At 37.9% G+C, this 58,696-nt stretch overlaps 3 protein-coding genes and 1 long non-coding RNA gene across 5 annotated transcripts; 3 read left to right on the top strand and 1 right to left on the bottom strand.

Annotated features, from left to right (window-relative positions):
• The first annotated feature begins 849 nt into the window (after nucleotides 1–849).
• On the top strand, nucleotides 850–22,241 carry vtg3 (vitellogenin 3, phosvitinless). Of its 2 annotated transcripts, XM_073915492.1 has the most exons (29): nucleotides 850–988; nucleotides 1,175–1,294; nucleotides 3,461–3,481; nucleotides 4,305–4,456; nucleotides 4,586–4,837; nucleotides 7,136–7,297; nucleotides 7,386–7,534; nucleotides 7,614–7,764; nucleotides 7,854–8,011; nucleotides 8,094–8,259; nucleotides 8,336–8,461; nucleotides 8,599–8,817; nucleotides 11,431–11,648; nucleotides 11,731–11,828; nucleotides 11,919–12,040; nucleotides 12,117–12,218; nucleotides 12,300–12,419; nucleotides 12,523–12,712; nucleotides 14,878–14,965; nucleotides 15,207–15,392; nucleotides 16,297–16,429; nucleotides 16,507–16,666; nucleotides 16,753–16,859; nucleotides 19,038–19,103; nucleotides 19,191–19,400; nucleotides 20,089–20,234; nucleotides 20,331–20,469; nucleotides 21,895–21,978; nucleotides 22,061–22,240. In XM_073915492.1, exons 2-28 carry the CDS (start codon nucleotides 1,219–1,221, stop codon nucleotides 21,973–21,975), a joined length of 3,798 nt encoding a protein of 1,265 aa, XP_073771593.1. In that variant the 5' UTR covers nucleotides 850–988; nucleotides 1,175–1,218; the 3' UTR covers nucleotides 21,976–21,978; nucleotides 22,061–22,240.
• A 3,868-nt stretch (nucleotides 22,242–26,109) lies between these two features.
• On the top strand, nucleotides 26,110–31,160 carry ifi30b (IFI30 lysosomal thiol reductase b). The gene is made up of 7 exons (XM_688852.9): nucleotides 26,110–26,294; nucleotides 28,833–29,021; nucleotides 29,122–29,190; nucleotides 30,049–30,138; nucleotides 30,222–30,374; nucleotides 30,882–30,950; nucleotides 31,057–31,160. The coding sequence occupies exons 1-7, from the start codon at nucleotides 26,154–26,156 to the stop codon at nucleotides 31,114–31,116; spliced, it is 771 nt and encodes a 256-aa protein (XP_693944.3). The 5' UTR covers nucleotides 26,110–26,153; the 3' UTR covers nucleotides 31,117–31,160.
• Nucleotides 31,161–32,714: 1,554 nt separating this feature from the next.
• LOC141376532 (uncharacterized) lies at nucleotides 32,715–36,963 on the top strand. Its single transcript, XR_012386981.1, has 3 exons — nucleotides 32,715–32,767; nucleotides 34,994–35,170; nucleotides 35,462–36,963. It is a non-coding gene; the product is annotated as an uncharacterized lncRNA (long non-coding RNA).
• Nucleotides 36,964–40,566: 3,603 nt separating this feature from the next.
• Nucleotides 40,567–57,083, bottom strand: diras1a (DIRAS family, GTP-binding RAS-like 1a). Its single transcript, NM_199831.1, is given in 2 exon segments — nucleotides 40,567–42,539; nucleotides 56,933–57,083. A coding segment is annotated over 1 exon segment (588 nt). The 5' UTR covers nucleotides 42,481–42,539; nucleotides 56,933–57,083; the 3' UTR covers nucleotides 40,567–41,892.
• Nucleotides 57,084–58,696: the final 1,613 nt, after the last annotated feature.

The raw sequence follows: 58,696 nt of genomic DNA, 5'->3' as shown, positions 1-58,696 counted from the left end.
CTCCTGGCTTCCTGAGCGAAAAGTCAAGGATCAAAATCCCAAGTAATGCTGACTTCGATTGAAACATTAAAATATGCTGCGAAATAATAAAAAAATAAATATAGTTGAGAATTGTTAATTTTAAAGATATAGATAGTGTGCTTAAAACAATGACAAAATTTGCTTGTAGATGATCTAAAACTAATATAAACATCCAAAGCTTGCAGTTTGTCATGGAATAATGATTCTTTTCACATCACCTACTTGAATTTCTCATCAAATCCTGACCAATCAAATGCCCTCTAATATCTAACCCACCCCCGTCAAGACGCTTCTCATTTGCTTTTCATTTCCTTTGATGCACTTGAGCTCAACCATTCTCACTGGCAGAGCTGTGATACAACAAGACGCCATTGGAGGAGCTACACTGACTCACACTCTCCATGTTTTTGTTGAGATCACATCAAACATTGAATAAAAGTTAGACATTTCAAAGCACTTCATGGGACCAATAATAACATCTAAACCTCTGTTAATTCAATGTTATAAATTATGTAGACAGTCAAACATTAGTAGTAACAAGTGAATGCCAATTTTGTATGTGGAATCATAAGATCTTGAGAGATTTAAATAATTGTATTTCAACTGATTTCATCATATCAATCAAATAATTGTATTAAAAATGCTTTTAAATTTATTATAGCCTTATACTTTTATGTTGTTGCCCATATTTGACCCAACACTGGGTAATGACAACTCAGCATTTTTTATTTATTTTTTATTTTTTGAATGTTTTATTTATGTTTGAATAAAAAATTAAATCAATTGTTCTTGATAGTTTAATCCTGCTATTTGTTTAGCAGGTCACCTGCACTCCTTTGAGGTTGCGATGACACTGATCACATTGACCTGTCTCACACCTTTGTCCCCTAGTTTTATTTACTCAAACTGTTCATACGACACATCATGTGCTTCATTCTCCTAGCATTTCAGAATAATTGTCCTGCAGGTAATATTCTCCTGTATGCTCTGCTAATGTGATGAAGAATGTCTTCTGTTGTATATTTCGATATTGTCATCAACACAAAAACAAATGTGTTGTCCATATTATGCAGCAGCTAACTATAGACACTGAATAAAGAATACAAAACAAATATGGTGCCACGGGGTCACTTTACCTCATTAACTGCCTTAGATAAGGGAGTAGGCGGGAAATTCACTTTCCAGTTATAAAACATCATGTCCAAGTTGTTGATACCACCTCTGGACCTCATCATGTGGCGGCTGTGTCTCTGTCTCCTGGTAGCCCTGGCTGGTAAGTACATGAAAACCATATCTGAAGTCAGTTCAGTGCTGGGTGTAATTAGTAACAAAGTAATTTGTTACAGTAATTAAGTGAACTTTCCTCTGAAAAAGTTAAATAAGTGATTACTTTTTAAGTTTAGGTCATTTATTTACAGGTAATTACCTTAAAACTGTTTACAAATGTAACAGTTCTATATAAAACAATCAACATGTTGTAGATTTTGCAGAACATTTATCAAGACAACTGCATATGCTTAATAAAAACTCTATTAAGAATTTAGTTTATGACAATATACCGTGTAAATTCCGCAATGGAGAATAATTTTTGTGTTTGTTTATTTATATATATATATATATATATATATATATATATATATATATATATATATATATATAATATATATATATATATATATATATATATATATATATATATATATATATATTTTTTTTTTTTTTTATTGGGATATTTTTTTTATATATATATATATTTATATATATATTTTAGGGGTGTAAACCTACACTGGTCTCGATCGTGGTTCGTTTGGTTTCCGTTTATCACAACCCAGGCTCATTGATTGTGGAAACATAGCCCCACGGCTACGAACGCCTCTCGGTAGCGCGCGCCGTTCTCTCACGAAAAGCCACCGGAGGCCACTGTCGCGCAACCGTCTGTCCCAAGCGACGATTTACAAAAGCTGTCCAGAAATTTTAAAAAAAAGCAAAAGCCCTCGTCCAATTTTGACCGCGTTTTCGGGTTTCGCCGCATTCTCGACCCTTCACGAACTTGTTCGCTTTTATTTTTTGATTCTGTTTTTCATCTTACCTAATTTCGGAACCGCTCTTTCCCGTACTCGAACCCGTGTCGTCGTTGCAGCGGCCGGCTCCTCGTCCTTCGGGCCTCCGTTCCGCCCACGTAACACTACGAGCTAAGCGGACAAACTGGCTGCGGCAGGAAACCCCTCCACACGGAGGTGAGCTGTCAGCCGGCGAGCGCGAAGAAGAGGAGTGTCGTCACACCGCCCTGCAGCGTTTGCTCGAAAAAAACGAAATGCGCCCATATGTACCTCCGGCCACGTAAAACGCAGTCTCCAGAAACGTCCACGGGGCTATGTTTTCTGAATGAGCCTGGGTTGGTTTATCATGCCATCAATTCAGTTCAATTAAATATCTCAGTGCATTCCCAGGTAGCAAAGAATTCTGGCCCAGATTTGGCATAAAGCTGGCACAGGAGGCATTCATTCGGCACTGGCATACAGCATGTGGCCCAAACATGGCTTGGGTTTAGAAGAGGTGGCACTGTTTTTAAGGCACACAAGATTTGGGCCAGATGTAGAACGTAGTATTTGGCCCAAGTGTTAATAATTGTTATGTGGGTCATGTGAGTTTGGCCAGTCTTGACCCACATTTAAAATACATTAAAATTAGAATTGAGTAAAGAAAAAATGTCAATCAGGTTGCTTTGAGAAAAAGAATGCCCATAGTGTGCCTAAAAACACAATGCTTCATGGCTTACCAATCTCATTGCAATCATGACACACCATCGTATCTGGCCCAATTATGAGTTATTAACTTGGCTGAGACTTGACCCAGATTTGGTCCATGTTTGGCCCTTTTCTGGAAGCCAGACTTGGTCCAGTCATGTACCGTAATTCACTGTGGCATGTGGGCCAAGCAAAACCTGATTGTGTGGGCCAGAGCTGGGATGGAGAAATTTTGCCATGTGGGTATTTACACAGCAGAGGTACAGCACATGCATGTAAAGTTGTGACTGGAAGTGTAGCTTTCTGGTGAAGTGGAGCCGATCAACAAATCACAGCACATTATGTTAGCTGACCAATCAGAGCCTCTTGAGGGTTGGCCTTTAGAGGAACTAGGAAATATGTCAGCCGTTTTCATGTTAACAGAGTAGCTGTATATAATCAAAGTAAAATATTTATAAAAAATCATGTGATTGTTTACAAATGAAGTATGAACACACATTGCTTTGCATTTTATTAACACAAACAAGCCTTAATAAGACACTTTGGACCACCCCTTTTAATTGTATTCTATGCATTGAGATTTTTGTGTGTTTTTATTATTTAGTCAAGTAATTCAATTACTTATTGTTTACCCAAATATGCTTGTTTACATGAAATAAGAACAGTAATGTTTTTTCTTTTTCTCCCATTAGCCAGCGAGATGGCGAATTATGGTATGTAAATGCAATATATATCACTCTCATTACTTATTACTTACCTGTGCTTTCACACTAGTACTTTTGGTCCACACCTGGGTTCGTTTGACGTCAGAGTATGGTACGTTTAGCTAGTGTGAATGCTGCCTTCTGAACTCGGGTGCGCACCTAAGTCTGCCTGAAAGAGGTGGTCTGGAGTACGGTTCGCTCGAACTCTGGTGCAGTTCACATCTGGTATGAATGCAATCGTACCAAATAACGAAAGTGATCCGCTAACAGTACAACAAACTTTAGTTTTCATAACGTTCATTCATGCGGGTGTGTCTGTGTATCATCTACCTTGGTGACAAGCGGGACTGACCCAGTGCAAACAGTAATAATGTCTGCTTGTCTCCACCAGAAAAAAACTTCTGCAGACTTAATGTTCTGATTTTTTAATATTTTTTGCTGCAGATAGATGCAAGTTGCTCCCTATATTTTGCTTTTGATAACAAAGGCAACATTTTCTGTAAAAGCAGAACGACCATGATATGTGTACATTTGTTTTTGAGGCTGTCACCAAGCAACAGCTGTACACAAAACAGCAAGCGTACCGAAGTTCAGAATGAAAAAATACAATGTGAACATAAATGAACCAAGGGGGGACTATCGAACTTGGGTTCGGACCAGGACTTTGGACCAAGTGTGAAAAGCATCTCATTCTAAAATTGACTTTATTGTTTTGTTTATTATTGTATTTGATAATAACAAAGACAAATTACTAATATCCATGCACATATTTTATAACACTGATTGAAAATGTTATTTAAATTCTCAAATGTCTGAATGGCCAACCTTTTAGAGCCTTTTCTGAACTCGAAAAAAACATACGAGTATAAATATGAAGGATTGGTACAAGTAGGACGGGAACTGCCACACCTGGTTGAATCAGCGCTGAAACTGAGGTGCACTTTTAAAATCATTGGAGAGTCACCACACACCTTTGTCCTTCAGGTACCAACAATGTTGCTTCATTTCTATCATCTGAAACATAAAACATGGTGTTTTTACGTCGGACTTATAAGATATTAAGAATAATGTGTATAAACATGGTATCATTTATTTATTGTTTTTTCTTTGAAGGTCTCAAATGTAGACTTTGAAGATTTTAATGGCATACCTGGGAAAAGTGTCTTCAGCCCTTCCAAAAACATCACTAAGCATCTGTCTGCCGAAATCAGCCAGCCAATCATTTTTGAATTCTCTAAAGGACAAATTACTGACATTCGCACAGCACCTGGAGTCTCAAACACAGTTGTGAATATTGTGAGGGGGATCCTTGGATTTTTACAAGTCACGGTCAAAACCACACAAAGTTTTTACGAACTAATCGAGGTACAAAATCTGAACACCGGCTCATTGGAAATATGTGCCCAGAGCTACTTTTTTGTGAAATCTTGAAAACATGCTTTAAGATACATTACCCTACAGTTTGTAGGTAAAACAAATGCTATGGGGCAGGATGATGCTGACAAATTTTATTTCTTTTCACACTGAGTTACTAATACTTCATTTATTTCCCTTCAGCTTAGTCCCTTATTTATCAGGGGTCACACAAGCAGAATGAACCACCAACTATTCCTGCATATATTTTACACATCGGATGTACATCCAGCTGCAACCCAGTAGTGTGAAACACATATACACTCTCGCATTCACACACACTCATACACTACAGCCAATTTAGTTTATCCAATTCACCTAAAGCGCATGTGTTTGGACTATGGGGGAGACCAGACCACCCAGAGGAAACCCATATGAACACAGGGAGAACATGCAAACTCCACACAGAAATGCCAACTGGCCCAGCCAGATCTTGACCCAGTGATCTTCTTGCTGAGGCGACAGTGCTAACCACTGAGCTACCGTGCCACCCTTTATTGATATTTACGAGGACATATTATTGACAAATAAAGGATTATCTTTGGGCGGTTCTTTGCATGGTAATGAATGACTGAGTAATGAATGATGAGATTATTTTTTTGATGTGGTCAGTTAGCTCAGTAGCTCACCTTGTACAGTGTTGTACTTGGGATGCAGGTTTGAGTCAGGTGGTTCCACACTACAAACAAAAGTGATGTTAATTGTGACAAAACTTCATAGCTATGATGTGATTTTATAAGTTTTATAAGTTTTTAAGTTTGCTTTTGAAAACACTATCAGTTGGGTAGAGGGAAGAGTTTAGTTTAGCCGATTGGAAGGTGATATGTGCATGACAAGCCTTGGCTTCTCATGGACATGTGCAAGATGGATGTTTAAATGGCACATATCGGAAAATCAACCCAAGCTCATTCTGATTATGTATCCCTACAACCCCCTATTTCCTGGAGAGAGCAAAATTCATCCCAGGAGCTACGTTTTTTTTTTTTTTTTTTTTGCAAATCCGCCAGAGGCCGCTGTAAACACTTTTTGAGATCTCAAATTTCTTGTGAGTGCCATTCACATCTGCTGTTCCCACATAAATCTACCAGAAGCCGTTGTCGACTGACAGACTGACCGATCAACTGGCCTACACTCTTCCTTTCCTAAACCCAACTAATAGTGTTTAAAAAGCACCGATTAACCGGTGACCACCAACTTCCCTAAACTCAACCGCTCTGTTTTTAAAGGCAATCCAGAAAAAGAAATGCCCTTGTAGCAACCTGATTTTTACCACTTTATCAGATTGTACCACACTCTCAACCTGTTTTTTACTTGTTTATGTTTTTTTTTTTTTTTTTACCAGCTTTCTGGAACCGTTCCTCACCGGAGTCAAACCCCGTCATCGCGGTCAACCAGTCAAATAGTCAAGTGTATAAAGTGCCCTTCCAAAACTAACAGAAGTGTCCCCGCGATATCCCCCCACCCCCGCTCTTAACTTTGCAATTGCAGCCCCCACCCCCGATCTTCAGTTCGCGATTGCCCCCCAGACACTTTTCGGTTTTAACAGTATATATATTCCCCCCAACCCCCACCCCTACCACTTTTCACTTGGCGACATGCCCCACACTTTGGTTTTGCACATGCCCCCTGGAAAGACTCTGCACGGTACTGCTGTCAACTCTGCCCAGCGTCTCAAGTCCACTGACTTACATGGCGAGCTACAAACAGAAAAGCCATCTAAAGCAGGGGTGTCAAAGTCAATTCCTGAAGGGCCAGAGACCTGCAGAGTTTCGTTCCATAGTTAGCTCTGTTTTACCATACCTATCTGTAAGCATCAAACAAGCATAAAGCACTCAATCAGGTGTGTTTAATTTGGGTTGGAACTAAACTCTGCAGAGCTGTGGCCCTCCAGAAACTGGCTTTGACACCTGTGGTCTTCAGGGGGTAAGCGGTCAGCTGGTAAGCAACAAAAAGAATGGCCTCAAATTGTTCGTTTTAAAGAGGAAATGCAGCCATTTGTTCCTCTGGCTACATAATGCATGATCTCCAGAAAAGTATATAGGGATTTTTGTAGACAATGTAGACACTAGCCTCTAGTGTAATTCTCATTGCAAGCCTCAAGGAAATGTCACCAGAGCAATGTTTTTCACATTGTGCAAAAAATGTAGCACTGGGCACATCTTTTCATATTAAGAATAGAGACTACTTATAAAAATATGGCTCTATACGAGAAAAAAACAACGTGAACATGTGATTTTTGTTTGTCCTTAGTTGGGAATTCATGGTTTGTGTCAGAGCAGTTACACTGTTGATGAAGACTCTAACGCAAAAGAGTTGATAGTAACACGAATTGTTGATATCACCAACTGTCAACAGCCAGCATCTTTGTACAGAGGTATGGCTCTTGCACCTGAAGACAAACTTAGCAAACAGGTGTGTGTTTCATTCGATTTCAATTACACACTTAATCATGTAAAGTTTGCAAGTTTCAAATTGATCTGAATGCTGTTTGAAATTACAGAGAGGCGAAAGCGTTGTTTCCACTGTGAAACACACCTACACAGTGAAGTCCACAGCAGACGGTGGTCAGATTACTAAAGCATTTGCTCAGGAGCGCCAATATTTCTCTCCGTTCAATGTAAAGGGAGGAAACTTCCGAATGTTGGCATTGTAAGTGCTTCTAACTGTTATCAACTTTCAAGTGGTTGCACTCCTGATTAATCAATGATGTTGTGCTTCCTTTTAACAGGCGGGACATTGAACTTCTTAAAGTTTCAGACACAACTGACAAAGTAGTGACTGGACAGGTGCAGAGCAGAGGCAACCTGATGTATAAGACAAATAAGGACCTCAAACCAATACCTGTTGTGATGCTTAACCTGAACGACCCAGTGCCCAAGGCAAACTTGAAAGATTATATAAACATTTAAGCATATATTGACATGTGGATTAACTCATTAATCGTTTTAATCATACTTTACTCCAACAGATTTTAGATTTAATCAAGCGCCTCGCACAGGCTAATATATATCATGTGGACAGTGAAACCAGCACAGAAATTCTGGACCTAATTCAGTTGATGCGGGTAACAACACTTGATAATCTAGAGCATTTATGGAAGCAGGTCTCAGGAAATGATGAGCACAGGTATGTTCACCCTTCTCTAAATACTATACAATCTAACATTCAAGATGATCAATTTCCCCTGTTGACTTTCTTTTTTGGTCAGGCGGTGGTTCCTGGACTTGGTTGTGGAGGTAACAGATGAAAGAATTCTCAAATTCCTTGAGGCCAGATACAAAGCAGGAGACATCACAGCGAATGAGGCAGGACAAGCACTGGTAGTGGCATTTAACCACTTGTCCGCTGAGCCTGTGTCGGTGGCATTAGCTCAGGTGAGACAGTGACCAAGTTAAATGTATGTTAGAATCCTTTTTTATCTGCCGTCTGATACGCTCTTCCGCTCTCCAGGAGTTCCTGACCATTCCTTTCAGTAAATCCCATCCTCTCCTGTGGAACACTGTAGTTTTGGCATATGGATCTCTTGTACACAGATACTGTGTGTATACTGACCCCTGCCCTATCACTGTGGTACAGGTATCTGAGATGTCCTACACCTCTATGTTGATTGATTCCTACACCTATCATAGTAATATTTTGCTAGTTTTATGTCAAACTTAGTTCTTTGATATTTACAGCACATCTCCCTACTTTTTGTACATTCTATTGTTTAGCCATTGCTGAATATGGCTGCAAGTAGCCTAAGTAAAAACTCTGAGGATGAAATGGTCCTTGCGCTGAAGTCCTTGGGAAACGCAGCTCATCTTTCCAGCATCAAGACTCTCCTCAAGTTCCTTCCTGGATACTCCAATGGAGCTGAAAAACTTTCCACCAGAGTGCAGGGAGCTGCAGTCCAGGCATTTAGGCTGCTTGCAAGCAGAGCCCCCCACAGTGTAAGTACTGCATTATATAATGAATTCACTCTTCTAAAAACAGCTTAACTATCGCTCTGCAGCTTTCATCTGGTTGCGCAATAAAACTAAAGGCTGATTTATACTTCTGGGTCGAGTGATTGGCATAACCCATAGCACTTGCCTTGCAAGACTTCACACTTAGCTGATGATTAATTCTAAAAGCTTGTTTGGCATGCTGTCCCGGGAGAAAGCCCTGAGCTCATGAGATTCTTGAGCCCAGGGCTCCCTCCCGTTGCAAGGCGGGAGGGGAGTTTGAGCTTAGGTAGATCTCGAGAACTCCCCTGCTGTAGTAACCAATGAACAGTAAGTGATTGCTCTTGAAGATAACTACGTACTAGAAGCATATCTATGGTGCCAATTTGGATTATTCAATTAACTTAATTGCATGTTTTAGGCAGTGGGAGGAAACCGGGGAACCCGGGGGAAACCCACGTGAGCACGGGAAAAAGTGCAAACTCCACACAGAATTGTCTGCTGGTTTGGTAAAGCCTGGAACCAGAGACATTCTTGCTGTGAGGCGACAGTGCTACGCACTGGGCCACCGTGTCACCCATCTAAGAAGGAGGAGTAGGGGAGGAAGGGGGGACTCTTCAAAACGAAGATAGCAGTGGAATGAAACCCATGGTATTTATAGTAGTTTAGGAGTCATCTGATTGGAGCGTAGTGAATTGGATAATGCGTATCCAGCTGCTAGCAATCATAAGCACGTGATCCTCTCGAAATTTGTTTATACATAAACTTCACTTATACTTCAGCGTGCTGTTTGTGTTGCTCTACAACAACACATTCAAAACACTAGCTGGCAGTAAGTTTTTATGTTTCTCTCTGTCAAGTTATTTCATAAGTATTTTGTTTTTACTGAACGCTACAAGTAGCTAAAACTCGCTCATTCTTAGGCAGGAACTGGCAGACATGCAACAACTTTAGTCATAAAGTAAACACAAAACAAAGTTTCCATTTGGAATTCTTTCACAGGACTCGACACGTAGTGCAAGCTCTGCAATCACTCCATCAGGCTTGCGGCTCTCAGCTCCACCCCATGCTCATCACCGGTACCAGGCCAAGCAATCATAGAGCTTGCACTACGTGTTGTTGTGACGTGTAGTTGCATTTTTTGAGAGTTTTGCGTCAACATCAGCCACAGCAAGGGCTATGCAACCGCGTGAAGGCTACGCTGGGCCATACGTGTGAGCATGAGCCAGAAGTATAAATTAGCCTTAAGCAGCATTAAGCATGGTCAGTACCCGGATCAGTCTTCCTGATAAAAGTAGGTTGTGGTCTGAGTGGATTCTATTGGCACATATGGTGATGGGGACACTATGTTATCAAGAAGCATTTTCTTGTGAACGAGATGTTAGATTGAAGTCTCAGGATGTCCTTCAAAACGAGTAGGTGCCTTTATGGCCCGTTTCCACTGAGTGGTACAGTCTGTAAGGTTTTCTTTATGAGGCTTGCGTTTCCACTGCCATAAGGGTACCAATGGTTTTTTAATGCTTTAGTTTTTCATATTTAACGATATGAGTGTTCTACTGAGCCTCCCTGTTTGTGTGATAAGCAATGTGTATGTGCATTTTGGACCCACATTTGGCTACATTATTGCTCTTTAACAAAAATTGTGCCATTGACTTTAGACCAGTTTTTAGTTAGTTAATGCAGAAGTATATTTCAGTTGTCTCAAAATTGTAATGCTCTAACAATGATCCTTAACAAAACTCATTTTCAGAGGGGGAAATGGATGCAAATACATTTGCTATTTACGCAACTTGATGGAGAATGTGAAATGTATACCTGGCCAAGCTGAAACAATCTTTAGTGGCACCTGGTGCCACATTTCCCTAGGTCGTTGTTAAGGCCCATCTTACACTCAAGTGCCATCATTCAAAATCAGTTAAACAGATAATTTTGGCTTTGTAGTTACTGGCCATCAAATGCATCATGATAAGCAGTGATGGTTGAGACATACACCTTCAAGCATGACAATGATTGGGCATATCCAGGGTCTTCTTGGGCAAGAAGAGCACCACTTAATGAATAGGTCCCCACTGCAAGAAATAAGCTCCTTCTGTAGAGGAAACCTCAGAAGCACAATTGTGTTAAGACACACATCAAAAAAGCAATTGGAAGCAGTTAAGGTTTACAAAATCCCACCAGCTTCAATACTTTTGGAAGAAAATCTCTTCAAGAGCACCCAGAGCTCCAAAATTGGCCACTAGCTGTGGATAAAGTTCACCAACAGGACAATAATCCAACCTCACTAAGCAAAAATGTACCTTAAAGGTGCAAATTAGTTCAAATGTGTTCCTTGTAGAACATTGTTGACCAATGTGGACCTGTTACTGTAGGTACTTTTTGAAAAGTTGCTTCCTGCGGGCTTTGTAACTTAATTTCTGAGAGTGTAATCATGGTTGGTTAATATGATAAAATTGCCATTTACATTTGGAACATTTCCACAAATTTTCACCATGACTGTTGCTAACAGGAGTAATTTAAGGATCAAGAAGCTACTTTTCCACTAGCAAAGACCTCTTTCTTCAGACGCTGACCATAACTCTATATCTACTCTAACTCTGTATCTATCTTTTATATTTGCAGGTACAGGATATTGTCTTAAACCTCTTCGTACAGAAACATTTACCAGCTGAAATCCGCATGCTGGCCTGCATAGTTCTTCTAGAGACCAAGCCGTCCACAGCTCTGATTTCAGTAGTAAGTGAGGTCCTTCTAGAAGAGGCTGATCTGCAGGTTGCCAGTTTCTCCTACTCTCTGCTCAAAGGCTTTGCCAAGTCCCGTACCCCTGATAATCAACATCTGTAAGCATGGTGCAAACTACAATGTGTTCTTCTCCTCTCTGTATATGAATTGCACTGATTTCTCTTTCCTTCTCCTAAATAGATCTATTGCCTGTAATATTGCCATGAAGATTCTAACCCGTAAACTTGGCCACTTGAGTTACCGCTACAGCAAGAACCTGCACTTTGACTGGTTCCATGGTGGGTTCTTGTTAAAAAGACAATGCTAGCTATGTTATAAAGCCTTTAAGTAAACCGGGAATGGTCTGATGTTGCTTCTTATTTCTTCAGATGACTTTTTATTTGGGACATCTGCTGATGTTTATATGCTTCAGAATGAAAGTCCCATCCCCACAAAACTTATGCTAAAGGGAAAATTTCATTTCATTGGGAGAATACTGCAATTTCTTGAGGTAAACAAATCAAAGCAGAATTTACTGTAATTTTATGTATACCCTGTTTTATAAATAATGTCATTTATATTTCCAGTTTGGTATCCGTGCAGATGGACTCAAAGATCTGTTTGCTGGAAAAATCCCAGAACTCACGAAAGATTTAGGAATCAGCGATTTGGCTTCCATATTGAAAATTGTGAGCATCTCTGTTTCAGATTTTATTTATGTTTCTTGTCAATCATTATTTTAATTTCTGATCTATGCCAATCTTTTAAAGCTCTCTAACTGGCAGAGCCTACCAAAAGACAAGCCTCTTTTGACAGCTTATGCAAGAGTTTTTGGACAGGAAGCCTTTTTAATGGATGTAAGCAGAGACTCAGTTCAAAGCATCATAAAGGTATTTCATTGTGTTATTTTAACAAGATAAAAAAAAATATTGGATTGATTTTTTTGTTTTTGTAGATTAAAATAAACCTTTTCCATTGTTTTCTGCTGTTTAGTCTTTCAGTCCTTCTGCAGGAAAGGAGAGTAAAGTTTGGGAAAGGATTCAAGATGTTCAGAAAGGGACTTCATGGCACTGGACTAAGCCGCATCTTGTGTATGAGGCTCGGTTCATACAGCCGACATGTCTGGGTCTCCCAGTTGAAATCAGCAAATATTATTCCGTAGTAAATGCTGTTACAATGAAAGGTGATGAGTTCTTTTTCAGAATTTGTATCGGCTTCCTATTATAATTTAGTTAGAGCCCCTCTTTTGCATTATAAATGGTCATGCAAGATCAAAAAACACTTTCATTGTCTAATATTATGCATTTATTTTTACCTAATTATCCCAATGAGTTCCATATGATTTACTCAGCGGATTAGTCGACTGGGTTCAGCTTGAGACAGAGAAATGGTCACCATGGCTATGAGGTAGCAGAGAGTATGTTAGAGCCCAATGCAGGAATGCATTAAAGCAATACAATTAAAGACCAGCATATTCCTCTTCTCTTAACCAGGGCTTAATTTGTGCCAGAACACGCCAGATCCGGACCCGGCACCTTGACCGACCCGCCCTCCTCCCTTGTCCGCTGTTCACTTTCACTTTGTTCCATGACTCCCCAACTCTCTTAACTTTCGTCCGAGACAACCAACCCCCGCCCTGGCTCGTAACTTACATCCGCGACACCCCTCTGCTATCCAACGCCCCGCTAACCCCCAACCCCCTACCCCTTCTATCTCCACTTTGTGCACGACACCTCTACATCCTCGGGTAGCATGCCGGATCCTTTACCTCCATCTGTTCCGGAACTTTGCAATTCACAAATTAAGCACTGCTCTTAACCCTAACCCCAAGTAATAACAACAACATACATTCAGTATTAATCCACACAGTGGCAAAAGTTGAACTATTTTGAAAATGGACCACACCGCGTGTGTGAGGAACAGCCTATAATTAGCCATAACAATGACAAACGGCAGATGATTGCGAGTTCAGAAACGCAATTAATTAAGTTTTTAAGAGTTCACATTTAGCTGATAATCAATAAAGCATAATTGGCATGCTGTTCCGGGAGAGAGCCCTGAGCTCGTAATATCCTTGAGCCTGGGGTTCCCTCCCATTAGAAGGGCAAGAGGGGAGTTTGAGCTCATGTAGGTCATGTATGTTTTTGGACAGTGGGAGGAAACCAGGGAACCAGGGGGAAACCCACGCAAACACTGGAAGAACATGAAAACAGGAACACCAACCAGCCCGATAAGAGGTTGGACCAGCGGTATTCTTGCTGTGAGGCAACAGTGCTAGCCACTGGGCCACCGTGTCGCCCTATCGGAAAACGGGGAGGAAGTAGGAGTGGAAGGGGGGGAAGCTTGAAGACGAAGATAACTGGAGTGAAAAACTCTGGTTATTTATAATGCTTCCGTAATCATCTAATAGGGCAGATAACGGAGCTATTGAGGAGCCAGCCGTGTTGATCATAACCACATGATCCTCTCAAAATTAGTTCATAAATAAACCACACAAAGGAAAAGGCACATTTTCAACGTGGTTTTGGACACAATATGTGAATAGAATAAAGTTTTAACCTGAGAGATACAGTACAAGCACTGATCTATAATAGATAAGTGATTACAAGTCGCACGGTGATTACAATTTACAACACACAATTAAACACATATTTTGCAAACTACAAAAAACGCTGCAACAATTTTAATTACACTTACATGTTATGATCCGTAGGAAGAAGAAACTGGTCCATGTAATAGTTACTGACAAAGTCCTTGTCAAAGTCTGACAAAGTCCCATACATAAAAGTCTCTGGTGCTCCTTCCTTTAATAGAAAATGGCTGGTGAATCCTGGGTTGCATCATAGGTTATTGTATCAAAAATCAGAAAAATGACAGGAACAAACACAGCACACGGTTGGCTATACTGTGGTATTGTTGTGAAAATGAACTTTAACCCTTCATTCCTCACTGCCAAATCTCCATCTGTCAGTGATCGACATTATCGTGTTATGATCAGTCGCGTGATCCCCCGCGCTTCGCTAGTGTGTGGAGAGAAAGTGCGTTCACATTTTACCAGATCTGGCACAACATATTTGGTAATGTATGATCTCGAAGTTGACACGTTTAGGCTAAAGATCCAAATATACAAAATGAATCATTTATTCGACTCTGAGTCGACTATTTCATTAAAGAATCAATAGTTTTAAACACGGTGAACTTTCAGATTTACACCTCAGCTGGATGTTTTCAGTAACTTAGTGCTGTGTTACACACTGCATGGAAGGTCATTTTCAAAAACCCATAATAGGGGCGTTTTAATATTATAAAAGATAAATGCAAAAATTAACATATATTCTATGTCTACAGCAAAAGCTGAAATAAATCCTCCTCCAAAGGAACATCTGGGTGAACTGCTAAGCTCAGACATTTCCATGCAGACAGATGGCTTTATCGGGTAATAAAACAATGCTATCAGCTATGATTTATTATTGGTGCACTCAGTAGCTGTTTTGGCAACCCCTTCACTCAAAAAATAAATAAAAAATACATTGTTTGTATGGCTTTCTATGTTATTGAATCTTTCAGCTACTTTGAGTAATAGCCTCTTCTTACTTTGTGTATTGGGAAATTGAATCAGAACTGTTTAATGGTTTCATTGTTTCTCTGCTGAAAGTTTATTTTTATCCTGTTTACAGCGTAACAAAGGATCATTTTCTCTTCCATGGAATCAACACTGATCTTTTTCAGTGTGGAACTGAGCTGAAAAGTAAGGTTTCAATGGGCCTGCCGTGGGCATTTGACCTGAAAATAAATCCGAAAGAGCAAAAGTATGAAATGAACTTGACTCCAAGCAAATCGGTCACCGAATTATTTTCAGTCAGGTATGTTTCCATCTATTTTGTAAATTATTCTGCACCAAGGCAGCTTTACAGAGCTAATCAGGCAAAATAGCTGAATAAAATGTTAGTCTAAGGGTGCTTTCACACCTGTGAATTGATTCAGTTGTTCCGAAACAGACATTACAAGTGTTACATTGTTGCTCTTTGCTCTTGGAGCGGTTCGCTTGCACATTGCAAAGTTTCTAATCGGACCGAAAGAGCTAAAACAAGTCACGTGCAAGTAAACTCTCCTCACAGTTGGTCAGAGTGTCACGCTAAGCTGTCAGGGAGATGGTGGTTTGATAGTGATTGACAGGGTGCGCGCGCGCGATGTGTCTGAGGAGAGATGCGGTGGGGAGAGGTGAGAAGGGTGCGCGACGTAGCCTATTTGAGGACCGGGAGGGAGACGCGAGATTACCGGGAGATCATCACTCGTTTGCGGGCATCCGGAGACTCGCGAAACTTCCCGCCATACTCATAATTCTCCCTTCATATAGCCGTATGCCTATTACATATCCATAAAACATTGTGATATAACCGCGCTCGGATCGGATCGCTTTCTCACTGTAATCGAACAGCTCCAGAGTTCGTTTCAATCGAGCCGAGACCACCTCATTCAAGCGATCTCGGAGCGATTACTTTGGCCCGGAACAGAGCGCGATTGCCCTGTTCACATATGCCAAACGAACCGCGCTAACTGGGCAAACGAGATACGTTCCGAAACAAAAGTGTAGGTGTGAAAGCACCCTTAAAGCTTGATACATCATTAAGAAATTCAATGTTGATTGAGTTCAGTTTATATGTCCATGTTAAAGAATGTGACTGAACTGTAAGGCAGCCTTTCAATTGTGATATGCAATAAAATGCAACCAAAAATCCTGATGATTTTTCACTCTTCGTCAAACAGTTCTAATGTGTATGCTGTTTCGAGAAACATTGAAGACCCAACCTCATCTAAAATAACACCCATGATGCCTGAGACAGGGGAGTCCTGGCAGGGTGTGCCTCTGAGAATGTTACCCCCTTTAAGGGATGAACAGGTAAAACGAAACACTTGAAAACAAATAGTTATGTTTGGCATGTCCTGCATACTAAACAGATTTGTTTTCTGTGGCAGACCAAAAAATCTGGAATGAAATTCAGGCAATGTGCTGAAGCCAAAATTTATGGAACTGCACTCTGCATTGAGGCAGAAGCCAAACGTGCACACTATCTTCACGAATATCCTCTGTATTACTTACTGGGTGATACTCACTTTTCATACAGTTTAGAACCAGGTACCAGAAACTTGAATTCATTATTGACTTCATCCAAAAAATGATACTTAAGGATTTCTGACGAAAATGTGTTGCTTTTTCCAAAGCAAAGGATGCAAAACCCATTGAAAAAATTCAGATTCAGGTCTCTGCCAGCAGACAACATCCTTCAGTAATGAGTGGAATGGTGAATCTCAACCAAAGGGTATTTAAGGTACATTGACTCATTCTCTGTGGTGAACTTGGAATAAATGTGAATACATTTTGTATTAACGCTTTACAACAACAGTACATGAATAATGATGTGTTAATATGTAAACTAAACATCTCTTTATTATGAACTAATTATGAGTTAATGTATGCGCTAATCATGGACAAACTTTAACAACAACTTTAGCTACCTTAATTGCTTGTTAGTTCATGCTTGTTTGTTAATTAATGTATTAATAACCACATTGGCTGTATCTCTGTCTCTCCACTCCACCAATACCTGGTGTGTGGTGAGCGCACTGGCACCGTTGTCCTGTCGCTGCTATCGCATCAACCAAGTGGATGGTGGTGGTGGTGTCGAGTGACCCCCTTTCATGATTGTGAAGCGCTTTGGGTGTATGGCCATACATAAATATAAATACACATTACTTACTTACATTAGTATATGCTTAATGTAATCATCATGGACTCATGACCAGGTCAACATACACTTTTATATGCAACAAAATTGGACTCACCAACACCTCCCCAGGTCAACGAGAGGTAGCTTTTAGAATGAGGAAATAAGATTCTAAAATTTGCGGGGGAAAAAAATAACTCTCACATTGTCCTTGAATTAGGGCAGTGTGAGATCAGGGGAAAAAGCCCCAACAACCAAGCACATAAATACATAGACATAACATGGGAACAAAGGATGTGGATATAGTCCGATGAGGGTAGCAGCCATCTGGTCCTGCCACTAGAGAGCGCTGGTCACAGACCCACTACCAACACCAGTGGGTGAAAGCACACGAAAGACTCATAGCCCTCGCCATGGCCGTCGGCGTCGCTGACACGGACCTCTCACTATGACGTGTAGTACAAGCTCTATGATTGGTCAGCTTAGTATCGCTGACGAGTGTGGGCTGAACCGAGAGCCGTGCAGGTCCGTTAGAGCAAGTGTTTACAAGTGTCGAGTTCTGTGAAGGAGCTCCAGATGGAAAGTTTTGATTTGTGCTTACCTCATGATTAAAGTTGTTGCTCGTCCGTCGGTTCCAGCCACAAAATGAGTGAGTTTGAGCCACTTGTACATTAAGGTAGCGTTCAGAAAAACAAAACACCAGCGAAGAAACTCTACACAAAGGAACTTGTTTGGGAAGTTGTTTGTCTCCAGCTGAGGCTGTCTGGCAGGAGAGTCACAGAGAAGCTGAAAGAGAAGAAAAGTTTTTTCAAATTTAGGCTAATATCTGACAATTTCGCAGATATTTAATGTCCGTCAAAGGTTTCAGATCTGACCAAATCTAAGCAAAGCCACTAGTTTTACCCCAGTGTTTTCCAATTTGCGGTCCAAGGCCACAGTCTGTTTTTTAAAGAGCCTGCTCACCACCGTTTCAATCCAGCCGGCTAGCTTGGTGGGGTTTTGAGCCACACTTTTATCAATCATCGATACCACAGGGCCCTGCATAAGCCCACAGAAACCCTGTTATCAAAGTTCTGAATAGATAGATATCTTTAATATCCTCACACGACATGCCACTTCTCCCACACGTCCATTATGTATCCAGCTGCAAACTCCCCCACAGGACAGGTGGGTTCCCCCGAACCCAAACTTCGCTTTAAGAAGATGGTGTCAATTGCTTTCAGAAACCAGTTGATCCAATCCCTAATTCCTTATTTGTCTGGAGAGCAGGGCAAGGAGAGCCTCAGGTAGAATAAGACCAGAGGAGCCAGCCAGGAGAGATATGGGAGAGAGAGGGGGAAAAAGTGCAACCGCCTTCGCCGAGAGCCAAGGAAGAAAATCTTCAAACAATTCTTAACTACTCATGTCCTCTTTATGCATGTCCTTCTAGTGCGTCTACAATGAATGACAATAGAAAAGTGTCAAAATCAACAGTTTACACACAGGAGTTTATGAGTAGTTAATGATGATGTGCCGCTCCAAGTAAAGTCACGATATAATTGTACATTAACAGCTCATGTGTTTATGTTGGTTACATTTAGCTTAAACTTAGTTGTTAATTAATACATTATTTAATAACACAACATGTTTTAACAAGTCATTAAGGTAGCCAATCATACATGAACTCTTGTGACTCATGTTGTAGTCAAAGTTAATTAATGATTAGCGCATCATTATTCATGTACTGTGATTGTAAAGTGTTACCCATTTTGTTATATGTTTTATGTCTCCTTCTTTGTATAGGAGAAAAGAGATGAGAACACCTCCTGTGAGGAACGCAAAACATCCAGTTCACTCCCAGTAACTCAGGTGACACTCAAATATTTGAAATTGAAATCTAAAGTATATATTTTTTATTATTTAAGGTATAAACTTTTCAATCTCTCTGTGATGTAGGATCTAGATGTCACTCCAGACCCGGTAGTCACAGTAAAAGCACTTAGTTTAAGTCCACAAGCAAAACCCCTTGGCTATGAAGGCGTAGCCTTTTATCTGCCAACTGCCCAAAAAGACGACATTGAAATGATCGTCTCTGAAGTTGGTGAAGAAGCAAACTGGAAAATGTGTGCCAATGCACATTTTGATAAGACTCATACATCAGCAAAGGTAAATGTTTTAAAGTTTTCTTATTCTCATAAATTTCCATATTGCCCCATTGATTTTTGTTTTATTAGTCTCTACATATTAAACTTTAGTGTGAGCCAAAGTCTAGGTGGTAGGCCGGATTGAACGTTAGGCCACTGGGAAATTTCCTAGTGCTCCTTATGGCCAGTCCACAAGAGCATCCCAAACTTGCCCATTGACTTACAATGGTGAAGAAACTCATAGACATTATAAAGTTTCTAGATTGATATCTTTTTCCTGCACTGTCGAAGAGACATTATAGGGTTGATTTCTATCATTCATATCGGCAAGATGCTTTAATGAATCATCACTCTAAGCTGTCAATCAACTCTATACAACAAAACTTACCTAGCAACCATTTAACAACAGCGATTTCTCAGCATTAGAACATTGTAGGGACCTGTGGATGGGCTCATTTGACTCATGCTAGCAAACGCACTTCCTGTATGCTACACATGCAAGCAGAGATTGTTTACATGATAATATTAATTAGCTAAGTGCTATAACATACTAGAAAAAGTATTAAGATTCGGTCTAACACATAAATGAGGGCTAACAACTGCCAGGCAACCACCTAACAACGCCTTAGCACTAACACTGTTGGCTTTCTTAAGCCAGTACCAAAGTTTGTCAATGAACTTTAGCTTCTAGTTGATTTTTGTCTTTTCAGGCTCATCTCAGATGGGGTGCAGAGTGTCAAACATATGATGTTTCTATGAGAGTGTCCGCAGCGTGCCAACCAGAGTCCAAACCATCTATAAGCACAAAGATTAACTGGGGGACTCTGCCCTCAGTATTCACAACAGTTGGTCAAATGTAAATTCATTATCAATTTGAATTTTTTGAAATATCAAAGTACAGCTAGGAATATTATTCATTATACCGACTTTCTACTGAATCCTTTTTTCTCAGAGTTCAAGAGTATGTACCTGGCGTGTCTTACATTATGGGTTTCTACCAGAAAAAGGAGGAAAACCCAGAACGGCAGGCATCTGTCATCGTTGTAGCATCCTCACCAGAGACCTTTGACCTGAAAGTGAAAATTCCAGAGGTTATTGTCAAATTATCACATGCTGTTATATATTTTTCAATTTTAATCTTCTAAAAGGAAAATTCTTCCTTTTTTAAAAATATTGGCTCATATTACAACTTTCCTAGAGTTAAACAGTTCAGTGTTTTATTTTTGAAGCCATTAAGCTGATCTTAAGGTCTGACGGGAGCATGTTTAACTTAGTTTAGCATAAATTATTGAAATGGATTAGACCATTAGCATCTCACACAAATAATCAAAACAGTGTTTTGAGTATTTTCTTATTTAAAGCTTGACCTTTTAGTATTTATTATTTGTACTAAGACAGAAACCCATCTAGATTCCAGAATACCTGTCAATATTTTTCTAAATGTTTCGAATTTCGCAATTTCGAATTTCAGGAAGACTGGGGTTGGGAACCAGAGGTGGGGGGCTGGGAGTAGTAGGGGTGTATGTGATGTTAATAACAATATCTTGGTCCGTTTTTCTGGCAGTGGTGGCGATCGGATGCTATGCGAAACTTGATGACCTGTTAAAGGTGTTGGAGACTACCAAAAATATGAGGACTTTTTTTGTGGGGAGGTGGGTGGGGGTTAACTTACTTGAGTATTGGAAGAAATAACTAAACGTGAGGGTGGCGGGAGATGAGTGTGAAATACAGAAGACTCACAAAAAAAAAAAACAGGAGTGTTGGCACTGCATAATATCAATGTGCCCCTTGCAGCCATGGTAGGGCATCAAAGTTCCTTGATCATAATGCTGGATCAAGAGTAGTTTCTAGCCATATCAATCTAGAAAATAGCATTTTGTCATAATCTGTCAGTCTTAATACATGGTGTAACTACTGAAAGGTAAAGCTTTAAAAAGAAAATTATCAAAACTTGTCTTTTTGAGCAAGATGCTACTTTAACCCACACCGGTCCTACGCCACCCAACCCGCTCCAAGGAGGCTAAAGACCATGGCCTAGAGCTTCTGTCGCTAGAGTATCTTTTTCTGGGTTCAGAGGAGTGAGGCTTACCTGCACAGCACTTTACTAGCTGGCCTCTAATAACCTCACCCCTCTAAACCTCACTTCCATTTGGGCCGCGGCACCAATGTAATCTCTTACACCACCCAACCCGCTCCGAGCTGGGATTGAACTGGAGACTCTCCGCATGCAAGTCAGTTGCTCTAACAAGGAGGCTAAAGACCAAGGCCTCTAGCTTCTGTCGCTAGAGAAATTGTTTAGGGTTCAGAAGAGTGAGGATTACCAGCACTGGACTTTACTTTCTGGCATCTGTTACACTTTTGGTCCAATCTGATTCAGTGATTTATGTTAAGCTAAGCTAAAAGTGTTCTTTCCAGACCCAGAGACTGGCTGAATGAATTAAAAAATGGTCAATCCAATAATGAGTTCCTGAATATGTTAGCTGAAACATTAACATTACTTTATACGTCCTTTCTAGCGAACTATCTACAAAAAGAAAATTCCCTCACCAATTGAACTTTTGGGGATCGAAGCTGCAAATCTCACCATGTCAACTTAACAGGTTAATTTATGAACTATGGGTTACAAAACTGGTTGTTCCTGTGTACCGACATAAATTCAATGTTACTCTTTGTCCCTTACAGGCTGATGTCATAGAACATTTCTGGAGGACTAAACTGACAACGTGAAATGAATGAATCATCAAATGTTGTGAATTGTTTGTACATTCCGGACATTTGATTAATTATTGATTTGGATACTAAATATGTGCTTAAAAGCAACATATGTTAAGTACTCCAACAAATAAAACATGCATGAAGAGATCATCTGTGGGATTAATTTATTTTATGATAGTTCATCATAATCCAGCCTAGATAGATTTACTTGTAGAGTCTCAACAACATTAATCTTTATGTTCAGAATGTTAATGAGATGGCACAGACTAGCAACACCTGAAAAACAAATTATGAGTGTACAGCCTAGCTTCATGGGCTGCTTCCAGTGGAACCAATTGGAAATAAATATCTTTAGTTTTGTGAAATGTTGCTATGAAAGTTATTCAAAACTCTTTTATTGTATAGACCACAATAATCTATTGTACAGAAAACTTTTTGCATGACTGATAGCAGGGCTATTTTTGGTCAACACTGCTGACTGATATTTTGGTTGTTAAGTATTCATTTGATCTCATGTGGCCTAACGGGGCCTGAAATATCATCACATTATAACTATGTTAATGTTGCACTAGAATGAAGTGCAACCATCTTAAATGCCAGTCTGAACAACAGCTCGGTGACCTACTTGGACCTGCAACTTCTCCACAATGGACACTCTAACGGAAATCCAGGCTAGCTCTGCCTGGAATGTTTGACCAGAAGATAACTGATCTCCATTTCTGTCTGTTTGTAGAGTTTTGGTTCCTTACCACTGCCACTGGGGCTTGTGTGGACCTGCTCTTCAGTGGATTGGCCTTCAACAGTGACATTAGTATCAAACTGACACACACAGCCTTCTCAAATCAGTTCATCCAGAAATTTTAATCTGATCCCCTTGTTTGAAGAACCAAATTAGCCAGAAATGAGATATCAAGATTAAAAGATCCAGGATCTGCCAAATCATCTAAGATCATTTGAGATGGGTACGAAGAACAGACTCCTATTCTCTCATACCCAAACAACATCATTCCAGCAAAATCCTAGCACCTCCTGCCATGATGTACAAACCCATCACCCTTACCATATGACACCTACCCCAACTACCCAATGACCTGCAACATATAAGCAGGGACCAGGACCCCTCCTGTTTTAAAAGTTTTTAGTTGTGCATTACACTTACTGGTTAAATGATCATTACTAACAAGTTGGAAATGCTTAAATATTTGTTGATTTTAATTATGACAATAAGTTATCATTTTGTTGTTTATTTACAGTATAGAACTTTTGCTTCATTTCTGCATGGAGGGCACATACTGTAGCAATTCCGGTAGGATACTATGAACTTCCATTTCAAATTGTCATGATCTAGAACATAATTTCTCAACTGGTTGGTCGTGATCCAAAGCGGATGGCAGTACTGTTTTAAAAGAATTATAGTGTGTTTTGTGTGTGTGTGTGTGTGTGTGTGTGTGTGTGTGTGTGTGTGTGTGTGTGTGTGTGTGTGTGTGTGTGTGTGTGTGTGTGTGATTTGAATTTGATTTTGAAATGCGTGTGTGAAAGCTGTTTTCTGACATTTAGGCGAGGCCCAAATGCATGCGAAAAATGTTCTCCTTAGTCAGTGTCTGCCATCAGATGTTGAAAAACAATGTTATTATTTTAAAGTCATTTTTCTCACTTGGTACAAAATAAAATATCTCACGCCTAAGGATAAAGTAACTTTTCCGACCTGTCAGCAGTTAAACGGTGCTCACAGCATGCTCTTCAAATGCACACAGAAAAACAAGGAATGAGGCTCACTGTGGCTTCTCCTACTGCAGTAATTTCCATTATTCTTTTAGTAATCCGGCATCAGTTTATCAGGAAGTGACCATTTTTGTTCACTTTGACTCCTTGGATGGAAACATGCTACTGTTTTAGAGTGAAGTTTGGAGACTTATGCCTGGTTTGTACTTTTGTGTCAAGTGATCGGCGTGACCCACAGTGCATGCAATGCGTGTAGCTGTACATTCATACTGTTTCTGTTTTTCTGCAATAACACTTCCGAAATGCTAGTTGGCAGTAGGTATTTATGTTCCTCTGTGTCGATTTTCTTCGCTGGGGTTTTGTTTTTTTCTGAACACTTTCTTAAAGTACAAGTGGTTCAAACTCACTCATTTTGAGGCAGGAAATGGCAAAAGTGAAATTCTTAGAACCATTCTTTGCCGGAATCGAACCCCGTCATTGTGGTCAGGTCCTCTCTGCAACTTAAGTCCACTGACATACATGGCGAGCTAACTGGACAAACTGGTAACAGCGTCCATGTGAAGGTAATGCCGAGTTCAGACTGCATGATTTTCAAAGTAGTCATGTCACAGATGTTTTCACACTGCATGACTATTTCGCTGCTTTGTTTACACTACAAGATGGATGGGCGACAGGGGCTTTCACATTGCATGACTTTACAATAGGAAGAGTCGCTGACAACTTCATCCAAACTAGGTCTCACTGCCAAAAACACATAGAATATCTTTTGTTCTTAACTACATAACAAGAATGAAGCCTTTAATGGGGTAGAAAATGTACATCTTTGCTCACCTGGTTTTAAAGGAAATTAGATATTTCTCCTCAACATCTTTTTTAACTTTCTGTATGAAACGTTAAACAGACACGGGTCCTCCTGTCAGACCTCCACTAGTTTTTCCTCCATTACTTGGGTCTAAATAAACAGAAAATGAGCGATTTTAACTTCACCCTCAACCTCCCGCTGCTCTCTCATTGTCTGTAGGCGATCGCCGATGTTATTTTCAGTCAAAACTCATTTCACACGGCATGATTTGTATCGCCGCCAGCTCTAGATATTTAGCATGCCAAATATCCCACAGGCATCGGCGACTCATCGGCGAATCTCTCAGATCGTGTCTTTGATCCCTGCTGAAACATCGAGCTTAAACCAGCCTAGGCTGGTTTTAGCTGGTTGACCAGCCTGGTTTAGGAGGGGTTTTGGCCATTTCCAGGCTGGTTTCCAGCCATTTCTGGTCTTAGCTGGTCAGGCTGGTAAATAACCAGCTAAATCCAGCTAAAACTAGCTTGACCAGCCTGGTTTAAGCTGGACATAGCTGGATTTGGCTGGGCTCCCAGCCTGGCTAGGCTGGTCAAGCTGGTTTTAGCTAGTCATCTTTCAGCCTGACCAGCTAAGACCAGGCTGGAAATGGCTAAAACCCCTCTAAAGCCAGCCTGGACTACCAGCCTAGATAGTAGGCTGGTTTAAGCTGGATTTTTTAGTAGGGATAGTTCATACGATGTGATTGTTGCTCACATGCGCAAGCACCGATTTGCCTTTGATTTTAGGCATTTGTCTGTGATTTCTCAAAACCTGTCGGCAAGTCAAAATCGGGGCTAAAATCATGCAGTCTGAACTCGGCATAAGCGGTCAGCTGGTAAGCGCAAAAAGGAATGACATCATACCACCACAAAGCATTCGCTAATAGCTACATAATTCGCAATCTTCAGAAATGTATGTAAGGCTATGTTTTTAGACTATGCCTATGTTGTTTTACCTACAATACACTCTGACTTTAAATGTACATATGCCATGTAATCCTATTAAACCATTTCTGAGAATCCTAAAGAACAAATGCAATGGGCAGCAAGCAACAATGGAGAAAGCAACATTCATTCACTTCACTTGTGTAGTTAATGTTGATAATTATTTTTAAGGAATGTGATGCTATATTTATATTTTATAAGCAAATAAAATGAACACTATTATTTTATACTTATTGTTTAAGAGTAAATAAAAAGCACGACAAGTAGGTGTTTTTGTTCTCTTGCCTTTAAAATTAATGTGATACAATACTTTATATACTGTACACAATACTTGTAAAGCCAAACAGAAAACGGAGATGGTACAACTGTCATGGGCTATACTAAACAGGGATTAGTGAATGAGTGAGTGGTTTTGAACACAGCTAGTGGGTGATGTTTCTGTTCAGCTGCAGCTCCTCACATCTGATTGGAGCCCTAAGGTTATTATAATAAGACGAGAGCGCATGCAAGCCATACTGCGCATAGAAGGATCAGAGACTCTCGCAATACCCACATCATGAACACTCTAGTGCTTTTTGTGTTTCATGTATTATTTCTTGGAGTTCATAAAATACAGTGTAAATCTCACCCAAAGCCTTCATGTGGATACCCTCCATCCCAATGGTGCAGGTCTCTGGAAATTGCCATAGAATGTGAGGTAAGTCTGTTTAATGGGTTGATTTTTATTGTTGTAATTGTTATTATCATTATAAAATTGTTATTATTATAATTAACTAACTATACATAAGCTATATTTTTGCAGATCTATATCATGCTTGTAATGTTTTTTGGCGAGTTAATATTAGCTGAAATTTTAAAGATGCTTTTAGAGGTATGGCAGATTATGTTTAAAACATTTTAGGTTATTTAAAATACAGAATTATTAACATATTGTCACTTAAATTATGCATTAATATGGCTAGTTTGCAGGATTTTACTGACCATTTAGAATATACATTTATGAAATGGTGAACATGATACACCGGTCTTCTAACGAACCTATATTAAGCATCTTTTTTCAAAGGCTTCTTTGTGCTGGCAAATTGGTGTCATGCTTTAGAACACAAACAACTTCCAATTAGATTTTAGGCCACGAGATATCCCAGGCTTTGCATCATGGGTTTGATGAGGCTCCTCATGTTGACAGCCGAATGTCCATAGCATGCTCTGTGCAAATGGTTCAAAAGTTAATCCTAAATAATTGGCTAAAAATGTGGGGGTTTAATATTTGCCATTTATAGCAGATCCTTGTTATTTTTGCCTGAATGTGACTGCTCCTAATGAGCTACTATTCAAGATGTGACCCAAATTTGTGGGTACAATTAATTAAGGCTAATCCCCCACCCACCCTTCTGTTCATCACAATTTTTTAAAAGTAATTCTTAAACTAATAGTTAACCTAAAAAATACAATTAACCTATAATTTACTCACCCTTTAGTTCATCCTGGCTCTTTCGTGTTGGAAAATGGTGTTGGATTGTGGCTTTTATTTTGAAGCTTCTAAAAGCACATACAGTTGAAGTCAGAATTATTAGCCCCCCTGTTTATTTTTTTCTCCAATTTCTGTTTAACGGAGAGATTTTTTTCAACACATTTATAAACATAATAGTTTTAATAACTGTTTTATTTTATCTTTACCATGATGACTGTAAATAATGTTTGACTAGATTATTTTCATGACTCTTCTATACAGCTTAAAGTGACATTCAAAGGCTTAACTAGGTTGATTAGGTTAACTAGGCAGGTTATTAGGGTAATTAGGCAAGTTATTGTATAACAATGGTTTGTTCTGTAGACTATCAAAAAAAATTGCCTAAAGGGGCTAATAATTTTGTCCTTGAAATGGTGTTTAAAAAATGTTAAACTTTTTTTAATCTAGTCGAAATAAAACAAATAGTTTTTTTTCCAGTAGAAAAAATATTATCAGACATACTGTGAAAATTTGTTATATATCATTGGGGAAATATTTAAAAAAGAAAAAAAATTCAAAGGGGGGCTTATAATTTTCACTTCAACTCTAAATACATCTTCAAACTAACTCAAACAGCGCCAAGGGGTTAGTCTTAGGCCATGTCCACACGTATACGAGTATTTTTATTAACAGTTTTCCCTGCTTTTGTTTAAATATATATATATATATATATATATATATATATATATATATATATATATATATATATATATATATATATATATATATATATATATACCTGTCCACATGAAAACGCACTGTGAAGCATGTTAAGGGCACACCAAACCAACAGGCGGAGATAATTACACTTTTATGCTGGGTACATACCAAATGGGCATTTAAGTATTTTTGCGAGTAAATTGCACACAAATCAATGCAAATGTGGGAACAGAGGCAGATTACAACCACAATGTTGAGCAATCCGTAATGTGTCCGCGAACATTTTAAAATTTGCCTTATTTACATCTTCTGCATTTGGTGTGAACCCAGCGGTGTTGGCCGATCAGAAAGGAGAAAACATCAATCACGCTAATATCATGAGGCGAAAACTCTGATTGTAGTGTCCACATAACCACACTGCACCCTGTGTCTCACCTTGGAGTTTTTAGAAAGTTGCGGTATCAGTAACCCAATAATCCGTTTTGGTGTGGACAAAAAGCGAAACCACATAGAAAAAAGTGAAGGTTTGAAAATGCCAGTGTTCGTGTGTATGGAGCCTTATGAAGATGTTTGATCCATTCATTCATTCATTTTCTTGTCGGCTTAGTCCCTTTATTAATCCGGGGTCACCACAGTGGAATGAACTGCCAACTTATCCAGCAAGTTTTTAAGCAGCAGCTGCCCTTCCAGCCGCAACCCATCTCTGGGAAACATCCACACACATTCACACACTACGGACAATTTAGCCTACCCAATTCACCTGTACCGCATGTTTTTGGGAAACCGGAGCACCCGGAGGAAACCCATGCAAAGGCAGGGAGAACATGCAAACTCCACACAGAAATGCCAACTGAGCCGAGGTTCGAACCAGCGACCTTCTTGCTGTGAGGCGACAGCACTACCTACTGCACCACTGCCTCGCCCTAAGATGTTCGATGTTTTTTGTAAAAAAAAAAAAAAAAAACTTTGCATGCTTGCTGTAGTTGCCAAAACAAGCAGTGATTTTTATGATTATTATTATTTTAAATCATGTATCTGATGTGTTGAATATTTTTGACAATGCAGGTGCAGAAACAATGCATGGAGCTGAATGCAAGCCGGTTAGACCCAGTAGTTCCTCCTGTGGAAATCTCTCTGTATTATGAGAGTCTATGTTCAGGCTGCAGATCATTCCTCACTGAACAGCTCTTCCCAACCTGGACTTTACTCAAAGATATAATGAAAGTCAACCTGGTACCCTTCGGCAATGCTAAGGTACATTTTAGTTTTATTCATGATGTAATGGAGGAAATGTTACTTGAATTAGTTTATAATTATTTACCTCTTATAAATATTTTTCAATAAACTTGTTCAGGAAGTTCCTGAAGAGAATTCATTCTCATGTCAACACGGAGAACCAGAGTGCTACGCTAACATGGTTGAGGTGAGTTTGAGAGCTTACACAGATGCATTTTATCTAGCTTGTGGCAAGCATATTCAAACATTTTCTCAAGCTAGGGGAAAAAGGTAAATTGAATATACAGAATTAAGTAGCGTTTCCTCAACGCAAAGGTCAAAAACATGATAGGCAAGGACAAGGGCTGCGTCCGAAACCACCTACTACTCAGTAGGTGGTGCATTTGAATTTAAACATACTACTCGGCTGTTAGCAAAGTACGTTCTCTACAGTATGAACGTGAAAAGTATGAGTGGAATTCGGACGTACTACATCCGCCATTTTGTCATGGTCACGTGACCTACCTGCGTCAATTGCGTCGCTTTACTCCCATTCATGAATTCGTTCGCGGGGCATTATGGGATAGCGCAGCGTGCATGGGATGCACACTCTAGAATCTCGCCGGAAGTAGTAAGTCATCCGGGTACTTTTCGCATACTGATTTTCGTATTCTATGAATTCGGACATACTACTCGGCTCGCATACTGATTTTAGCGTACTACATAGTATGGAAGTATGCGGTTTCGGACGCAGCCAAGAAAAAGCTTTGAATTGCTCACTTACAGCTTACAAGACTCAGCAACGATGTGTGTCTTGGACAGCTTCAGCTGTGTGTGTTTGCAATTAAGGGGAATCTGGGCCAGGTGTGTGAGTGAAGTGCATGATGAGATCTATAGTTCATTAAAGTGGCAGATTTGTAGTTCTCCAGCAATCTGCAAATGCTAGATCACTGGTGATCGTGACGGCAGCTTGCTAGATTTTTTTTCCCCCGTTGTTTTAATCTATAAAGGTTTCTCTAGTTTACTTGCACCTACCTACTCAATATTTCCTTCTCTTTTTCCATAGGCATGTGTTTTATATGAAGCCAATCATGCTGCATTCCCTGTCATTCACTGCATGGAGTCATCTGCAGATGTAACACAATCAGCTAAACCTGTAAGCATCTCTGAGCTAACATTACTCTACTGTATTCTGTTAATGGCAGTAAACCACTGTGAGTCTTTGATTTTCTTTGCCAGTGTTTGCAGCTGTACGCGCCATTCATAAAATGGGAGACCATAGAATCCTGTACAAGAGGAGAGCTTGGCCATAGTTTAATGCACCAAAATGCAGTAAAGACGCAAGCGCTCAAACCTGCACATACTCATGTGCCCTGGATCACCATCAATGGGGTGAGCTCTTCTCAAAGCTGAGTATTTGCATGATATTGTCTGTCAAGTTGAAATGAAAGACACTGCCCTGCAGGCACAGGACGTCAACATGATGTCATACTGACGTTGCACCCCAATTTACCCCAACGTCACGAGAACTTTGGATTTTGTTTGGAAATGAGAATCAGGTTGACGTCAAAACCCAACGTCAGGCCGACGTCAATGTCCAACTTAAAGTCAACCAAATATCAACGTCTAATCATGTTACACCTTAACGTAGTGTGGACATCAGCACTATGATATCTATCAGACGTTGGATTTTGGTCACTTTCTAACACAACCTAAAATCAACCAAATATCAACGTAATTTGACACCATTATTGAACGTAAAAAGACACTGGTAAAACATTAAATTTTGGTCACCTGACATCATAACCTAAATCTAACCTAATATTATTGATGTTGTGTGCCTGCTGGGTAATATTACTGAATTAAGAGTTTGACACATAATTGCATTTTCTTCCTCAGAAATACACTAGTGAATTGGAAGATAAGGCTATGTCCACTCTCTTTAATCTTGTGTGCAGCTTGTACAAAGTATGTTTGGGTGCCTTTTCTATTTCTATTCCTTATTTAATTACTGGAATCCTGCAGATGCTTACCAACAGGACTTAACTAAGAACCTTGTGTACTTCTCTTGAAGGGAATCAAGCCACCGGTCTGCACTGGAGCCCTGAAAAAACTGGACAGAAGCTTTTGCTAGTGGAAAGAAAATGATTGTTACAAATAAAACATCACATAAATGTTGTTGTTGTTTTTTTTTTTACATTTGCCTATTGTATATTTTTAGGATAAATAAAATCATATCATTCTAGCAGTATTTACTATTTTCAAAGAAATGTTATTTTAAGTTTTTTTTTTTCTGGCAGCTAGGGTGCTGGAAAAATTTACGTAAAATAACGGCTGGTAATTTACAGACATTTACCATAAAATAACAAGACAGTAAAATACGGAAATGTACATTTAAGGAAATTTCTTATAATAAAGTCTGTTATTTTATAGTAAAAGTCTGTAATTAAACGGTCATTATTTTACGTTTTTTTCCCACCACCCTGGCTGCTGGAAAAAAAACCTGTAAAATAACAGATCAAAGTATTTTTTTGTAAGGAATAATTGATGATGGGCCGCTGTATTATTAGAAAAATGATGCAAGGCCGTTACACCTCAGGTGTCCATTATTTTTCTATAAACTCTATTACGTCTTATCCCTAATTAGTGGAATTGGTAGTGTTACAACTTTCCCTGTGTTTCAACTATACCCGGCCACCCCATATGTAAACTTTTGGATCTTATAAAGCTGTCCCCCCACTTTTAAAATATCTGCTACGCCCCTGGCCATATATTACATTGCAAAAAAAAAAAGACATATCTACTCATTTTTAAATCAATGTGCATTTTCTATAAACAAAAGATACCCTGCTGAAAAAAAACAGCTTAAACCAGCCTAAGCTGGTTGGCTGGTTTTAGCTGGTCGACCAGCCTGGTTTTAGAGGGGTTTTGTCCACTTCCAAGCTGGTTTCCTTCCATTTCTAGCCTGGTCTTAGCTGGTCAGGCTAAAAAATGACCTGCCAAAACCTGATTTAAGCTGGACATAGCTGGTTTTGGCTGGACTCCCAGCCTGGCTAGGCTGGTCAAGCTGGTCATCTCCCAGCCTGACCAGCTAAGACCAGGCTGGAAATGGCTGGAAACCAGCCTGGAAGTGACCAAAACTAAAGCCAGCCTGGTTAACCAGCTAAACCAGCCAACCAGCCAAGGCTGGTTTAAGCTGTTTTTTTCAGTGGGGTATTGTCTTGTTTTCAGATATAAGTAAAATTAAATAGGGTTTACTTAAAACAAGTGAAATAATCTGCCAATAGGTAAGCAAAATAATCGTGTTATCGATTTGAAATATGATTATTGTGCTTACCCCATTGGCAGATTATTTTTGCTTGTTTAAAAAACAAATTTTGACATTATATATGGTAATCGGGAGACTTGTACGATATATGTCTTCACCAGCAGAGGGGAGTGTCCGAGCATTTTTTCCTGAATAAAAACGGTCCTTCAAAAACCTGTGAAGAAAAACAAAATACGTAAATAACTGAGTATTTTATTTTTCTAAAGAAAAAATTAACAAACATATTAATTTTTTATTAGTGATGACATTAAAATGTAAAGTATTTACATCAAAGGAGCAAAAAGTAACACCAATAATTTAAGTGATGTTATTGTTATCAAACGTTCAATGTTTTCCAGCAGGGGGCAGTGGCCCAGAATTCATCTCCACACAAACATGACTGCTTGTGAAAGGAAGAAAAAATCACGATGGACAAATTCTTAAAACTGACAGACGCATTGCAGTTAATCTGGTCGGTGTAAGTACATTTTGAACATTTATTGATTTTAATATTTTGCTTCTTAGTGAAAGGACAGTGATAAGCCTACGGTTTTTTTATTTAAAGCTAGCTTTCAAGAATATACCTGCCTCAAAACCTAATAGCTTTTTTTAAACATCTGTAGTTTTTTTTTTCTGAAACACACTAATGGCCTTAAGAACAGATGTACACCAGCATGTCCTCATTTATACACGTTTAAAGTCCTCATTCAAATCAACCGAATCCTGTTTTATTTCCAAAATGAATAGAGGTAAATTTGGTTTTATATTCACACATTTGTTTATTTAGAAGTCTCTATTTTGTTTACCATGTTACTTTGAATATTCCATCGGAATTACCATGCAAGTATGACTTCTAAACAACATTAACACTATCTAATTGACTGTAAACAATGCTGTACTTTGATAATTATTGGCTACTAATATGATTTACCAATTTAGAATTTTCAAAGAATACGTTTCTAAAATGTTATTATTAAGGGGAAAGTGCAAATATGCGAATATAAAACTAACTTTACCTCTGTCCAAAATGATAGGGGTACATTTGGTTTTATATTCACACATTTGGACATTCTCCTTAATAATATTGTTTGCATTGTAATAATAATGTATCATTTACAAATTATAAATAGGAAAATGATATTAGCAACCAATGCCCAAACAATGCAAAATACAACATCGTTCACAGTCAATTAAATAGTGCTAATGTTGTTTTGAAGTCATACGTGCATGAGATTTCAGACCATTTAAATTAGCGTGGTAAACAATATAGGGACTGTTAAAATGAACGAATGTTCAAATATAAAACCAACTTTACCTCAAGTCCAAAATGAAAAACCACATTTTCTTAACCAGATGATTTTTTTTTCTGATTGAAAATACTTACAAGCAGATGTACAGCTGTCTATGGAAGCCTATTCCTGCCCTAGAATTAAAATAAAATTTATTGTTACTTCTCAAGTTAAAATTCTGAGTTATAAAGTCAGAATAGCGGACACCCCCAGCAAGAAGGTCGCTGGTTCGAGCCTCAGCCGGGTCAGTTGGCATTTCTCTGTGGAGTTTGCTTGCTCTCCCTGTGTTTGCGTGGGTTGAGTAAGCTAAATTGTCTGTAGTGATGGGTTGCAGCTGGAAGGGCTTATGTTGCGTAAAACATACGCTGGATAAGTTGGCGGTTCATTCCCCTGTGGCGACCCCTGATTTATGATGGGACTAAGCTGAAAAAAACATCCCCCCCCCCGCCATCATCAATGTAAAATTCACAAATAATAACAATGGTTATAATGTCACATTTCTGAAATTAAAAGTCACAATAACATTTTTTTATTATTTTATTCAGTGGTGGGAACAAACTTCCAAAGACATCCCTGATAGTTCAAAAAGGGTGGGCAAATAAATGAAGAAACACAAAATAATCAAAATAACAATTATAAAATGACATTGCCAATGTTAAATTAACATAGTTACAGTATTAATGGGGCACCTTGTAGGGCACTGTTATTCATAAAACTGGGTGTTTTTAAAACTGATTGGTCTCCTGCTATAAGTGCAGATTAACTAAACTGTAAGGGGTGGGGTGGTGCTTTACACAAGTTTGGACCAACATGAGATATAGACTAAATTACAACAGTTCTGATTCCCTAGAAAATAATTATTTGCAAAATTCATTCATTCATTTTCGGCCCTTTATTAATCTGGGGTCGCCACAGCGGAATGAACCGTCACTGGGAAACATTCATACACACTCATTCACAAACATACACTACGGACAATTTAACCTACCCAATTGACCTATACCACGTCTTTGGACTTGTGAGGGAAACTGGAGCACATGGAGAAAACCCACGCAAGAAACTCCACACAGAAACGCCTACTGACCTAGCCAAGGCTCGAACCAGAGACCTTCTTGCTGTGAGGCAATTGTGCTACCCACTGCGCCACCGTGCAGTCTTATATACAAAATAATTTAATTTTTGCAGCTTTTGCATAGAAAGCTAGGCAGGCATTAGCTGCAACTAGATTGACACTGGAGTTTAAACAAGTACAACATTTCACCACAATAATAATAGTGTGGTTTAGAAACACTGATATGAATGACACCGCTGTAAAATCATGCATGTTTGTTATTTTATTTTTAAGTAACGTCCTCACACACGCATCTTTCATTTATTTCATCTGCTAATTACTCCTCTTTCCGTTGAATCTTCAGAGATGCACCAAGTCTGACTGAGCAGATGTTCCACCAGATGCTCTTTTTACATCTTCAGACACACTCATTCCCTTCAGTATCTATCATTATCATCCATCATTACTACCGCGGCGACATAACAAGGGTGCAGAGTTCACTTCACTTGATGTAAAAGACTTTCCACCTTAACTAAGTATGGTAAGTGCATGCAACCTTAACTACAGTGAACCTAGAACTATTATTATTATTAAGTCACTCTAAAAATGGAATTATATATATATATATTTTTTTTTTTTTTTCACCCCAAAAAAAATTCTGTTTTTCCATCATTTACAGTACTCACCCTGGACTGTTCAGTTTTTTTTTCCAAAAGAAGATATTTTGAAGAATGTTGGAAAACTATGAGAATTAAAATCCATAGTAGGAAAAACAAATGCTATGGAAGTTCTTGGTTCCAGTTTTCTAACATTCTTTTTTTCTGTTCTACAGAACTCCAAACTGATTTGGAGCAAGTCGAGGGTGAGAAGTGAGGGCAGATTTTTAATTATGGGGGGTGAACTATCCCTTTAACACACACTGTGACTTAGGTCACAGACACAGATAGAAGATCATATGTAGTTAATGTGAAAATTATTTGGATGCTGTGACATACGGCAGAATTATATGACCTGGTGAATTCCTATTAAAGCTACCGCATAAAAATTCCACACAAAAACCCATGGACAGAGCATGGCATTGTTTTCAAATTTGGAGCCCTTCTTTCTTTTTCTCTTTTGTTTTTCCTATAAAAGTTTATTATTGGTACAAGCCATGAATGTTTGCTACAAATACAGACTCAAGACAGGAAATCCAGGATACCTATAATCCCCTGTGTGTGTGAATTATAAACCATAAAGCCTAGTCTGTTGTAAACTATCATCTCTGATAACCCTGTCATGCATGAGACAGTGCTTGCTGTTGAGCAAGGTTATCTTTCTGATTGGTCCGCTTCACATGGATTGACAAGATTGGCTCGTTCAAGTTGACAGCGTCTACATTTTTTGTTATGTTTAAAAATGATTGGGAGTTTCTAAGCCGTCTGGCTTGGCTTGCAAGTTCCAAACTACGACTGTACAAGCATCAATGATTTCCTCATGATGTGAAAAAATGCCAATAAAAGTCATTTTGTTTAACTGTAGAGTTGAATTGTCAACATCAAAAGTCAACAAAGGAGAGATCAACACCCCATAATGTAATTCACAAACCTAAGTAAATGGAAAACACTTGTAAATCACACAATAGAGGAACTGTTAATTAACAGATATTTTTTTAAGTGTATGGTCTTATGGCACAGGTGTCAAACTCCAGTCCTGGAGGACCAAAGCCTTGCACAATTTCAGCCTTATTTAAAGACACCTGATCAAACTAATTAAGTCCTTCAGGCTTGTTTGAAACCTACAGGTAAGTGGTGTTACAGCCAGGTTAGAACTGAACTCTGCAGGGATATGGCCCTCCGGGAACTGATTTTTACACCGTTGTCTACAGAATGAGACCCAGGAGTCCTTTGAAAACACAACGAAGATCTGAAACACTTTAATCAGTGTATGAATCTCAACAATGGTGATATTAATGATGTGTTTTGTATGATGCTCCCAGAATGCACTGTAGCTTGAAAGCATGTCAGCATTGTTGAGATTAATACGTTAATTCTTCATATCTGTGATTCTAAAGTTCATCATATATTCAAAATGTTAAGCGTATGATGTGTTTTAAAGGTGTACAATCACAGAGCAGTAATGAACCATGTCACTAGTGTTAAGATTATTACGTTAATTCTTGATACCTGGGGTTTAAAATTTAGTCATATGTTCAAAATGTTAAGCACACAAAGACCTCACTGATATTTTAGCTGCTTGTACAAATTACATATTTAAAATGAGCTAAAACAACACAATTGTTGCGTTTTGGGAGGAACTACTTAAATGTTTTATGTTCAATTAACTTAAAATTGTAAAAAAAAACAAAAAAACAACAACATTAAGTTAGCTTAATCGAATTGTGTTGAGACGACATGAAGGGGATGTGTGGAACCCAGCATTTTTTACGCCCCATTCACACGGGGTGTCATCGTCAACGCTTTCTATTGACTTTAAATGGGTGATGTAAAGCGTTGCCTAACTAAATTGTGGGTCCGCTGGCGCTGATTTAGCTGAGTTGCTCGCTGCAGAAGTTGGGAATTTCTCAGCTTTTTAAGGGCCAATGGAAGCATCAGCTAATCGGATCGCTTTATGCAAATACCCCAGCTCAGACAGTAGCTGATCACGGACTAAATTTATTGGCTGACACTGCTATGACGATTGCATAAGCCCCAACTTTAAACATGTCCTTCATCAAGCGTTGACGCTGAAACCCTGTGTGAATCGGGTGTTACACTGTTTTAAAGCCTAGTTAAAGCAGAGCTATCCAATCACAGAGCAACTGTAATGAACCATGTCACTAGTTTTAAGATTATTACGTTAATTCTTGATACCTGGGGTTTAAAATTTTAATCATATGTTCAAAATGCTAAACACGCAAAGACCTCAAAAATATTTTAGCTGCTTGTTCAAATTAAGTATTTAAAATGAGCTAAAACAACACAATTCTTGTGTTTTTGGGAGGAACTACTTAATTGTTTTGTGTTCAATTAACTCAGAATTGTAAAAAACATTAAGTTAGCTTAATCGATTTATGTTGGGACGACATGAAGGGAATGTGTGGAACCCAGCATTTTTTACGCCCCATGCAAGTTCTTGAACACTGAACTTGAAATCACATTACCGTCATAATCAGAGTTTAAATCCACCTATCAGTGAGTCTAACTACAAACTGATGATTAATTGGTTTCTCATTCTATAACACACATTTACCTTTAGTTTAGGCATTAGGATTTTATCTCAAGCAATTTATAATGACAAATCTATTCATCTTAAAGAGACAGTACTCACATTTAGTGCTACTAATAGAAAGCATCTGGTTTTGTTGATTTTGATGTTGTCAGGGATTCTGTCTGTATGATATCAGGAAGGAACAGTGAATGAAAAGGTTCTGGAAAATGATTTAGAGCCTATTTTTCATAGTACCAAGAGTCATCGCTTACTTTCTGGCTGAAAGCTTTTGGTGGGGACGTAGATTTGTTGAAATAAGTGAAAGTCTGTGAATTTGATGCAAGCCTCAACCGATAGCCAGTGCAAGGATTCAATCCACAATTACAACAACCAAAAATGAACAAGCATGAAAAATAAAGAGCCAAAGAGCCCAAATGAAGCAAACACTGTTCACTGTAATGGTGGCTTCTAACAAATACATGATTTTCAGTAAATCTAACTAAAGAAATTATGAAGTTTGACAGAAACTAAGTGAAACTGGGTTGTACAGGCAGAGCTCATAAGAAAACTTAAGTATTTTACGTTTTGCTAGTTTAGTGGCTAATTCTTACGAATTTGTTCAAGTTCAGTCGTACGAAAATGTACCATTTTAAAAAGGAGGCATGGGACCCCACCCCTAAACCCAACCATTATTGGGTGATGAGCAAATGGTACTAAATTGTACAAATTAGATTGTACAAGTTGATACGAAATAGCCACAAAATCAAAAGGTTATGAATTGCTGTGAGATAGCGTAGAAATAAGTGAAGCTGAATCCAGCTATACAATACAATACAATACAATGTAGCTAGTATTCTGTGCTTCTGAATGACTGTCATAGCTTTAGGAAGTGTCCTGGTGGTACCAAGCATCCTCCTCTCATGGGTGATGGAGGCCACTGTGCTCATTGAAACTTTCAGAGCAGCAGAAATTTTTCTGTAACCTTCCCCAACCTCGTGCCTCCAGACAATCCTGTCTCGTCTGCAGACAATTACTGTCTTTAGGTTTGTGCTTTGACATGCACTGTCAACCCTGGGACCTTATAAAGACAGGTGTGTGCCTTTTCAAATCATGTCCAATCAACTGAATTTACCACATGTGCGCTCCAATTAAGCTGCTGAAACATCTCAAGAATGATCAGTGGAAACAGAACAGCTGTTTCTCAATTCCAAGAACGCAAAGAACAGACTTGTGTTCTTGTGGAGACCGGTCTTGCCTGGTGTCTTCGGAAGAACGAATTCGGTAGACCACGAGAACAGAGAACGCGTCCTCTGAGGAATGAGATGTTGCGTTCTTCCTGATAGTCACGTGTTTTTAATGGTAAATAATTTAAACATTACAGCATTCATACAACGATTTATTGTTTTTCCCCTTTTTAATATATACTCTGCATAAAGACTTTAGAAATGTACGTTACACAATATAAATAAAACAGATTTTAATACGAATTTCAGCAAACAAACACCCTTAATGTGTTTATTCCTTTATTAAGCTTTTAGCTTGCCATTTAGGGAAACTCCTGAGGTAAATAAGTGATATCTCCTAACTTTAATAATAAATCTAAATTAAATGCTGCGCTTCCCATCTCTAGTCGCAATGACTTCAGGGACTTCTAAAGCAAGTTCGGTACTCAAGTCTGCATCGGTGCGTCCTCGATATCAAGAACGCATCCGGGAAGTTTCATGCGTCCTCTGTTCTTGCGGCCTTGAGTATTAGAACTGAACTTATCAGCTGATGATGATGTTACACGAGGATGCAAGACCGCTGAAGAACGCATATTGAGAAACAGCCAATGTACCTGAGCTTAATTTAGAGCTTCATGGCACAGGCTGTAAATACTTCTGTACGTGTGATTTTTCAGGTTTTCATTTTTAATAAATTTGCAACTATTTCCAAAAAAACCTTTGGTCCCACTTTATATTAAGTGGCCTTAACTAATATGTACTTACACAGGAACTAATAGTTTGTTACAATGTACTTATTGTGTAAATACATGTATTTACTGTGTACTTATGCTTGATTAAATACATGTATGTAATTACATCTGTAATTAACTTTTGTAATTACATTTGTAAATACACTGTTGACCATCCCTTACACCTTAACCCACCCTTAAACCTACCCATGCCACCAAACCTGTCCATAACCCAACCTCTATCCCAACTCAAATGCACCACAAGTGTTCTCAAATACATTATAAACACAGTAAGTACATTGTATTTTTTATGTAAGTACATAGTAGTTAAAGACACTTAATATAAAGTGGGACCAAACTTTTTTTCACATTGTCATTTTAGGGTGTTATGTCTAAAATTTTGAGGAAATTTAATCCATTTTAGAATAACATAAAATAATGTGGAAAAAGTGAAGCGCTATGAATACTTTCCTGATGCACTGTAAATACTTCCGAGGCCACTGCATGATACTATACATAGATGTTGAAAACCACAAAAGAAAACAAGCAGTAATTAGTTCCCTTTTGTTTGTGCTTCTTTATTTTTCTGGTCCCTCACATAATATTTATTGAATAAACACTTTATCTGCAGTCAAGTTGTAAACGCAGAGTGTTTGACAAGAACATTTTCGTAAAGGTTTACGCTCTGTGTTTTGAATGTGCTCAAGATTCTAAAAGTGCTTTTATATTGTGTATTGCTAAAGCAAATGGCATTAAATTATCAGAGGAAACATAGACACCGACAGAAAAACAGGGGCTGTACAGGGGCTTTCATTAGTGCTGATAATACACACAGATTTCACATACAGGATATATGTTTTCAGTTAGATGATGAAATGCATATATTAAGGTTTTTGAGTGCCATCAACACCTGAAAAACCAGAGTAAAAGAAAACACCAATCGACACCCCAAACCCCCACCCTGCCACCAAAACAAAAATGCTTTTCGAAATGATCACATTTAAGACTTATTCACTGTGCTTCAATAAGGTATAGCTCTGTTTTCGATGAAAAGATCTCAATCACATTTAATATGAAGGTAGTTTATATCATCAGACATGCATTATGCACTTTACTCTGTTATACCAGGTTACATCACTGGCTAGCCAGTTAACTAAGAATGTCCTCCGTCCCAAATTGTTTTCCGATTTGTGGTAGGCTTTTGTGCTGCTATAGTAGTATGTAATTTGGAAGAGCGGATAGCGTCGCCTCTTAAGCTGTACCCGGGCCTGTTCACTTCCTCGGATGAGAATCCAATTCGGTGTAGAGCCGGTTCAAGACGTCAGCGTTTCGACACTGTACCATTAAAGACACAGCTGCCTGACATAAAAATGGCCACATTGATGGTTTGGTCTGTCTTGAATTCAGTAAAAAGTCAACAGAAAGCTGTAGAGAAGAGAGCATGTGTGAGAATTGTGGGACGTCCTCCCTGCTTCATGTGTCAGCTCTTATAGTCTTATACACAGAGTCACTTCTGGAGCCAGAACATACAGGGGGGGAAGGGAGACGGTTGACGGATTGGATGCACACTACCTGATTAAGACTGAGAGGAATGGAGAGTTAAAGGGAGAGTTAGCCCAAAAATGAATGTTCTGTCATGGTTTACTCGTCTTAAACATACATGGCTTTCTTCGGTTAATCACAAAAATGAAATATAAGAATGGTTATGGTGCTAAACAACCACAGTACTGTATGTGGTCCATGACTAAAACTGCCAGAAGGTTACATTACTGTAATCTGTACCTACACTTTAAGTAAATGTAGTATGTTAATACAAGAACTTCATCGTTTTTTTTTTTTTAAAGAATCAGCTCTCAAACTCGTTCTGAATTAGTTATATGGTTATGATCTTTCCATTTTGAGATTTGGAATACACTTGACAGGTCCTGTGAACAACGTTTATGGGAGTACAGCTAATATAATTCTTGAAAAATGAAAAATAAGTCATGTAGGTTTAAAGCGGCAGCATACAAATCATGACAGGAGTTCCATTATCTTAGGGCGTACTCTTCCTTTAAAGTGAGGGACTTATGTACATTTTCGAAGAGTCAGTTGAGTGATGCGACCATAGATGCGGCTTCCTACATCACACTGCACTTGGCCTTCAGCTTGTCTGCCCGTCTCTGCTTGCTGGAGCGCATGTTCAGACTCATATCCCGCTTCTTATCCAGATTCAGGAGCTCCTGAAAAAGCTCCTTCACATTGGTGTTGGTCTTGGCTGATGTTTCCATGAACGCGCACTTCCAGGTGTTTGCCTGAGCCTCGCCCTCCTTGGTCTCCACCTCGCGCTGGGTCTCATCGCTCTTGTTACCCACAAGCATGATGGGGATGTTCTCCACGTTGCCTTTGATGGCCAGCACTTGCTGGTAGATGGGCTTGAGCTCCTCCAGGGATTGCCTGCTGGTGATGGAGTAGACCAGGATGAAGGCATGGCCCTTGGAGATGGACAGACGCTGCATAGCCGGGAACTGGTGGCTGCCGGTGGTGTCGGTGATCTCCAGTGTGCATACGCTCTTGTCGCAGCTGATGACCTGCCGGTACGTGTCCTCCACTGTTGGGATGTAGGTGTCCCTGAAGGTGCCCTTAACAAAGCGCAGAACCAGGGAGCTCTTGCCTACACCCCCTGCTCCAAAGACCACCACTCGGTAATCGTTACTCTGCTCTGGCATGCTGCTCTGGTTTATCTGCTGGAGTATCTGCTGCTTAAGACTCAGTTATTCCCTGAGATCTGAAAAGGGAAAGAAGTTTCACTTGGTTTATATGTAGAGAAAACAACTTATCAGTTCATATACAATACTTGGAATGTTTTCAATTGATGAGAGATTCTAGAAACAGTAGGAACCCAATAGATTCATTTGTTTCATGAACATATGGAAATATTAAAGAGCCCCTATTATGGGTTTCTAAAAATGAGCTTCCATGCAGTGTGTAACACCGCTTCAAGTAAATAAAAACATTCAGCTGAGGTATAAATCTGAAAGTGCATCGTGTTTAAAACTATTGAATCTTTAACAAAACAGTCAAATCAGAGTTGAATTAATGCATCGAGTTGAGTTCGGATCTTTTGCTTGAATTCATCGACATCTATACGGTACATCACCAAATATAAAGTACCACTTCCTAGAAAATATGAACACGCTTTCCCTTCAGATACTAGCGGAGCGCTGGCCCGTAGAGAATCCCAGGACTGAACATGACGCAAAGATGTTGATCACTGACAGTGATACGGCTGCAGGGAATAAAGGTTTTAAGGACATTTTCACAACTGTATAGCCAACCTAGTGCAGTGTTTGTTCCTGTAATTTTTTAGATTTTTGATTCAATAACCTATTCTGCAACGCTGGATTTGTCAGCCGTTTTCTATTAGAGGAGCAGCAGAGACTATTATGTGTGGGACTTTGACAGGGACTTTGCATGGTACGCATTACTGAATGCATTGCCTTTACTATGGCCACCATCTGCTGTTCATACACGCACGGTGCGGTCAATTTTCAAAATAGCTCAACTTTTGCCACTGTGTGGATTAATACTGAATGTGTGTCACTAGCGATGTTTCCATCCACCTATTTTTATGCGAATTTTGGATATGCACATGAAAAACGGTTAATGGAAACGCCATGATGCGCATACATTTTGAAAATGCAAATAAAAACCATGAGTAAGAGAAACGTTTTATTCGATAAGAAAAGATGCGCATAAACTACGATGGAAACACTTTTACTTTCATACTTTCCAGTATGCGCATTAAAAAAGGTCATGTGATTTTGTTATATGAGATCATGTGATAATGAAAATGTGTGTGAATGGACCAACCAGCAGACTTAACACATTGTAAACCACCTAAACTGTTGTTTTGGTCATTCTAAAACGCCTTACCATTTAAGTATTAGTGTTATTATATTATTAATGACCTCCAGAATCAAGAGCGCCTGTGCGCCGCGTCTGACACCTTCAAATGCCACCGCGCATTCACTACGTGTCAGGATTGCCTTAAGAAGCGCAAGTCATTTATTAGATGAAGAAAACATTGACGCAGCTTCTCCTACCGCAGTAAATTTACAGCAGGTTTTACTGTTGATATTTGGCGCGAGTTAATCAGGAAGTGACGATTTTGTGCGCTTTGACCCGTTGGATGGAAATGCTGTTTTAGTCGCATGTCTTTTATGCGATAATCCAGTTTTTCGCATAAAGTTAATTTGTATTTCTGGATGGAAGCATAGCTAATGGTTGCCACTTTCCAGTGTTATTCAAAATATATTATTTTGTGTTCAACGGAAGAAAGAAACTCAAGCAGGTTTGAGACAAGTGAAGTTGAAGTCTCCAGTCTCCAGAATTATTAGCCCCCCTGAATTATTAGCCCTTGTTTATTTTGCCCCAATTTCTGTTTAACGGAGAGAAGACACACATTTTCTAAACATAATAGTTTTAATTAGCTTATTTCTAATAACAAATTTATTTGATCTTTGCTATGATGACAGAAAATAATATTTTACTAGATATTTTTCAAGACACTTCTATACAGCTTAAAGTGACATTTAAAGGCTTAATTAGGTTAACTAGGCAGGTTAGGGTAATTAGGCAAGTTATTGTATAACGTTAGTTTGTTCTGCAGACTATCGAGGAAAAAAAATTGAGCTTAAAGGGACTAATAATTTTTACCTTAAAATGGTGTTAAAAAATGAAAAGCTGCTTTTATTCTATTAAATACATTTATATATAGTAGTTCTAGTTTTTGTTATAGTCAAAAGCAATACCAAAAAATAACTATATCCTTAAGCGTACACATTCAACGCAATACCATGCTCAAGCTTGGCTTTCTGTGTCTCTGTACCTTTTGTGTGTGTGCCATGATAACACACATTAACCCCAAATTAAAGGAAATTTGCTTAATTAAATCAAGCACAAAAGATATGCCAGCCTTTGATTTGATGACCACTCGCAGATTGGGGGAGTGTTTGAAAGGATAATAATAGATGGAAATTCACATAGTATAGTATTTGATTAGGTATACCTGTTTCACTGTATGTTAATGAAATGTCTGTAGGGATATCTAATCAGCCACTCGGCAGTAATTCAATATATTTAAGCATTTAGATATGATCATAATTATCTGCTAAAGTTCAAAACAAGCATCACAATGCAATTTACAGAAAAAAAAACATTGAAAACATTTGATAAGTGGTAGTTCTCTGACCAAAAAATGTCATGTTGAGGATGGGGTCGACACTAAATCAACAACATGCTGAAAGTAGAAGCAGATGGGCCACGGCGGAAGAAGACCACACTGGGTGTGCCTCCTGTCAGCTAAAAGCAAGAAACCATGGATACAGCTTACATACGTAGATCACCAAAATTGAACAATAAGGGAGTGAATGAAGGTAGCTTCATCTAATTTAAAAAAAAAAGATATATTTCAATCTGTTAACATGAAATGAAATGTTAGCACTGGTATTTTGAATCGAATAAAGGACCACCTCAAAACATCACTAATAATGAGGCATAAGCAGATTGTATGCAAAGACTGGATACTATTTCACAAGCTAATATACGTTAACAGATATAAATTGCTATGAATAATTATGAGCTGCATTGAAAAATACTTTTTTTTTTTTACACTCAAAGTATTAACATGGCTACATAAAATTACATTTTAACCACTGAGGCCACATGCACTGTTTTCAGGGTGTCCGTGGGGTCTTAGAAAGTCTTGAGTCTTATGTCTTAAGTCTTAAATTTTAAAAACTAAAATTTAGGCCTTAAAAAGTCTTAAATTCACTGCAATAATGTGTTGTATGTCTTAAATCATTTTAAACAGGCCTAATTTTCCATTGTCCAAGTAAAGACATCCATCCAATCACAAACAATCCATCTTAATAAAAGCAGGGAAGGAAAACTAAAAACAATTACACTATTCCTAATGATAATAACAGAGCAATATATCACTTTATGTTATCTTCCATTCATACAAAAACTGTTTACAAAAGTGTGGGGAATATTAATATTTTTAAATAGGCATGAAACGTAAGGTTTCATGTGTTCACAGCAGACGTGCAGGGAGCATCAAGCGCGAGTGATTTACATGTCAAGTTAATGCAAATGCGCTAATAGGCATCCTGTGGCGCGATACGCGCAAATGGCGTGGTGCATATGATATAAATTGCGCGAATGGCGTGACGCGAATTGAGCTTTTTTCGCGTTTGGCACGCTTAACGCTTGTTTCGTGCGAAACACTCATTAACCAATCAGGAGCTTGCTCTTGTGGGGGTGTGATTATGACGCAGCGCTTGTTAATGGTGTCCCAGGGGAAAATCATCCTGCACACGACAACAGTATATCAAACTGGGCTCGGCTCAGTCAGAAGCACTGCTGAATGCTTCCATCGTCCAGGTTAAGTTTCTGGATTTGTGTCATGGGCAGAGCTTCTGTCTGCCCGGTGACTGTAGCTTCGTTGCTAAATGTCTAACATGGATTTTATAAAGAGAATAGCTGTGTTTATATGCTTTATAAAGGCTAAAGAACAGCATTGATTCATTTGGAGCAGTGTCTGAGTCCACTAGATGCTTTCAGAGGTGCGCCCAGGTCTGTGAGCTCGTGAACTCCTCCAGAAACTATACCTGGATGATGGAGGCTTTCAGTGGTGCTTCTGACTGAGCCGAGCCCAGTTTGATGAACTGTTGTCGGTGTGTGCAGGAGGACACCAACAAACAGGCGCTACATCATAATCACGCCACCACAAAAGCAAGCTCCTGATTGGTTAATGCGGCGCGAATGTCCGCTGAAGTTCAGATTTTCGAACTTGAGTTATTCGCGCTAAACCCTCAATTCGCGCTGTGCCATTCGCTCCTATCGCGCAACAGGATGTTTATTCACGCATTTGCATTGACTTAACATGTAAATCACATGCGCTTGACGCTCCTTCCATGTCTGGTGTGAGCACAGCATTACAGAAATGCGTTAGGTTGAATAAAAAAGGCCAACAAATTTAGATTTGAAATTATTTATGTAATTGCCTCCAAATATACTTTTAACATTGTTAAACTTATCGTTTTAAAAACAGAAAGTAATATGTTGAAAAAAGTGTATGCAACTAGTTTTTTTATTTGACACATTGAAGTATGTCGCTAAGAAATTATTACATTTGATTTTTTTTTTTTTTTTTTTTTTTTTTTTGTGGCAAGCAAAAAAAAAAATCCATTGGCCCAACCAGGTCATTACAAATAATCATTAGTGTTTAGCTCTGTATAAGTCTAAAATTTTATTCATAATAGTCCTAAAAGGGTCTTACAAAGTATTGATAAAACCTGCAGAAACCTGGAGAGATCTGAAAATGGCTGTACATTGACGCTTCCCATCCAACCTGAAAGAGCATGAGAGGTACTGCAAAGAGGAATAGGCAAAAATTCCCAAAGACAGGTGTGCCAAGCTTGTGGCATCATATTAAAAAAGACTTGACGCTGTAATGCCCCATTCAGGGCCTACTCACACTATGTCATCCGTACCAAGCACGGTTCACTTGGCCGGCCCTGGCCCGGTTGGAAGAGGTGTGCCTGAGCGCACTTGAGCTTGGTACGCTTGTGTGTGAGTGTAAAACGCGCCAAAGCCCGAAACTGAAAGCGAGACATGACTTTTAAGGGGCTGTTTCATATGGATTTATTAATCATTCTTACTGTTCAGTGAACGCAAACTGCCATAGTTTATTAAAGACGAGAACTCCTCACAGCATGCCAGCTGCGCGCCTTCAGCAGACCTCATTTCTACAGCACGAGAGCTTTATGATTATGAGCGCCAAAAGTGGCGGATCTGTTCGGCGAAATATCTGACTGCGTGTCACCGCATCCCTAAGGACTGTTTGGCGAAATATTTGACTGCATGTCACTGCATAACAAACGACTGACACGATATAAATAGAGAAATCTCCACTGTGCTGCTGTGTGAGAGAGCGCTTCTCACTGAACAGCGCAGCAGCAATGATGTAAGCGTGCCCAGGCCCATTTGTGGTGTGAGTGCGGGCCGTCGGGGGAGACGGGAGGGGGGACAAGCGTGCTTTGGCCCGGTTCAAGGCAACTGTACCTAGTGTGAGTACGGCCTCACACGGGGTTTCATCGTCAACGCTTGACTGAAGGCGTGTCTGAAGTTGGGGCTGAAGCGATCATTATAGAAGCGTTAGCCAATGAAATTCAGTCAGCAATAGGCCACTGTCTAGCTGGTGTATTTGCATACAGCGATCTGATTGGCTGACGTTTCCGTCGGCGCTTGAAAAGTTGAGCTAGTCCCAACTTCTGCAGCGAGCAACGCCTCTTAAGCTGCGCCGACGGATCCACAATGCAGTTCGACAACGCCTGACGTCACCCATTCAAAGTGGATGGGAAGCATTGACGCTGACTCCCCGTATGAATGGGGCGTAATTGCTGCCAAAGGTGCATCAACAAAGTATTGAGCAAAGGCTGTGAATACTGATGTACATGTGATTTTTCTTTTTTCACATTGTCATTATGGAGTATTGTGTGTAGAATTTTGAGCAATTAAATACATTTAATCCATTTTGGAATAAGGCTGTAGCAAAATAAATTGTGGAAAAAGTGAAGCGCTATGAATACTTTACGGATGCACTGTGCATCTGTGGCCATGGAAGTAAAGTGAAGTGACACCTGAATACAATGATGGATTGGGGTGTCCCAAAACTTTTGGCAATGTAATATACATATGATACATGGGAGAAATGTATAATATGCCTCTACAGTATATGCCTCTGTGCCTTTGTGAATTGAGTAGGACAGTCTCTGGTGCCATCAGCATCAAGGTCATCTATTAATGACTCATTTATCTTGCTGTGAAGCATCCGTTTGACTCAGTCTCCTGTGAAAAATCAAGATCACACCAGATATTTCTGGTACCTTACTGATTTTTACTGGCAGCATTTGAAGAAAGGGGCCGTTTCCTCACTTGTGTCAACAGAGAGATTTATGCAAATATCCCATTTTCACATTATAGTCTGTAGACAGAACAGACCAACGCACACTGATTAACAGAGAGCTCGCCTGTGCTTTTAAGAGCTTGAAAATGCTCTGTGGGTCATGCAGCGCATCTACTTCAGCCCCAGAGGAAAATTCAGCAGTACTTCTGAATTAGCTGTAATGATTACTATCACTCAGATGACCAGAGAGCAGATGAGCCTCTTGCTAAACACTTCCTCTTTGGCATGCTGGCAGCATAAAATACAATCTCAGTGGAAAGCGTTCAAACGATAAGGATGGCTTATTTTTATACCAAAGTCAAGCCTTCAGAACTGATCTCATATTCCATCATTTTCCTTATGTATTACTAATAGCAATGCCGTTCTTTTCTAGCCTCTCCACAAACACAACTCAAATAAACAATTGATCAGAAATACAGTTGAAGTCAGAATTATTAGCCCCCTTCGAATTTTTTTCTTCTTTTTTAAATATTTTCCAAATGGTGTGCAACAGGGCAAGGAAATTTTCACAGTATGTCTGATATTTTTTCTTCTGGAAAAAATCTTATTTGTTTTATTTCAGCTAGAATAAAAGCAGTTTTTTTTATTTTTTAAACACCAAAATTATTAGCCCCTTTAAGCTATATTTTTTCTCGATAATCTACAGAACAAACCCTCGTTATACAATAACTTGCCTAATTACCCTAACCTGCCTTGTTAACCTAGTTAAGCCTTTAAATGTCACTTTAAGCTGTATAGAAGTGTCTTGAACAATATCTAATCAAATATTATTTACTGTCATCATGGCAAAGATAAAATAAACCAGTTATTATTAAAACTATTATGTTTAAAAATCTTCCCTCCGTTAAACAGAAATTGGGGGAAAAATAAACAAGCGGTCTAATAATTCAGGGGGGCTAATAATTCTGACTTCAACTGTATGTGAGCATGTGTTTGTAGTAACTAAACCACTTTCATCTTTGATTTATTACAGCCATTTATTGTAGTAAATTGTTTGAAAGCCTGTTGATAAATACTTCATTATATTGCAGTGTGTTTTCTATTACTTTATGCTCTTGATTTTGAAAGTGTGAAATAGTTGATCAAAGCAGCAAATGAATGTTTGTTTTTTGTTGTTGTGATAATGTATTTGTAGTTGCCACATACACCTGACAAAAGTCTTGTCGTTGATCCCAGTTGTAAGAGCAACACATAATATATTGACTTCTAGTTGATCATCTGGAAAAGTGGCAGAAGTTTTCAGATGAATCATCTGTTGAACTGCATCCCAATCGTCATAAATACTGCAGAAGACCTATTGGAACCAGCACGGACCCAAGATTCTCACAGAAATCAGTCAAGTTTGGTAAAGAAAAAAGACATGGTTTGGAGTTACATTTAGTTTAGGGGCATGTGAGAGATCTGCAGAGTGGATGGCAACATCAACAGCCTGAGGAATCAAGGCATTTGTGCTGCCCATTACATTACAAACCACAGCAAAGAGCAAATTGTTCAGCAGGATAGCGCTCCTTCTCATACTTCAGCCTCCACATCAAAGTTCCTAAAAGCAAAGAAGGTCAAGAAGCTCCAGAATTGGCCAGCCCAGTCACCAGACATGAACATTATTGAGCATGTCTGGGATAAGATGGAGGCATTAAAGACAAATCCAAAGATTCTTTATGATTCCAGATGACTTTGCAGGGATGTATGTTTGCAGTCGTCCAAGCTCATGGGAGTCATACACAATATTGATTTTTTTTCTACTGCACCATGACTTTATATTCTATACTGTGCATTATTTCTGTTAGGTGATGAGACTTTGTCTATGTAAAGTCAGACCTTACTGTCCTAATAAAATAATTAAAATCAGGCATGATCGTATTTTATTTTGGCAAAGTAAGCGTAATCTAGAGGCATTTGCCTTTCATATAAGCCACTTCTGATACCAAATGATCAACTAGGAGTCAAGTTATTATTTGTTGTTAAAACTTAAAGGGCGATAAGACTTTTGTCAGGTAGTGTACACTGTAAAACATAATTCATTGGATTTACTAAATGTTTTAAGATAAGTGAATGCAAACAATTTATATGTGCTGAATTTAAACAAATTAAATTTAGCAATGCTCAACTTAATGTTTCTTTAGATTCAGCCCATATAAATTGTTTGCAACCACTTACCTTATAAACATTTGTAAATCAATCTTTTTTACAGTAAGAAAAAATTAAATAAGTTTGATGTGAAAAATGTTCTAATGTTAACAAATTATTAAACAATTAAATAATGAAGTAGTCAAGTCAAAAGAATGACTTTTTAATCACAGAATTCATTTTAGTGTCATTGTTTCAACATAATTTTTTTTTAAATGTAGAAGTGCCTTATTACAATTAAGCCACATTCACACCAAGAAAGTTAACTGCAATGATAGCTAATGAAAAGTACATTAGCACCAACAGCAATGCACAATCTCTTTATCGTGAGCATATGGAGCAGTTACATCATCAACTGTCCAATCCACCATAACATTGTTTTTTTTAAAAGCATATGGAGCTTAAGTTGTCTCCTGTTCCATGTGTTTGTAAATTCTGTCCTATTTCACTCACCCTTTACTAAGTTTCTTTCTTTTGCTGAACACAAAAGTACTTCCAGTGTTGGTCCCCAGCATTCTTTCTACATTCTTACAGTAGAAAGAAACTCAAAGTTTAAAACCACACAAGATCAGGTTAATAATTAAGGTAATTTTCATTTAGGTTGAACTAATCCTTGAAGTAGGATAGATTTTATATGGAGGTAAAAAGATTGGCCTGGTCTTTTTTGTTTTTTGTTTGGTTAAATACAATACAATACAAAACTTTTTTGTCAGACTTGCTTTTAGCATGATAAAGCGTGATAAAAACTCCTTACAAAGGGACAAAGACTAATACAAAAAAATATATATTTTTAAACAGATTGTATTCGTTTTAAAATAGCCTGATGTACAAAAGACTTTTTTTATTTCACTTCATTAAAATTTGGGACTCTAAATCGACGGTTAGACTTTAATAGTATAAATTCATGATTCAACACATGACTGGGGTTTAAAATGATGTTCCTTGCCAGCCTTGTGTGGTTCTTGTAATACAAACAGTCATATAATTTCTCAAGAGGCTTTCCTACGATCTTTAAACAGATTTTAATCTGGTTCATCAACTTTGTTTTTAGACTCACAGACAGACTCATATACCATACAGAAATACAACACTGTAGAACACTCATAAGTATAGAGATAAAAAAAAAAATCAAGAATCTTTTTAAGTTGTGGATTCCACTATTCTCGCAAAATTAGAACAACTATCAAGTAATCATCTTTTATTTATTCATTCATTCATTTTCTTGTCGGCTTAGTCCTTTTATTAATCCGGGGTTGCCACAGCGGAATGAACCACCAACTTATCCAGCAAGTTTTTACGCAGCGGATGCCCTTCCTGCCACAACTCATCTCTGGGAAAGTAATCGTCTTTTACATTTTTAAAAATGAATCTAGCTGAAAAAACGTTTTTTATGAAATTGCTGCTGACTTCGTTTTTCTTTACGCTACTCAAAACTATGAATTACAGTGATTTTTACCAGGGTTGAAGGGAAGGTTCTGCCAAAAACTTTAATTTACTCTATTTACACCACCTGCTTCGAATGTTATGACTCGATTGAATGGGCATATGGGCTGAGACGGCTGTTATCATCCATCCACATGGTTAATCAGCTATACTAACAGAGAAGACTCCAGATCCAGATCTGTTTTTGAATTACTGTGATGGTTCGGTTTAGTGTAGGGGTAGACGATAATAAAATAAAATTATTGTGAAATTTAATAAATAATATAAATAATTCTTGTTAACTTCCGGCGGCAGCCGTATGTGATGATCAACCATGTGGATGGATGATTGCAGCCTTCTGAACCTGCAGAAGGCCCCTACTGGCCCATATCAGCTGATAACCCCTGATATCGCCCATTCAATCGGGTGAAAACATTTGAATCACCTGATTTACTCACCCTCAAGTGATTTCAAACCTTTATGAGTTTTTTGAAACTGAATTTTCTGTCTTCATTTGCTCATCGTTCACTTGTTTTTTCTTCTTTTTTCTTCTGTTGAACACAAAATAAGTAAGTAAATATGTAAAAACTAACTTCCTTTGTAGGAAAAACAAATCCTATGGAAGTCAATGGTTACAGGTATTCCGTTTTTTTCTAAATATCTTCTTTTGTGTTCAACTGAAGAAAGAAAGTCAAACATGTTTGTAACATTTAAACGAGTAGTAAAAGCCCTTCACCAATCTCTTCAACTGCAGCCTGTATCTTGGTTGGGTATGGAATTTTTGTACCTACAGTACACTACGAGCCAAAAGTCTTGTTGTCGATCCTAGTTGTAAGAGCAACAAATAATAACTTGACTTCTATTTGATTTTAAAAAAAGTGTCAGAAGGTAGATTTTTCTGATGAATCATCTGTTGAACTGCATACCAATCATCACAAACACTGCAAAAGACCCATTGGAACCCACATGGACTCAAGATTCTCACAAAAATCAGTCAAGTTTGGTGAAGAAAAAAATCATGGAGTTACAATTAGTATGGGGGTGTGCAAAAGACTTTTGTGCCGCCCATTACATTACAGACCACAGGAGAGGGCAAATTATTCAGGAGGATAGCGCTCCTTCTCATACTTCAGCCTTCACATCAAAGTTCCTAAAAGCAAAGCAGGTCAATGTGCGCCAGGATTGGCCAGCCCAGTCACCAGAATGAACATTATTGAGCATGTCTGGGGTAAGATGAAGGAGAAGGCATTGAAGATGAATCCAAACAATCTTGATGAACTCTGGGAGTCCTGCAAGAACACTTTCTTTGCCATTTCAGATGACTTTAATAATAAGTTTTTTGAGTCATTGCAGGGATGGATGCAGTCCTCCAAGCTCATGGGAGTCATACACAATATTTCTTTATCCACTGCACCATGACTTTATATTCTATACTGTACATTATTTATGTTAAATGACAAGACTTTTGTCTAAGCAAAGTCAGACCTTACTGTCTTAATTAAATAATTAAAAATTAAGACATGATCATATTTCATTTTGGTAAAGTAAGCGTAATCTAGAGGCCTTTGTCTTTCACATAAGCCACTTCTGATCCAAAGTGATCAACTAGAAGTCAAGTTATTATTTGTTGTTTCTAAAACTTGGATAAGCAGCAAGACTTTTGTCAGGTAGTGTACTGTACTGTACAGAGATGCCAGGATTTCACTTGTTTGAGGTGGTTTGTACTAGTTTGCATGATGTCAGATACATTAGGTCTTTAAACACCTAAGCTGTTTTAAAGATTCTTCTTGAACCACCTCGGGACATCTCAGTTGTGCATTGTTTTTGGGATTCTGGGAATTCTCTGGTTACTGTGGAAACAGACCTCGGGGGCATATATAGAATGATGGAGCGAATGAGCAACAACAAGAGTGAGAGAATGTCATCAGAGATGCTGATGAAAGAGCTAAAAAAATGTTTCTATTATTTCTAATGTTGCATGACATCTTTCTGTCAGTTACCGTAGTAACCAACTGGCAAACAGTGGGTTTAATTTACGTCACTGCAGCCTATTCATACACTTAGGTGAAAGAAACTATTTATAGTGAAAGAAAAACGTCGGATCGGTTGAGATTTTTTAGGCAAAATGTACTAAACCACACTTATGGTTCGACTTTTTTTCCTCATTAATATTTTAAATGTACAGCTATTTCTCCTGATACAGTGCTCAGCATAATTGAGTACACCCCATTTTGGAAATGAATATTTTTATCCATTTCTCAGTGAATATTGGCAATGTACTTTGGTGCTTTTAAACAAAACAAGTTTATTAAACAGATATATTTATTAAAATAATATTTTAATTATAATATTAATGAAAGGTAAATAATATAATAATAATATATTGATAATAATAATATATTAATATTAATAAAAATATTTATTAAACAGATATATTTATTAAAATAATATTTTGGTCACCAAATAAATGTTTTTACCCATTTCTCAGTTAATATAGGCAATGTATTTTGATGCATTTCAACAAAACAGATTTATTCAATAGATACATTTATTATTATTATATTTTACTTAAAGCATTAATGTAAAGTAATAAATATTATAAATCATAACTTGTTGATAATAATAATATATATTAATATATAATATTATTTAAAATATTTATTAAACAGATATATTTATTAAAATAATAGTTTATTTACAATATTAATGAAAAGTAATACAAATTATAATAATATGTTGATGATGATAATACTAATATAATAATATATAATATTAATAAAAAGATTGATTAAAAATATATATTTATTAAAATATTATTTGGCTTATATTATTAATGAAAATAAATATTATAATTATAAATAATAATATATTAATAATAATAATATTTTAATATATAATATTAATAAAAAGATTTATTTAAAATATATATTTATTAAAATATTATTTTACTTATAATATTAATGAAAATAAATATTATAATTATAAATAATAATATATTGATAATAATAATATATAATATTAATGAAACATTTACTAAACAGATATATTAATTAAAATAATAATTTATTCATAATATTAATGAAAAGTAATAAATATTATAATAATATATTGATGATGATAATAATAAATTAATTAAAATATTAATAAAAAGATTTTTAAACAGATATATTTATAAAAATATTATTTTACTTTTAATAATAATAATAATGAATATAAATATTATAATTATAAATAATAATATATTGATAATAATAAATATATATTAAAATATAATATTAAAAAGATTTATTAAACAGATAGATTTATTAAAATAATATATTGGTCACCAAACATGATATTTTAGTCACCAAATAAATATTTTTATTCATTTTCAGTGAATATAGGCAATGTATTTTGGTGCATTTAAACAAAACTGATTTTTTAAGCAGATATATTTATTAAAATAATATTTTATTTATAATAATATTGAAAAGTATAAATATAATAATAATAAATAATATTGAAGATGATAAGAATAATATATTAACATGTAATATTAATGAAAATATTTATTAAACAGTTATATTTGTAAAATTAATATTTTAGTCAACAAACATATATAAAAATTGAAAGATAATACATTTTAATTCAAGCAGAATATTGCAAAAATTAATTACAACCTTTTTTGCTTCTCTTGATTTTTCCTCTTTTTAAAATTTGTATTTAATATTTTTCTTTAACATATAAATTTGGGTGTACTAGTTTTTGGACAATTATTGTAAGTTATTTAGTTAGATAAGCTCCAAATGTGGCTTCAGTACTGACTAATATATGCACAAGTGTACAGCTTCCTATTAAAAATCTAATTCTAAAAGATTTGTGAGGGGTGTACTTAGCTCTGTATGTCTTTTTTAAATGAGGTGATCTGAGCTGCTTCTACAAGAGATGTGCAAACGTCTATCACATGTGATGTCTAAAAATACGACAGCCCACCAATTCAATTCTTATACTCTATAAGCTCAATTCTAAGCCCTTCGGAGCTCTAATGGAATGCAGATATGAGATGGCCCGCATCACTCATTCCAGGGGCTTTTGCTGCAACTGGCCTTATGTTGCGGGGATTTGTAATTAGGCAACATTCACGACTATTATTTTCATGTCAGTTGGGTAATAAAGCACATATAGGCCACGGAACCTCAATAAACAAGCGCTTCGAAGCAATGGGAGGCCGAGGATAACAAAACGCGCTAAATATTTCCTTTAACGTGTCGCGTTCGCGTTCTTGCGCAAATAAATAAGGGCTTAATTCACATTAATGCGCACTATATTACGCGGCGTTTTAAAGAAAGATTCGTTTTACGCCGATAATCGCCGCGACTAAAGCATGTTCACACACATGCACACGCACAGGCGATGAATAACAAAATGCACAGGCTCCTCAAAGTCATTACGTCGCTGTGCGCCTAAAGATGCTACTGCGGTCCGTCACAGGGAATCTACAAGGACGCGCATCTCCAAAGAAATGAGCGGATCCATACATTAAAGCCACATTTATCAAAACACCTCACATTCTGTATACAATTAACACGTACAGCTAGAGAAAAGCGATGTATTCTTACCTGGCGACTGTGTTGCAACGTCCCAAATCTTGTTAGTCATAAATTATAGGAAGCATTAGGAGATCCGATACACAAGGAATATCTTACATTCTCTGCCGTGCCAGACCCGTATCATTTTCGCGTGTTATTTGCATGGCGTAAATCGAGCGATGTCGCTGAAAAAAATGCTGTTATTGCTCTTCAGGCGAGCGGGCGCGCGCGCTCCAGCTGTCCTACCACGTCCTCTCTGACGCACGCAAGCACGCGATATGCGGCTCACCCCCGCGTCCTGTGTCCCGTTACACGACGAGAACAAAAACCCCACCTGCTCTATACCGTTAAACTACCCTCCATCTACGCCATGTTGATCATATAACATTGCTCCGTCACTAAAGGAGACATGTTACATTGTAAAAAGACAATTGCATAATTGTGTGTGCTGTGTGGGTGTGCGCTCGGGATGGATGAAGGCACTGAAATGGTCAAACACCGTGTTTTAAAAGGGCTATGAAATTTGTTTGGATTCCACAGTTCCTGAGGGCTGCATACGGTTATATAGCTAACTTAAATAGTGCTTAAGGATGTACAAATATAAATGCCACATACACGATTGACAATATATGGATTATATAAGATTAAATCATTGCTGAACATCACAGAGTAGCCCATTTTGAGATTGTTTATCAACGTGCACCTGCTGATGTATTCTGATTGTATGATTTACTGATTGTGCGTTATTAAATTGTAAATAAAAATATATAGATTTCTAGGATCAAGTCTTGTCATGTTGACAGTACATAATATTTGACTAGATATTTTTCAAGACACTTCTATACTGCTTAAAGTGACATTCAAAGGCTTAACTATAATTAGGTTAACTAGGCAGGTTAGGGTAATTAGACAAGTTGTTGTATAATGATGGTTTGTTCTGTAGAGTGCTGAATTTTTTTTTACCTTAAAGGGGCTATTAATTTTGACCTTAAAATGATTTTTAAAAATTAAAAACTACTTTTATTCTAGCCGAAATAAAACAAATTAACTTTCTCAAGAAGAAAAAATATTATCAGACATACTATGAAAGTATTTGCTCTATTAAACATCATTTGAGAAAAATAACAAAGAAAATAAATTCAAAGGGGGGCTAATAATTCTGACTTCAACTGTATACAGTGATCAGCATAATTAAGTACACCCCATTCTGCCGAGTGTCCTAATCATGCTGGCCACCATGTTAATAATAAATAATGTTAATATTATAATAATGCTATTAATGTTTATTTTATGTGTTTACATGAAACTGATTCAAATCGTCCAACTTCTCATGATAATTTTAATATTGAGAACACTCCCCACAAATCTCTCATTTAAATTAATATTTTCTATAGGAAGCTTTACAATATTATATTTGTCCATGAACATTAGATTAGTCAGCACTGAAGCAAAATCTGGAGCTAATCTAATAAAATAACTTACAATAACAGTTCAAAACTATCGTAGCCCGAATTTATGTTATAGAAAAATATTAAATACAATTTTTTTGCAATATTTCGCATGAATTTAAATGTATTACCTTTCAGTTTCTAAAGATGTTCTGTGACTAAAATATCATTCTAATAAATATTTCTGTTTAATAAATCTGGTTTGGTCAAATGCACCAAAACTTATTACCCATTCACTGAAAAATAAATAAAAATATTCATTTTCAAAATGGGGTGTACTCAATTATGCTGAGCACTATATACTGTATGTATTTGTTTGTTTATTTTATAGTTTCATCATCTTTAT

The sequence above is a fragment of the Danio rerio genome, chromosome 11 (genome assembly GCF_049306965.1).
Source record: "Danio rerio strain Tuebingen ecotype United States chromosome 11, GRCz12tu, whole genome shotgun sequence".
Lineage (NCBI taxonomy): Eukaryota > Metazoa > Chordata > Actinopteri > Cypriniformes > Danionidae > Danio > Danio rerio.
The sequence above is the reverse complement of the archived record's forward strand: the minus strand, read 5'-3'. Positions and strand labels throughout refer to the sequence as shown.

Coding starts and splice junctions, on each gene's coding strand:
- vtg3 (XM_073915492.1), top strand. CDS start 1,219: ATGTCCAAGTTGTTGATACCACCTCTGGACCTCATCATGTGGCGGCTG. Junction 7,765..7,853: donor TGAACGACCCAGTGCCCAAG/GCAAACTTGAAA, acceptor TTACTCCAACAG/ATTTTAGATTTAATCAAGCG. Junction 12,041..12,116: donor GAATACTGCAATTTCTTGAG/GTAAACAAATCA, acceptor TTATATTTCCAG/TTTGGTATCCGTGCAGATGG.
- ifi30b (XM_688852.9), top strand. CDS start 26,154: ATGAACACTCTAGTGCTTTTTGTGTTTCATGTATTATTTCTTGGAGTT. Junction 29,022..29,121: donor TACCCTTCGGCAATGCTAAG/GTACATTTTAGT, acceptor AAACTTGTTCAG/GAAGTTCCTGAAGAGAATTC. Junction 30,139..30,221: donor TAACACAATCAGCTAAACCT/GTAAGCATCTCT, acceptor TTTCTTTGCCAG/TGTTTGCAGCTGTACGCGCC.